Source organism: Triticum urartu, chromosome 6A (assembly GCF_056163025.1).
Source record: "Triticum urartu cultivar PI428250 chromosome 6A, HENAU_Tu73, whole genome shotgun sequence".
Taxonomy (NCBI): domain Eukaryota; kingdom Viridiplantae; phylum Streptophyta; class Magnoliopsida; order Poales; family Poaceae; genus Triticum; species Triticum urartu.
Window position 1 is genome coordinate 444196774 of NC_141878.1, and position 72089 is coordinate 444268862.

General features: G+C 43.2%; 3 protein-coding genes across 9 annotated transcripts; 2 read left to right on the top strand and 1 right to left on the bottom strand.

Moving 5' to 3' along the window:
- The first annotated feature begins 30953 nt into the window (after positions 1-30953).
- Positions 30954-34074, top strand: LOC125513933 (deSI-like protein At4g17486). 2 transcript variants are annotated; one of them, XM_048679153.2, is made up of 5 exons: positions 30954-31282; positions 31934-32221; positions 32314-32394; positions 33207-33262; positions 33557-34074. In XM_048679153.2, exons 1-4 carry the CDS (start codon positions 31165-31167, stop codon positions 33212-33214), a joined length of 495 nt encoding a protein of 164 aa, XP_048535110.1. In that variant the 5' UTR covers positions 30954-31164; the 3' UTR covers positions 33215-33262; positions 33557-34074. The 2 variants fall into 2 exon arrangements, with proteins under 2 accessions (XP_048535110.1, XP_048535109.1); XM_048679152.2 differs by lacking the exon at positions 33207-33262 and having other exon boundaries at positions 30956-31282.
- Positions 34075-34563: 489 nt separating this feature from the next.
- Positions 34564-38464, bottom strand: LOC125513932 (putative lipase ROG1). 6 transcript variants are annotated; one of them, XM_048679146.2, is made up of 10 exons: positions 38240-38464; positions 37635-37702; positions 37321-37391; positions 36987-37223; positions 36725-36888; positions 36587-36642; positions 36454-36506; positions 36217-36337; positions 35145-35242; positions 34564-35032 (listed from the first exon to the last, which is right to left on the bottom strand). In XM_048679146.2, exons 1-10 carry the CDS (start codon positions 38350-38352, stop codon positions 34961-34963), a joined length of 1053 nt encoding a protein of 350 aa, XP_048535103.1. In that variant the 5' UTR covers positions 38353-38464; the 3' UTR covers positions 34564-34960. The 6 variants fall into 6 exon arrangements, with proteins under 6 accessions (XP_048535103.1, XP_048535107.1, XP_048535108.1 ...); XM_048679150.2 differs by having other exon boundaries at positions 37635-37697; positions 38240-38452; XM_048679151.2 differs by lacking the exon at positions 37635-37702 and having other exon boundaries at positions 38240-38441.
- An 8281-nt stretch (positions 38465-46745) lies between these two features.
- LOC147965615 (uncharacterized) lies at positions 46746-56362 on the top strand. Its single transcript, XM_087530529.1, has 3 exons — positions 46746-46819; positions 55490-55916; positions 56015-56362. The coding sequence occupies exons 1-3, from the start codon at positions 46746-46748 to the stop codon at positions 56360-56362; spliced, it is 849 nt and encodes a 282-aa protein (XP_087386655.1).
- The last annotated feature ends 15727 nt before the right edge of the window (positions 56363-72089 follow it).

Here is a 72089-nt window from a genome sequence, read left to right on the forward strand (position 1 = left end):
GCAGAGGGAAGAAGGGGAACTTCAAGAAGAACAACAAGCAAGTTGCTGCTCAAGTGAAGAAGCCCAAGTCTGGTCCTAAGCCTGAGACTAAGTGTTTCTACTGCAAAGGGACTGGTCACTGGAAGCGGAACTACCCCAAGTGATTGGCAGATAAGAAGGATGGCAAAGTGAACATAAGTATATTTGATATACATGTTATTGATGTGTACTTTACTAGTGTTTATAGCAACCCCTCAGTATTTGATACTAGTTCAGTTGCTAAGATTAGTAACTTGAAACGGGAGTTGCAGAATAAATAGAGACTAGTTAAGGGTGAAGTGACGATGTGTGTTGGAAGTGGTTCCAAGATTGATATGATCATCATCGCACACTCCCTATACTTTCGGGATTAGTGTTGAACCTGAATAAGTGTTATTTGGTGTTTGCGTTAAGCATGAATATGATTTGATCATGTTTATTGTAATACGGTTATTCATTTAAGTAAGAGAATAAATTGTTGTTCTGTTTACATGAATAAATCCTTATATGGTTACACACCCAATGAAAATAGTTTGTTGGATCTCGATCGTAGTGATACACATAATCATAATATTGAAACCAAAAGATGCAAAGTTAATAATGATAGTGCAACTTATTTGTGGCACTACCGTTTAGGTCATATTGGTGTAAAGCGCATGAAGAAACTCCATGCTGATGGGCTTTTGGAATCACTTGATTATGAATCAGTTGATGCTTGCGAACCATGCCTCATGGGCAAGATGACTAAGACTCTGTTCTTTGGAACAATGGAGCGAGCAACAGATTTGTTGGAAATCATACATACTGATGTATGTGGTCCGATAAATATTGAGGCTCGCGACAAGTATCATTATTTTCTGATCTTCATAGATGATTTGAGCAGATATGAGTATATCTACTTGATGAAACATAAGTCTGAAACATTTGAAAAGTTCAAAGAATTTCAGAGTGAAGTGAAAAATCATCGTAACAAGAAAATAAAGTTTCTACGATCTGATCGTAGAGAAGAGTATTTGAGTTACGAGTTTGGCCTTCAGTTTAAAACAATGTGAAATAGTTTCACTACTCACGCCACCTGGAACACCACAATGTAATGGTGTGTCCGAACGTCATAACCGTACTTTATTAGATATGGTGCGATCTATGATGTCTCTTACCGATCTACCACTATCATTTTGGGGTTATGCATTAGAGACAGCTGCATTCACGTTAAAAGGGCACCATCTAAATCTGTTGAGACAACACCGTATGAACTATGGTTTGGCAAGAAACCAAAGTTGTCGTTTCTTAAAGTTTGGGGTTGCGATGCTTATATGAAAAAGTTTCATCCTGATAAGCTCAAACTCAAATCGGAGAAGTGCGTCTTCATAGGATACCCAAAAGAAAATGTTGGGTACACCTTCTATCATAGATCCGAAGGCAAGATATTCGTTGCTTAGAATGGATCCTTTCCAGAGAAGGAGTTTCTCTCAAAAGAAGTGAGTGGGAGGAAAGTAGATCTTGATGAGGTAACTGTACCTGCTCCCTTATTGGAAAGTAGTTCATCACAGAAATTTGTTCCTGTGACTACTACACCAATTAGTGGGGAAGCTAATGATGATGATCATGTAACTTCAGATCAAGTTACTACCAAATCTTGTAGGTAAACCAGAGTGAGATCCACACCAGAGTGGTACGGTAATCCTATTCTGGAAGTCATGTTACTAGACCATGACGAACTTGCGAACTATGAGGAAGCGATGATGAGCCCAGATTCCGCGAAATGGTTTGAGGCCATGAAATCTGAGATATGATCCATGTATGAGAACAAAGTATGGACTTTGATGGATTTGCCCGATGATCGGCAAGCCATAGAAAATAAATGGATCTTCAAGAGAAAGACGGACGCTGATAGTAGTGTTACTATCTATAAAGCTAGAATTGTCGCAAAAGGTTTTTGACAAGTTCAAGGTGTTGACTACGATGAGATTTTCTCACTCATATCTATGCTTAAGTCTGTCCGAATCATGTTAGCAATTGCCGCATTTTATGAAATCTGGCAAATGGATAAACAAAACTGCATTCCTTAATGGATTTACTAAAGAAGAGTTGTATATGATGCAACTAGAAGGTTTTGTCGATCCTAAAGGTGTTAACTAAATATGCAAGCTCCAACGATCCATCTATGGACTGGTGCAAGAATCTCGGAGTTGGAATATACGCTTTGATAAGTTGATCAAAGCATATAGTTTTATACAGACTTGCGGTGAAGCCTGTATTTACAAGAAAGTGAGTGGGAGCACTACATCATTTCTGATAAGTATATGTGTGTGACATATTGTTGATCGGAAATAATGTAGAATTATTCTGCAAAGCATAAAGAAGTGTTTGAAAGGAGTTTTTCAAAGAAAGACCTCGGTAAAGCTGCTTACATATTGAGCATCAAGATCTATAGAGATAGATCAAGACGCTTGATAAGTTTTTTCAATGAGTACATACCTTGACAAGATTTTGAAGTAGTTCAAAATGGAACAGTCAAAGAAAGAGTTCTTGCCTGTGTTGCAAGGTGTGAAATTGAGTAAGACTCAAAGCCCCGACCACAACAGAAGATAGAAATAGAATGAAAGTCATTCCCTATGCCTCAGCCATAGGTTCTATAAAGTATGCCATGCTGTGTACCAGATCTATTGTATACCCTACACTGTGTTAAGCAAGGAAGTACAATAGTGATCTAAGAGTAGATCACTGGACAACGGTCAAAATTATCCTTAGTGGAATAAGGAAATATTTCTCAATTATGGAGGTGACAAAAAGGTTCGTCGTAAAAAGTTACGTCGATGCAAGCTTTGACACTGATCCAGATGACTCTAAGTCTCAATCTGGATACATATTGAAAGTGGGAGCAATTAGCTAGAAGTAGCTCCATGCAGAGCATTGTTGACATAGAAATTTGCAAAATACATGCGGATCTGAATGTGGCAGACCCGTTGACTAAACTTCTCTCACAAGCAAAACATGATCACTTTTTGGGTCTTAATCACATAGCGATGTGAACTAGATTATTGAATCTAGTAAACCCTTTGGGTGTTAGTCACATGGAGATGTGAACCAATCACATAAAGATGTGAACTATTGATGTTAAATCACATGGCGATGTGATCTAGATTATTGACTCTAGTGCAAGTGGGAGACTGAAGGAAATATGCCCTAGAGGCAATAATAAAGTTATTATTTATTTCCTTATATCATGATAAATGTTTATTATTCATGCTAGAATTGTATTAACCGGAAACATAATACATGTGTGAATACATAGACAAACAGAGTGTCACTAGTATGCCTCTACTTGACTAGCTCGTTAATCAAAGATGGTTATGTTTCCTAACCATGGACAAAGAGTTGTTATTTGATTAACGGGATCACATCATTAGTTGAATGATCTGATTGACATGACCCATTCCATTAGCTTAGCACCCGATCGTTTAGTATGTTGCTATTGCTTTCTTCATGACTTATACATGTTCCTATGACTATGAGATTATGCAACTCCCGTTTGCCGGAGGAACACTTTGTGTGCTACCAAACGTCACAACGTAAATGGGTGATTATAAAGGTGCTCTACAGGTGTCTCCAAAGGTACATGTTGGGTTGGTGTATTTCGAGATTAGGATTTGTCACTCCGATTGTCGGAGAGGTATCTCTGGGCCCTCTCGGTAATACACATCACATAAGCCTTGCAAGCATTGCAACTAATGAGTTAGTTGTGAGATGATGTATTACGGAACGAGTAAAGAGACTTGCCGGTAACGAGATTAAACTAGGTATTGAGATACCGACGATCGAATCTCGGGCAAGTAACATACCGATGACAAAGGGAACAACGTATGTTGTTATGCGGTCTGACCGATAAAGATCTTCGTAGAATATGTAGGAGCCAATATGAGCATCCAGGTTCCGCTATTGGTTATTGACCGGAGACGTGTCTCGGTCATGTCTACATTGTTCTCGAACCGTAGGGTCCGCACGCTTAAGGTTTCGATGACAGTTATATTATGAGTTTATGAGTTTTGATGTACCGAAGGAGTTCGGATTCCCGGATGAGATCGGGGACATGACGAGGAGTCTCGAAATGGTCGAGACATAAAGATCGATATATTGGACGACTATATTCGGACATCGGAAAGGTTCCGAGTGATTCGGGTATTTTTCGGAGTACCGGGTAGTTACGGGAGAAGCAATGGACCTTGATGGGCTTTAGTGGGAAGAGGAGAAAGGGCCAAGGGGCTGCTGTGCCCCCCTCCCCTCTAGTCCGAATTGGACTAGGGAAAAGGGGGCCGGCCACCTTTCCTTCTCCTCCACTTCCTTCTCCCTTCCTCCCCTCTTGATGGACTCCTACTAGGACTTGGAGTCCTAGTAGGACTCCACATCCTGGCCGCACCAAGTGCCTTGGCCGGCCTCCTCCTCCTCCATCCTTTATATACTGAGGCAAGGGGCACCCCATGAACACAAGTTGATCTTCGTGATCGTTCCTTAGCCGTGTGCGGTGCCCCCCTCCACCATATTCCACCTCGGTCATATTGTAGCGGTGCTTAGGCGAAGCCCTGCGACGGTAGAACATCAAGATCGTCACCACGCCGTCGTGCTGACGGAACTCCTCCCCGATGCTTTGCTGGATCGGAGCCCGGGGATCGTCATCGAGCTGAACGTGTGCCAAGAACTCGGAGGTGCCGGAGTAACGGTGCTTGGATCGGTCGGATCGTGAAGACGTACGACTACATCAACCGCGTTGTCACAACGCTTCCGCTGTTGGTCTACAAGGGTACGTAGATCACACTCTCCCCTCTTGTTGCTATGCATCACCATGATCTTGCGTGTGCGTAGGAAATTTATGAAATTACTACGTTCCCCAACACTCCCAGCAGGTCGTTCGGTGCCTCTGGATGGACAGAGGTCACCGGCACGGATGGCTTGCCCCTTTTGGAAGGGGGCCGCCTGCCCGAGTCCGGAACCACTGGAGGTTCCGACGCGGTGTTCGGCTGAGGGCCGAACTCGGAGCCCCGGGAGCCTTGCTCCCTTTGCTCCTGGAGTCCGGAAGGTCGCCTTGAGGCGCCTCCGGGACTGTCTCCCCCCCGGCTCGGTGCCCCTTGAGACAATACCTCGACATTGTCCGTAGGGCAAGGAGAGGAGGCGGTTGGAAGTGTATCACTATTCATGTCCGACGAGTCCAAGGAACCGTCCGACGATGATACGTCAATACGGGCTTGGGGCGGACTGCATAATCATATTCGGCGTTAGGAGAAGCAGTGCGACAAAGGTATGCTATGAGTTACTCTGGTATCCGAATACTTACGACTTCGCCAGGGCTTGGCCCTGAGCAGCCACTCGTCTTCGCCGTCGGCGGCGGTGGTGGGGTAGTCCGGAAGGAGAGTCCTTCCCTTCTTGGACCCTTCGGCCTCCCCGGTTGGGGCGGCCTTCCTTTTCTTGTCTCCCCCGGCTGGAGGGGGAGAATCTTCATCTTCCTTCTCCTCATTTTCACGGGATGAGTGCGTCTCGGTGTTAACGGACGATGAGACTGACACCACCTGGCGCCGGGAACTCTTTCGGGTTCCCTTGGCCTTCTTCTTGGTCTTCTCCGGCACCTCATAAGGAGCCGGAGTCCGCATCTCCATCAGGAGAGCGTCCGCAGGGTCTTCGGGCAGAGGGGCCGGACAGTTAATCTGCTCCGATGTCTCCACCCAGTCCTGTCAAAGGCATGGGAACTCAGACCCCGCACATGGTTAAACTATGGGAAATAAATATCCTACCAGATGTACAGAACTTACCAAATTCGCAGGGTGCTTTGCGCTTAGCCCGCGGTCCTCGGTAAGAGAAGGAGGGACCTCGGTTCCCTTAAACAGCACCCTCCAGACGTCCTTATGCGTCGTCTCGAAGAGCTCGTGTAGAGTCTGGTGCTGGGCCGGGTCGAACTCCCATAAAGTGAAATCCCGTTGTTGACACGGGATGATCCGGCGGAAGAGCATGACCTGGACTATGTTGACAAGCTTAAGTTTCTTGCTTATCATGTTCCGGATACACTTTTCGAGTCCGTCCAGCTCCACCGATGAACCCAGGACAGGCCCTTCTCCTTCCAGGAAGTGAGCCGCATGGGGATTCCGGATCGAAATTCGGGGGCCGCCACCCAGTTGGTGTCGCGCAGCTCGGTGATGTAGAACCACCCCGATTGCCACCCCTTTATGGTCTCCATGAAGGAGCCCTTGAGCCATATAACATTGGGCATTTTTCCCACCATGGCTCCGCCGCATTCCGCTTGTTGGCCGCCAACCACCTTCGGCTTGATATTGAAGGTCTTCAGCCACAGGCCGAAGTGGGGCCGGATGCGGAGGAAAGCCTCGCACACGACGATGAACACCGAGATGTTGAGGATGAAATTCGGGGCCAGATCATGAAAATCCAGCCCATAATAGAACATAAGGCCGCAGACGAATGGATGGAGGGGAAACCCCAGTCCGCGGACGAAGTGGGGGAGGAAAACCACCCTTTCGTGAGGTTCCGGGATAGGGACGATCTGCCCCGCGGCTGGCAGCCGATGCGCGATATCCGCGGCTAAGTATCCGGCCTCACGTAGTTTTTTGATGTGTCCCTCCGTGACGGAGGAGACCATCCACTTGCCTCCCGCTCCGGACATGTTTGGAGAGAGTTGAGGAGAAGGATGCGGACTTGGGCGTTGGATATCGAGTGCGCGAGAATGGATGAGCAAGGAGGAAGAAGGCGTGGGTAGAAAAAGGCGAAACCTTATCCCTTTATAAGGGCGGACGAAACTATGCGCCCCCACTAGCCTGGTAAAACTCGCTTATCCCCCAAGCGCCATAATTGGTGGCGCGGTTGGGTTACCCACGTTTGTATTGATGAGAATCTCGTGATAAGGGGAACACGATCTCTGCTTTGACAAGATGTGTCAAGAAACCGCCTCGCGTTGTGTGCGGGGCTGGTTAAAGAAAAGCAGTTTAAATAATTACCGGGTCATGGCGTGATGTCATGCTGCCAAAACGTGTCAGCAGATTAGATTTGTGGAAATATTATTCTCTCTACGGTGGTATGTGGAACTTATTTTGCAGGGTCGGACACTATCCTTGTATTCAAACTCTTCCGTGGTGTATTCGGAGGAGGAACCCGCCTTGCAATGCCGAAGACAACACTGCGCGCCGGATTCATCGTCATTGAAACCTGGTTCACGGGCTACCGAGGGGGTCCTGGATTAGGGGGTCTCCGGACAGCCGGACTATATCCTTTGGCCGGACTATTGGACTATGAAGATACGAGATTGAAGACTTCGTCCCGTGTCTGGATGGGACTCTACTTGGCGTGGAAGGCAAGCTAGGCAATACGGATATGCATATCTCCTCCTTTGTAACCGACCTTGTGTAACCCTAGCCTCCTCCGGTGTCTATATAAACCGGAGGGTTTTAGTCCGTAGGACAACATACAATCAGACCATAGGCTAGCTTCTAGGGTTTAGCCTCTCTGACCCCGTGGTAGATCAACTCTTGTACTACTCATATTATCAAGAATAATCAAGCAGGGCGTAGGGTTTTACCTCCATCAAGAGGGCCCGAACCTGGGTAAAACATTGTGTCCCCTGCCTCCTGTTACCATCCGCCTTAGACGCACAGTTCGGGACCCCCTACCCGAGATCCGCCGGTTTTGACACCGACACTTAGAGATCGTGCTAAAGCTTGGTTTTCGTCTTTGCCTAAAAATAGTATTGATTCATGGAATAAGTGCAAATATGCTTTTATCTCTAAGTATTTTCCTCCCGCTAAGATCATCTCTCTTAGAAACGATATTATGAATTTTAAGCAACTTGATCATGAACATGTTGCACAAGCTTGGGAGAGGATGAAATTAATGATACGTAATTGCCCTACACATGGTTTGAATTTGTGGATGATTATACAAATTTTTTATGCTGGATTGAATTTTGCTTCTAGAAATCTTTTAGATTCGGCCGCGGGAGGCACTTTTATGGAAATCACTTTAGGAGAAGCTACTAAACTCCTAGATAATATTATGGTTAATTATTCTCAATGGCACACTGAAAGATCTACTAATAAGAAAGTGCATACGATAGAAGAAATTAATGTTTTGAGTGGTAAGATGGATGAACTTATGAAATTATTTGCTAATAAAAGTGTTTCTTCTGATCCTAATTATATGCCTTTGTCTACTTTGATTGATAATAATAATGAATCTTTGGATGTGAATTTTGTTGGTAGGAATAATTTTGGTAACAACGCGTATAGAGGAAACTTTAATCCTAGGCCGTATCCTAGTAATTCCTCTAATAATTATGGTAATTCCTACAACAATTCTTATGGAAATTTTAATAAGATACCCTCTAATTATGAATCTAATATTAAATAATTTATTACCTCACAAAAGAATTTCAATGCTTTGATTGAAGAAAAATTGCTTAAGATTGATGAGTTGGCTAGGAACGTTGATAGAATTTCTCTTGATGTTGATTCTTTGAAACTTAGATCTATTCCTCCTAAGCATGATATCAATGAGTCTCTCAAAGCTATGAGAATTTCCATTGATGAGTGCAAAGAAAGAACCGCTAGGATGCGTGCTAAGAAAGATTGCTTTATAAAAGCGTGTTCTTCTAGTTTCCATCATAATAAAGATGAAGATCTAAAAGTTATTGATGTGTCCCCTATTAAATATTTGTTTTGAAATATGAATCTTGATAATTATGGGACTGAATATGATCCACCTTTACCTAGAAGACGTTCCAAAAATTCGGAGTCTTTAGATCTTGATGCTAAAATTGTTAAAAGTGGGATTGAAGAAGTCAAAACTTTAAATATTAATGAACCCACTATTTTGGATTTCAAGGAATTTAATTATGATAATTTCTCTTTTATAGATTGTATTTCCTTGTTGCAATCCGTGTTAAATTCTCCTCATGCTTATAGTCAAAATAAAGCCTTTACCAAACATATCGTTGATGCTTTGATGCAATCTTATGAAGAAAAACTTGAGTTGGAAGTTTCTATCCCTAGAAAACTTTATGATGAGTGGGAACCTACTATTAAAATTAAGATTAAAGATCATGAATGCTATGCTTTGTGTGATTTGGGTGCTAGTGTTTCCACGATTCCAAAGACTTTGTGTGATTTGCTAGGTTTCCGTGATTTTGATGATTGCTCTTTAAACTTGCACCTTGCGGATTCCACTATTAAGAAACCTATGGGAAGAATTAATGATGTTCTTATTGTTGCAAATAGGAATTATGTGCCCGTAGATTTTATTGTTCTTGACATAGATTGCAATCTTTCATGTCCTATTATTCTTGGTAGACCTTTCCTTAGAACGATTGGTGCAATTATTGATATGAAGGAAGGGAATATTAGATTCCAATTTCCGTTAAGGAAAGGCATGGACCACTTACCTAGAAATAAAATTAAATTACCTTATGAATCTATTATGAGAGCCACTTATGGATTGCCTTCCAAAGATGGCAATACCTAGATCTATCCTTGCTTTTATGCCTAGTTAAGGGCGTTAAACGATATCGCTTGTTGGGAGGCAACCCAATTTTATTTTTATTCCTTGCTTTTTGCTCCTGTTTAGTAATAAATAATTTATCCACCCTCTGTTTTGGTTGTGTTTTTTGTGTTTAATTAGTGTTTGTGCCAAGTAGAACCGTTGGGAAGACTTGGGGAAAGTCTTTTTAATCTTGCTGTAAAAAACAAAAACTTTAGCGCTCACGAGACCTGCTGCCATTTTTATTTGGAAAGTAATATTTAGTTAATTATTTTTGAAGATCATTGATAGATAAATTCCTCACTCCCAGAAATTTATTTTAGAATTTTTGGGGTTCCACATATTGCGTTAGCTACAGATTACTACAGACTGTTCTGTTTTTGACAGATTCTGTTTTTCGTGTGTTGTTTGCTTATTTTGATGAATCTATGGCTAGTAAAATAGTTTATAAACCATAGAGAAGTTGGAATACAGTAGGTTTAACACAAATATAAATAAAGAATGAGTTCATTACAGTAACTTGAAGTGGTGTTTTGTTTTCTTTCGCTAACGGAGCTCACGAGATTTTCTACTTTAAGTTTTATGTTGTGAAGTTTTCAAGTTTTGGGTAAAAGATTTGATGGATTATGGAACAAGGAGTGGCAAGAGCCTAAGCTTGGGGATGCCCATGGCACCCCAATATAATCTAAGGACACCTAAAAGCCAAAGCTTGGGGATGCCCCAGAAGGCATCCCCTCTTTCGTCTACTTCTATCGGTAACTTTACTTGGAGCTATATTTTTATTTACCACATGATATGTGTTTTGCTTGGAGCGTCTTGTATTATTTGAGTCTTTATTTGTTAGTTTTCCACAATCATCCTTGCTGCACACACCTTTTTGAGAGAGACACACATGATTCGAAAATTGTTAGAATACTCTATGTGGTTCACTTATATCTTTTGAGTTATATAGTTTTTGCTCTAGTGCTTCACTTATATCTTTTAGAGCACGTTGGTAGATTTGTTTTATAAAAACCATTATTCTCTCATGCTTCACTTAGATTATTTTGAGAGTCCTACAAAACAGCATGGTAATTTGCTTTAATTATGTTAGGCATTCAAGATTAATAATAAAATTTTCTTATGAGTGTGCTGAATACTATGAGAAGTTTGAGACTTGGTAATTGTTTTGAGATATGGAGATGGTGATATTAGAGTCGTGCTAGTTTAGTAGTTGTGAATTTGAGAATGCTTGTGTTGAAGTTTGTGATTCCCGTAGCATGCACGTATGGTGAACCGTTATGTTAAAAAGTCGGAGCATGGTGTATTTATTGATTGTCCTCCTTATGAGTGGCGGTCGGGGATGAGCGATGATATTTTCCTACCAATCTATCCCCCTAGGAGCATGCGCGTAGTACTTTGCTTTGATAACTAATAGATTTTTGCAATAATTATGTGAGTTCTTTATGACTAATGTTGAGTCCATGGATTATACGCACTGTCACCCTTCCACCATTGCTAGACTCTAATACCGCACACCTTTCGCCGGTATCATACACCCACCATATACCTTCCTCAAAACAGCCACCATACCTATCTATCATGGCATTTCCATAGCCATTACGAGATATATTGCCATGCAACTTTCCACCGTTCCGTTTACTATGCCACGCTCCATCATTGTCATATTGCTTCGCATGATCATGTAGTTGACATTTTAGTTATGGCAAAGCCACCGTTCATAATTCTTTCATATAAGTCACTCATGCATCATTGCTATCCCGGTATACCGCCTGAGGCATTCATATAGAGTCATACTTTGTTCTAGTATCGAGTTGTAATCATTGAGTTGTAAATAAATAGAAGTGTGATGATCATCATTCATAGAGTATTGTCCCAATAAATAAATAAAAAAGAGAAATGCCAAAAAAAGAAGGCCCCAAAAAAGTAAATAAATAAAAAGGGGCAATACTACTATCCTTTTTTCCACACTTGTGCTTCAAAGTAGCACCATGATCTTCATGATAGAGAGTCCCCTATGTAATCACTTTCATATACTAGTGGGAATTTTTCATTACAGAACTTGGCTTGTATATTCCAATGATGGTCTTCCTAAAAATGCCCTAGGTCTTCGTGAGCAAGCAAGTTGGATGCACACCCACTTAGTTCTTTTTGTTGAGCTTTCATATACTTATAGCTCTAGTGCATCCGTTGCATGGCAATCCCTACTCACTCACATTGATATCTATTAATGGGCATCTCCATAGCCCGTTGATACGCCTAGTTGATGTGAGACTATCTTCTCCCTTTTTGTCTTCTCCACAACCACCATTCTATTCCACATATAGTGCTATGTCCATGGCTCACGCTCATGTATTGCGTGAAGATTGAAAAAGTTTGAGAACACCAAAAGTATGAAACAATTGCTTGGCTTGTCATCGGGGTTGTGCATGATTTAAATACTTTGTGTGGTGAAGATGGAGCATAGCCAGACTATATGATTTTGTAGGGATAACTTTCTTTGGCCATGTTATTTTGAAGAGACATGATTTCTTAGTTAGTATGCTCGAAGTATTATTATTTCTATGTCAATATTGAACTTTTGTCTTGAATCTTTCGGATCTGAATATTCATACCACAATTAAGAGAATTACATTGAAATTATACCAAGTAGCATTCCACATCAAAAATTCTGTTTTTATCATTTACCTACTCGAGGACGAGCAGGAATTAAGCTTGGGGATGCTTGATACGTCTCCAACGTATCTATAATTTTTTATTGTTCCATGCTATATTATATCCTGTTTTGGACATTATTGGGCTTTATTATACACTTTTATATTATTTTTGGGACTAACCTATTAACCGGAGGCCCAGCCCAGAATTGTTGTTTTTTGCCTATTTCAGAGTTTCGCAGAAAAAGAATATCAAACGGAGTCCAAACGGAATGAAACCTTCGGGAACGTGATTTTCGGAACAAACGTGATCCAGAGGACTTGGACCCTACGTCAAGACATCAACCAGGAAGGCACGAGGTAGGGGGCGCGCCTACCCCCCAGGCGCGCCCTCCACCCTCGTGGGGCCCACGTTGCTCCACTGACGTACTCCTTCCTCCTATATATACCTATGTACCCCCAAACTACCAGATACGGAGCCAAAACCCTAATTCCACCGCCATAACTTTCTGTATCCACGAGATCCCATCTTGGGGCCTTTTCCGGAGCTCTGCCAGAGGGGGTATCGATCACGAAGGGCTTCTATATCAACACCATAGCCCCTCTGATGAAGTGTGAGTAGTTTACTTCAGACCTACGGGTCCATAGTTATCAGCTAGATGGCTTCTTCTCTCTTTTTGGATCTCAATACAAAGTTCTCCCCCTCTCTTGTGGAGATCTATTCGATGTAATCTTCTTTTGCGGCGTGTTTTTTGAGACCGGTGAATTGTGGGTTTATGATCAAGTTTATCTATGAACAATATTTGAATCTTCTCTGAATTCTTTTATGTATGATTGGTTATCTTTGCAAGTCTCCTCGAATTATCAGTTTGGTTTGGCCTACTAGATTGATCTTTCTTGCAATGAGAGAAGTGCTTAGCTTTGGTTTCAATCTTGCGGTGTCCTTTCCCAGTGACAGTAGGGGCAGCAAGGCACGTATTGTATTGTTGCCATCGAGGATAACAAGATGGGTTTTATATCATATTGCATGAGTTTATCCCTCTACATCATGTCATCTTGCTTAAAGCATTACTCTGTTCTCTTGAACTTAATACTCTAGATGCATGCTGGATAACGGTCGATGTGTGGAGTAATAGTAGTAGATGCAGGCAGGAGTCGGTCTACTTGTCTCGGACGTGATGCCTATATACATGATCATACCTAGATATTCTCATAACTATGCTCAATTCTGTCAATTGCTCAACATTAATTTGTTCACCCACCATAATACTTATGCTCTCGAGAGAAGCCCCTAGTGAAACCTATGGCCCCCGGGTCTATTTTCCATCATATTAATCTTCCAATACTTAGTTATTTCCTTTGCCATTTATTTTACTTGCATCTTTATTTCTCTTTATCATAAAAATACCAAAAATATTATCTTATCATATCTATGAGATGTCACTCTCGTAGGTGACCGTGAAGGGATTGACAACCCCTTTATCGCGTTGGTTGCGAGGAGTTTATTTGTTTGTGTAGGTGCGAGGGACTCGTGCGCGGCCTCCTACTGGATTGATACCTTGGTTCTCAAAAACTGAGGGAAATACTTACGCTGCTCTGCTGCATCACGCTTTCCTCTTCAAGGGAAAACCAACGCAGTGCTCAAGAGATAGCACATACTAGTGACACTATGTTTGTCTATGTATTCACACATGTATTATGTTTCCGGTTAATACAATTCTAGCATGAATAATAAACATTTATCATGATTTAAGGAAATAAATAATAACTTTACTATTGCCTCTAGGGTATATTTCCTTCAAAATCGACCCCACTCTTTTTACTAAGAAGGTCAAAGGGGAGTTGTTTGTGTGCCAACTATATGTTGATGACATTATCTTTGGTTCTCCTAACAAAGCTTTCAATGAGGAATTTGCCGCTCTCATGACCTCAAAGTTCAAGATGTCCATGATGAGAGAGTTGAAGTTCTTTCTCGGGTTCGAAGTCAAGCAACGAAGAGAAGGAACCTTCATCAGCCAAGCCAAATACACTCAAGATATGCTCAAGAGATTCAAGCTAAGTGAAGTCAAGCCGGCTTCCACTCCAATGCCCGTCAAATGCCAACTTGACATAGACCCCAATGGTAAAGCGGTGGATCAAAAGGTATATCACTCCATGATTGGCTCCTTGCTTTACCTTTGTGCATCTAGATCGGATATCATGTTGAGTGTGGGAATTTGTGCATGGTTTCAAGCTGCACCTAAGGAAATTCACTTTGTGGCGGTCAAGCGAATTTTCGATATTTGGCTCATACCCCAAACTTTGGCTTATGGTACCCAAGAGGAGAAAACTTCAACCTTGTAGGCTATTCAGACTCCGATTGGGCGTGAGACAAAGTGGATAGGAAGTCAGCTTCCGGAGGGTGCCAATTCCTTGGTTGCTCTTTGGTGAGTTGGTCTTATAAGAAGCAAAGTTGCGTGTCTCTCTCGTCTACCGAAGCGGAGTATGTGGCCGCCGGTAGTTGTTGCGCACAACTTTTATGGATGAGGCAAACTTTAAAGGATTACGATGTCATTTGTGACAAAGTGCCTCTTTGGTGTGACAATGAAAGTGCCATCAAGATTTCTCTCAACCCGGTGCAACACTTCAAGACGAAGCATATTGAGATTTGGTATCACTTCATCCGGGATCATATTAGGCGAGGGGAGATCAAGCTCAACTACGTCAACACTCATGATAACCTTGCAGATATCTTCACGAAGCCTTTGGATGAAGCAAGATTTCGCGAGTTAAGGCATGAGCTAAATATCATTGATTTGAGCAATGTTGCTTGAACTCTTGCACACCCCGCCATACTCAACTTGTTATCTTATTTAGGTGTAGGCATGGACATAGGGGGAGTGTTGTTCTCTCAATGAAATCCCCCCCTCCATTATGCATAAATTGATCAACTCTTTCACATTAGCCATTCTAGATGGTACTTGTGCTTCAAAGACGAGTTTTGGTCATGGGCCCAAGGATAATTCTTCGCGGTGCCATACCAATTAACTCAAACATAGGTGGCTTCGGCCACCGCTCTCTCTTTGGAGAGGTTGTGTCTCACGGTTGGTGCTTGTTGTCTTTTGCTTTTCCTTCTTTGTGCCGAGCTTGTGTTTGAATTGCCTCGTGAGTTAGCTCGTTGGTGTGTCCGTTCGCTTGAAGGTTGCATTGCAAAGGCTGTTTTCCTCTCTTGTTTGTGAAACGTGCATTTTCTTGGGTCCACGGTACTACCGTGGTCTGCCACGGTACTACCGTGTGGGACTGTGCACGGTACTACCGCAACCAGCACGGTAGTAATTTTTTACTGCCGCTGGAAGAGCGGTACTACCGCCTTGTGTGCGGTACTTCCGCCCGGGCGGTACTACCGTGATGACCCGCGGTACTACCACGCAGTCACGAGCGCTTGGGGGTTAAGAGCGGGCAGGGGGAGTTCCAACTCCCCCATACCCATTCAACACATCTTCCCCACGTCGTCTCTCTCTCTCTCCTGCCCAAGAACGGCGCCGGAGAACCTCGCCGGATCTCCGTCTCTGGCCGCTCTCCTCGCATTCCGTCCGGTGGGATCGTTCCCCACCACGTCGTCTTGCCATGGAACAAGGTTTCTCCCCAAATCCCTCTCTCTTTGTCTCATTGTTTTGTCTCTAGGTTTTTGGGGAGATGCATGTTGTTCTTGAGAGTTTAGGCCAAATCTTTGCAAGAGTAGGATGTAGGAGAGTAGTAATGCGTAGAGATGCTATTTGGTATGTTGGTACTTGGTAGTTTTGATCAACCGTAGTACCGCTCCATTGTCACGGATGTTCTCAGATCGGTTTTTGTCTCGGATCTGACCCCGAGCGGTACTACCGCAACTCCCGTGCGGTACTACCGCTCCGGCCGTGTTCACCTTATACGGTACTACCGCTCCTCAGGAGCGGTACTACCGTGCAAGGCCGGAAGTAAAATTTTACTTCTGCTCCAGGCGCGGTACTACCATGCCATCCTGGCACGGTACTACCGCGGCTGGAGTAGCAGAAAATTTTTAGTTCCTCACAATGGTGCGGTACTACCGTTGAAGTCGAACCTTCCCTGTAGCAGCCACCCAATGTTATTTCTACTTGTTTCATTTGTTTTGATGTGGTCTTTGCATTGACCCTTCTCACCTCTCTTGCGTGTTCATGTGTTGTGTGTCATAGGTGGTGGCTTCGGTTCCAATGTCCGCCGTTCGAACCTCGTCTGCGACACGGGCTCGAAGCGCCTGCACAATCAAGATGAGGCTCCAAAGGGCTCCAATGCCCCCAACGCAGAACCAAGTCAACCGCAACCAAGACCAAGGAGCCGACAATGGGCATGGATGAGATGCCACTAGCTGAGTTTGTCTCTCGAAGGAAGATCAACCCCTATGTGAATCCCCGTGCAAACTTTAGAGGGAATGAGTTGTTCTGGACCAAGCAGTAGAATCTTATCTATCTAGATGTGATCAAGGCCAAGCCGAACATCTACATGGACGTGCACTGGATCAACATGAATCATATGAGGCAGGATAAGCACCGTGCCTATTTTGGTGAGGCTTTGGACCTGGTGGAGCAATTTGGCATTCAGGACTTGATACGTCTCCAACGTATCTATAATTTTTGATTGTTCCATGCTATTATATTATCAACCTTGGATGTTTTATATGTATTTATATGCTATTTTATATGATTTTTGGGACTAACCTATTAACCTAGAGCCTAGTGCCAGTTTCTGTTTTTTTCGTTGTTTTTGAGTATAGCAGAAAAGGAAAACCAAACGGAGTCCAATTGACCTGAAACTTCACGGAACTTATTTTTGGACCAGAAGAAGGACATGGAGTAAAAGAGTAGGGCCAGAAGAGTCTCGGGCTGTCCATGAGGGTGGGGGGGGGGGCGTGCCCACCCCCCTGGGCGCGCCTCCCTACCTCGTGGACAGCCCGGAGACCCCCCTGACTTGTTCTCGATGCCAAAACCTCTTATATATACTGAAACCTCCAGAACATAACCTAGATCGGGAGTTCCGCCACCAGAAGCCTCCATAGCCACCGAAAACCAATCTAGACCCGTTCTGCACCCTGCCGGAGGGGAGAATCCCTCTCTGGTGGCCATCTTCATCATCCCGGCGCTCTCCATGACGAGGAGGGAGTAGTTCACCCTTGGGGCTAAGGGTATGTACCAGTAGCTATGTGTTTGATCCCTCTCTCTCTCTCGTGTTCTTGATTTGGAACAATCTTGATGTATCGCGAGCTTTGCTATTATAGTTGGATCTTATGATATTTCTCCCCCTCTACTCTCTAGTGATGAATTGAGTTTTCCCTTTGAAGTTATCTTATCGGATTGAGTCTTTAAGGATTTGAGAACACTTGATGTATGTCTTGCATGTGCTTATTTGTGGTGACAATGGGATATCACGTGATCCACTTGATGTATGTTTTGGTGATCAACTTGCGAGTTCCGTGACCTTGTGAACTTATGCATAGGGGTTGGCACACGTTTTCGTCTTGACTCTCCGGTAGAAACTTTGGGGCACTCTTTGAAGTTCTTTGTGTTGGTTGAATAGATGAATCTGAGATTTTGTGATGCATATCGTATAATCATACCCACGGATACTTGAGGTGACATTGGAGTATCTAGGTGACATTTGGGTTTTGGTTGATTTGTGTCTTAAGGTGTTATTCTAGTACGAACTCTAGGATAGATTAAACGGAAAGAATAGCTTCGTGTTATTTTACTACGGACTCTTGAATAGATCGATCAGAAAGGATAACTTTGAGGTGGTTTCATACCCTACAATAATCTCTTCGTTTGTTCTCCGCTATTAGTGACTTTGGAGTGACTCTTTGTTGCATGTTGAGGGATAGTTTTATGATCTAATTATGTTATTATTGTTGAGAGAACTTGCACTAGTGAAAGTATGAACCCTAGGCCTTGTTTCCTAGCATTGCAATACCGTTTGTGCTCACTTTTATCATTAGTTACCTTGCTGTTTTTATATTTTCAGATTAGAAAAACCTATATCTACCATCCATATTGCACTTGTATCACCATCTCTTCACCGAACTAGTGCACCTATACAATTTACCATTGTATTGGGTGTGTTGGGGACACAAGAGACTTTGTTATTTGGTTGTAGGGTTGTTTGAGAGAGACCATCTTCATCCTATGCCTCCCACGGATTGATAAACCTTAGGTCATCCACTTGAGGGAAATTTGCTACTGTCCTACAAACCTCTGCACTTGGAGGCCCAACAACGTCTACAATAAGAAGGTTGTGTAGTACACATCAAGCTCTTTTCTGGCGCCGTTGCTGGAGAGGTTAGCGCTTGAAGGTATATCTTTAGATCTTGCAATCGAATCTTTTAGTTTCTTGTTTTATCACTAGTTTAGTCTATAAAAGAAAACTACAAAAAATGGAATTAAGGTTGCCTCATATGCTTCATCTTTTTAATGTCTTTTGTGAAAATAAGGATTCTGATAATTGTGCCAAAGTGTTAGAAGAAGAATGTATTAAAATGTTTGGCACTAAATCTTTGGACGATGAGCATGATTGCAATGTTGTTAGTATGAATTATTTGAATACCCATGATGCTAATGATATGCAAATCCACAAGCTTGGGGAAGCTATGTTTGATGAAGATGATATTTTTTGTCTCCCAAGTTATGATGAGCAAATTTATTATGATGATAGCATGCCTCCTATTTATGATGATTATATTGATGAAAGTGGGTTTGGAAGAGTGTCAACTTTAGGAAGTGATGATCCCACTATTTTGGAGGATGTTGAATCTTATTTTGATAATTATAAAAGTGGATTTGGAGATGTCATGACTTTATTTAGTAATGATTCCACTATTTCGGAAGAGGTTCCAATTGATTATGAGAACGAAGTTGCTATCTATGATGATTATTGTGATGATTTGTATGCTATTAAGAATAATGATAACCATGAAACTTGTCATCATGATTTTAGTTTTCAATTGGATTATGCCTCACATGATAGTTATTTTGTTGAGTTTGCTCCCACTACTATTCATGAGAAGAAATTTGCTTATGTGGAGAGTAATAAAATTCTATGCTTGTAGATCATTAAAAGAATGATTTATGTGATGGTTATATTGTTGAATTCATTCATGATTCTACTTAAAATTATTATGAGGGAGGAATATATGCTTGTAGTAGTTGCAATAATATCAAGTTTCCTCTCTATGTGTTGAAAATCTTGAAGCTCTGCTTGTTTTACCTTCCTATGCAAGTTGATTCTTGTTCCCATAAATTGTTTTGCTCACAAAATCCCTATGCATAGGAAGTGGGTTAGGCTTAAATGTGCTAGTCATATTCTTCATGATTCTCTCTTTATATTTCAATCCTTATCTTTTATGTGAGCATCATTGAAATCACCATGCCTAGCTAGGGGCGTTAAACGATAGCGCTTGTTGGGAGGCAACCCAATTTTATTTTTGCTCCTTGATTTTTGTTCCTGTTTAGTAATAAATAATTTATCTAGCCTCTGTTATGATTGAGTTTTTATGTTTTAATTAGTGTTTGTGCCAAGTAGAACCTTTGGGAAGACTTGGGGAAAGTCTTTGCGATCTTGCTGTAAAAAACAGAAACTTTAGCGCTCACGAGATTTGCTGCTATGTTTTACTGGAGAGTGCTACTTAGTTGATTATTTTTTTCAGATGATTAATAGATAAATTCTTCATGTCCAGCAATTTATTTTATAATTTTTGGGGTTCCATAAGTATACGTTTGATCCAGATTACTACAGACTGTTCTGTTTTTGACAGATTCTGTTTTCTATGTGTTGTTTGCTTATTTTGATGAATCTATGAGTAGTGTCGGAGGGTATGAACCATAGATGAGTTGTAATACAATAGATATTACACCAATATGAATTTATAATGAGTTCACACCAGTACCTAAGTGGTGATTTATTTTCTTATACTAAAGGAGCTTACGAGTTTTCTGTTAAGTTTTGTGTTGTGAAATTTTCAAGTTTTGGGTAAAGATTCGATGGACTATGGAATAAGGAGTGGCAAGAGCCTAAGCTTGGGGATGCCCAAGGCAACCCAAGGTAATATTCAAGGACAACCAAGAGCCTAAGCTTGGGGATGCCCCGGAAGGCATCGCCTCTTTCGTCTTCATTCATCGGTAACTTTACTTGGAGCTATATTTTTATTCACCACATGATATGTGTTTTGCTTGGAGCGTCATTTTTTTGCTTTCTGTTTGAATAAAATACCAATATCTGAAATTATTAAATGTTAGAGAGTCTTCACATAGTTGCATAATTATTCGACTACTCATTGATCCTCACTTATATCTTTTGGAGTAGTTTGTCATTTGCTCTAGTGCTTCACTTATATCTTTTTAGAGCACGATGGTAGTTTTATTTTGAAGAAATAGATGAACTCTCATGCTTCACTTAAATTATTTTGAGAGTCCTAAACAGCATGTTAATTTGCTTTGGTTATGAATTTAGTCCTAATATGATGGGCATCCAAGAGGGATATAATAAAAACTTTCATATAAAGTGAATTGAATACTATGAGAAGTTTGATACTTGATAATTGTTTTGAGATATAAAGGTGGTAATATTAGAGTTGTGCTAGTTGAGTAATTGTGAAATTGAGAAATACTTGTGTTGAGGTTGGCAAGTCCCGTCGCATGCACGTATGGTAAACGTCGTGTGACAAATTTGAAGCATGGGGTGTTCTTTGATTGCTTTCCTTATGAGTGGCGGTCGGGGACGAGCGAAGGTCTTTTCCTACCAATCTATCCCCCTAGGGGCATGCGTAGTAGTACTTTGCTTCGAGGGCTAATAAACTTTTGCAACAAGTATATGAGTTCTTTATGACTGATGTGAGTCCATGGATATTATGCACTCTCACCCTTCCATCATTGCTAGCCTCTTCGGTACCGTGCATTGCCCTCTCTCGCCTTGAGAGTTGGTGCAAACTTCGCCGGTGCATCCAAACCCCGTGATACGATACGATCTATCACGCATAAACCTCCTTATATCTTCCTCAAAACAGCCACCATACCTACCTATTATGGCATTTCCATAGCCATTCCGAGATATATTGCCATGCAACTTTCCACCGTTCCGTTTATTATGACACGCATCATCATTGTCATATTGCCTTGCATGATCATGTAGTTGACATCGTATTTGTGGCAAAGCCACCATGCTATTTTTTCATACATGTCACTCTTGATTCATTGCATATCCCGGTACACCGCCGGAGGCATTCACATAGGGTCATATTTTGTTCTAAGTATCGAGTTATAATTCTTGAGTTGTAAGTAAATAAAAGTGTGATGATCATCATTATTAGAGCATTGTCCCATGTGATGAAAGGATGATGGAGACTATGATTCCGCCACAAGTCGGGATGAGACTCCGGACAAAAGAAAAAAAGAGAATAAAATGAGGCCAAAAGAAAAAAAGAAAAAAAGAAAAAAGAGAGAAGGCCCAAATAAAAAAAGAGAGAAAAAGAGAGAAGGGACAATGTTACTATCCTTTTTCCATACTAGTGGGAATTTTTCATTATAGAACTTGGCTTGTATATTCCAATGATGGGCTTCCTCAAAATGCCCAAGGTCTTCGTGAGCAAGCAAGTTGGATGCACACCCACTTAGTTTCTTTTGATGAGCTTTCATATATTTATAGCTCTAGTGCATCCGTTGCATGGCAATCCCTACTCCTCGCATTGACATCAATTGATGGGCATATCCATAGCCCGTTGATTAGCCGCGTCAATGTGAGACTTTCTTTTTTTGTCTTCTCACATAACCCCTATCATCATACTCTATTCCACCCATAGTGCTATGTCCATGGCTTGCGCTCATGTATTGCGTAAGGGTTGAAAAGGCTGAAGCACGTCAAAAAGTATGAACCAATTGCTCGGCTTGTCATCGGAGTTGTGCATGATGGGAGCATTTTGTGTGACGAAAATGAAGCATGGCCAAACTATATGATTTTGTAGGGATAAGCTTTCTTTGGCTATGTTATTTTGATAAGACATAATTGCTTGGTTAGTATGCTTGAAGTATTATTATTTTTATGTCAATAATAGAATTTTGTCTTGAATCTTATGGATCTGAATATTCTTGCCATAATAAAGAAAATTACATTGATAATTATGTTAGGTAGCATTCTGCATCAAAAAATCTGTTTATCATTTACCTACTCGAGGACGAGCAGGAATTAAGCTTGGGGATGCTTGATACGTCTCCAACGTATCTATATTTTTTGATTGTTCCATGCTATTATATTATCAATCTTGGATGTTTTATATGCATTTATATGCTATTTTATATGATTTTTGGGACTAACCTATTAACCCAGAGCCCAGTGCCAGTTTCTATTTTTTTGTTGTTTTTGAGTATCGCAGAAAAGGAAAACCAAACGGAGTCCAATTGACCTGAAACTTCATGGAACTTATTTTTGGACCAGAAGAAGGACATGGAGTAAAAGAGTTGGGCCAGAAGAGTCTCGGGCTGCCCACGAGGGTGGGGGGCGCACCCACCCCCCTGGGCGAGCCTCCCTACCTCGTGGACAGCCCAGAGACCCCCCTGACTTGTTCTCGACGCCAAAACCTCTTATATATATTGAAACCTTCAGAACATAACCTGGATCGGGAGTTCCACCGCCAGAAGCCTCCATAGCCACCGAAAACCAATCTAGACCCGTTCCGGCACCCTGCCGGAGGGGGGAATCCCTCTTCGGTGGCCATCTTCATCATCCCGGTGCTCTCCATAACGAGGAGGGAGTAGTTCACCCTCGGGGCTGAGGGTATGTACCAGTAGCTATGTTTTTGATCCCTCTCTCTCGTGTTCTTGATTTGGAACGATCTTGATGTATCGCGAGCTTTGCTATTATAGTTGGATCTTATGATGTTTCTCCCCCTCTACTCTCTTGTGATGAACTGAGTTTTCCCTTTGAAGTTATCTTATCGGATTGAGTCTTTAAGGATTTGAGAACACTTGATGTATGTCTTGCATGTGCTTATCTGTGGTGACAATGGGATATCACGTGATCCACTTGATGTATGTTTTGGTGATCAACTTGCGAGTTCCGTGACCTCATGAACTTATGCATAGGGGTTGGCACACATTTTCGTCTTGACTCTTCGGTAGAAACTTTGGGCCACTCTTTGAAGTTATTTGTGTTGGTTGAATAGATGAATCTGAGATTGTGTGATGCATATCGTATAATCATACCCACGGATACTTGATATGACATTGAAGTATCTAGGTGACATTAGGGTTTTGGTTGATTTGTGTCTTAAGGTGTTATTCTAGTACGAACTCTAGGATAGATTGAACGGAAAGAATAGCTTCGTGTTATTTTACTAAGGACTCTTGAATAGATCGATCAGAAAGGATAACTTTGAGGTGGTTTCGTACCCTACAATAATCTCTTCGTTTGTTCTCCGCTATTAGTGACTTTGGAGTGACTCTTTGTTGCATGTTGAGGGATAGTTTTATGATCTAATTATGTTATTATTGTTGAGAGAACTTGCACTAGTGAAAGTATGAACCCTAGGCCTTGTTTCCTAGCATTGCGATACTGTTTGTGCTCACTTTATCATTAGTTACCTTGCTGTTTTTATATTTTTTAGATTACAAAAACCTATATATATACCATCCATATTGCACTTGTATCACCATCTCTTCGCCGAACTAGTGCACCTATATAATTTACCATTGTATTGGGTGTGTTGGGGACACAAGAGACTCTTTGTTATTTGGTTGTAGGGTTGTTTGAGAGAGACTATCTTCATCCTACGCCTCCCATAGATTGATAAGCCTTAGGTCATCCACTTGAGGGAAATTTGCTACTGTCCCACAAACCTCTGCACTTGGAGGACCAAGAACGTCTACAAGAAGAAGGTTGTGTAGTAGACATCAGGACTTGATAACTTTTCACCTGGACTTTGACCCTGAGATTGTGGCTTAGTTCTTTGCATCAGTCCACTTCCATACTGATGAGGAACGGACCATGACGTGGATGACCAATGGACAATAGATGACCGCCAAGTGGAAGGACTTCATGGATCTGGTACAGGTTCGTGATGAGGGGCTCAACACGCCCGTTGGTGTTCGACCTCATGCCAACTCTGAGTCCGCCAATAAGAACAAGCTTTAGCAATACTATGTTGAGAAGCAGCTTCCCAGTGGCAAGAAGGCATGGGTGCTGAACCCATTCATTGACATCATGTATCGGATCTTCCACAACACCCTCTTCCCTCGCATTGGTGACAAGGATAAGGTACATGCCTATCTCGTGGATATGATGCTCATCTGTGAGGAGGTGTGTCGTGTTCAGACGCAACCACTTGATGTCTCACATATCATGTGGTGTGAGCTATGGTTTGCGGTGTTCAACCGTAAGGTACCCATCTATGGTCCTTACATGTTTCATCTGATCTCGAAGACTTGGGGAGAAGCTCTATCCCAATGTTGAGTTTGAGGCCCCTGACTGGACCCGTCACGAGCCCATCAAGCTCCGTATCAAGCCTCAGTGGGCTAACACCACTACCCGTGCTGAGGCAGAGGCTGCTCAGATGGACGTGGATGAGGATGAGATTGAGGAGGAGGAAGCGGATGAGGTCAGCTCTGCTGGGTATGCTCCTCCCTCTACCGAGCCCTCATGGGCTAAGAAGCTGAAGGCCAAGATGAAGGCTTTGTTCTGTATGTAAGCCAAGGGACAGTACAGGACCCATGTTGCTTCCAAGGAGAGTCGCCGTCGCGACAAGAGGATCTTGAGGACGTTTGGCGAGGAGATATCAAGTGGGTCCGAGAAGCACATCACTCCAGAGACAGAATGGATGGCGAAGCAGGGCTACCAGTGGACTGAGTCTGAGGAGGAGACCATCCCTGCTGCCTAGACCGACGAGGACCGTGACGAGTGATTGCTCCAGCTTGAGCTACCACTTGTGTCGTAGGTGTCCTCTCTGCCTTTTTGGTGTCTCGATGCCAAAGGGGGAGAGAGTGTAGGGATTTGCGAGTCGTGTGTCGTGTTTGCTTTCGTTTTGTTGGACCTTGTTTGCTTTAGTTTGGGTTGTCGTGAGTCGTGTTCCCTTATCATATGGTGTAAGACATATGCACTCTAGCATATCTGATTGTCTTTTATGATTAGTAGCCCGTGAGCTTATACTATCTTGTGCTAGTTAACTTATGCTCATATGTGTTATCTTGCCTCCCTGTTAGTATTAGTTACTCCATTGCAATATTTTCCTCGTCTATAAAATATAGGGGGATGATACGTCTCCAACGTATCTATAATTTTTGATTGTTCCATGCTATTATATTATCTGTTTTGGATGTATAATGGGCTTTAATATACCTTTTAATATTATTTTTGGGACTAACCTACTAGCCAAAGGCCCAGTGCAAATTGCTATTTTTTTGTCTATTTCAGTGTTTCGCAGAAAAGGAATATCAAACGGAATCCAAACGGAATGAAACCTTCAGGAGAGTTATTTTTGGAACAAACGTGATCCAGGAGACTTGGAGTGGACGTCAAGAAAGAAGCGAGGAGGCCACGAGGCAGGAGGGCGCGCCCAGGGGATAGGCGCGCCCCCCACCCTCGTGGGCCCCTCGCAGCTCCACCGGCGTACTTCTTCCTCCTATATATACCCATATACCCCGAAAACATCCAGGAGCACCACGAAACCCTATTTCCACTGTCGCAACCTTCTGTACCCGTGAGATCCCATCTTGGGGCCTTTTCCGGCGCTCCGCCGGAGGGGGAATCGATCACGGAGGGCTTCTACATCAACACCTTAGCCTCTCCGATGATGTCTGAGTAGTTTAGCACATACCTTTGGGCCCATATTTATTAGCTAGATGGCTTCTTCTCTCTCTTTGGATCTCAATACAAAGTTCTCCTCGATTCTCTTGGAGATCTATTCGATGTAATTCTTTTTGCGGTGTATTTGTCGAGATCCGATTTATTGTGGGTTTATGATCAAGATTATCTATGAAAAATATTTGATTCTTCTATGAAACCTTTTATGCATGATTTAAATATCTTTGCAAGTCTCTTCGAATTATCAGTTTGGTTTGGCCTTCTAGATTGATCTTTCTTGCAATGGGAGAAGTGCTTACCTTTGGGTTCAATTTTGCGGTGTCCTTTCCCAGTGACAGCAGGGGCAACAAGGCATGTATTGTATTGTTGCCATCGAGGATAAAAATATGGGGTTTATATCATATTGCTTGAGTTTATCCCTCTATATCATGTCATCTTGCCTAATGCGTTACTTTGTTCTTATGAACTTAATACTCTAGATGCATGCTGGATAGCGGTCGATGTGTGGAGTAATAGCAATAGATGCAGAATCGTTTCGGTCTACTTGTCGCAGACGTGATGCCTAAATGCATGATCATGCCTAGATATTCTCATAATTATTCGCTTTTCTATCAATTGTTCGATAGTAATTTGTTCACCCACCGTAGAGTTTGCTATCTTGAGAGAAGCCACTAGTGAAACCTATGGCCCCCCGGTCTATCTTCCATCATATTATTTTCATATCGACTTGCTATTTCTATTACCGTTTATTTTGCAATCTTTATTTTTCAATCTATACCATAAAAATACCAAAAATATTTATCTTATTATCTCTATCATATCTCACTTTCATAAGTGACCGTGAAGGGATTGACAACCCCTTTATCGCGTTGGTTGCGAGGTTCTTGTTTGTTTGTGCAGGTACTAGGCGACTTGCGTGTTACCTCCTACTGGATTGATACCTTGGTTCTCAAAAACTGAGGGAAATACTTACGCTACTGTGCTGCATCACTCTTTCCTCTTCAAGGTAAAACCAACACATGCTCAAGAGGTAGCAGGGGAGTGTTGATCCTAGTATGTGTGTCGTGCAGTCCAAAGCACATCTCGAGAGTGCACACATCTAGGGGGAGCCCGTCTATATTTTATAGATGTTGGGTTTGCCTATGCTTTATTTTATATCCCTATGTGCAAATCCCGTATTGTCATCAATCCACCAAAAGGGGGAGATTGTAAGGGCATATTTATCCCTTAGTGGTTTTGGTGATTGATGACAATGCTTTTGCGGACTAATCGTGTGCATTGAGCATTTTCAGATATATCATGTCTAGGCACAAAACGATTTAGTGCCCCTCGAAGACTATTGAAGACGACGTTTCTGTACGTTTCTTTTGGGTGGATTTGAGTCGTAGGAAAGCCGTACTATTAAGAGGGGGTCCACGTTGGAAAGGTTTGGGTGAAATCAACACGTACACATCTGTTCCTTTTGCACCACCTTTCCTTTGACTCGTTGGAGCATCCTCCGTTTCTCCGTATCTCTGCAAAAGGAAGGACTTCTAGTGTTGCTGAACTGGGGCATGCGGTAGTACTGCTCCTCAGAGCGGTAGTACCGCAGGTCCCTGCGGTAGTACCAGCCTTGGGCGCGGTAGTACTGTAGGTGCTCACGGTAGTACTGCTTCTCGGACGCGGTAGTACCGTGGCCTCGGACCAGGCTCAGCAGCATGAGCGGATGTAATTTTTTACATCCGCGCCCTACGCGGTAGTACCGCTCCTGGCTTGCGGTAGTACCGTGTCAGATATTTTGCATAGATCTAAACTCAGCGAAAGTTGCCATGGATGTATTTTTATATGTCTGTGCCTTCTCTATCTAGACTACCCCTGCCTTGCGGTAGTACCGCAAGGGGGAGCGGTAGTACCGCGCCAGCGGTTCTACCGCCCTCTGCTTCAACACATCAGGGCTGGTTTAGCTATTGTTGCGCCAGTGGTAGTACCGTAGTGCCTTGCGGTAGTACCACGGGCGCTGGCGGTAGTACCGCGTCTCTGGTGCGGTAGTACCGTGCATCGCAGGCTGAGTTGGTGGATTACTGTTGGATTTGTTCTTCTACTATAAAAGGGGAGTCTTCTTCTCCGAGTTGACCACCTCTTCTACCCCAACCTCCATTATTGCTCTAAACTCCATTTTCGCCCGATCTCTCCCCCTAGCCAATCAAACTTGTTGATTTTCTAGGGATTAGTTGAGAAGGCCCCAATCTACACATCCACCAAGAGAAATTTGATTCCCCTAGTAATCCCTCGCGGATCTTGTTACTCTTGGGTGTTTGAGCACCCTAGATGGCTGAGGTCATCGCGGAGCCATACTCCATTGTGGTGAAGCTTTGTGGTGTTGTTGGGAGCCTCCAATTAAGTTGTGGAGATTGCCCCAACCTTGTTTGTAAAGGTTCGGTCGCCGCCTTCAAGGGCACCAATAGTGGAATCACAACATCTCGCATATGTGTGAGGGCATGAGGAGAATACGGTGGCCCTAGTGGCTTCTTGGGGAGCATTGTGCCTCCACACCGCTCCAACGGAGACGTACTTCTTCTCAAAGGGAAGGAACTTCGGTAACACATCCTCGTCTTCATCGGATCCACTCTTGGTTATCTCGTCCCTTCACTCGTGCAAGCTTATCTTGTGTTACTTCCCTTGCTTGCTTGTATACTTATTGTTGTTGCATCATATAGGTTGCTCACCTAGTTGCATATCTAGACAACCTACTTTGATGCAAAGTTTAAATTGGTAAAGAAAAGCTAAAAATTGTTAGTTGACTATTCACCCCCTCTAGTCAACTATATCGATCCTTTCACCCACTTTGTAGCACCTTCTTGATTCTTGTTCTAGATGCATTTATTTTGTAGCACCTTCTTAACTCTTGTTCTAGATGCATTTATTCGTGTACTGGTCACATCGTCAATCAATGCCATCTCTTCGAATTCACTGCTATTCTACGAAGTTACACTTTTTTAGTAAAACATAAAATTCTTATGATACCAATTCCTATGAAATTATGTAAACAAATTTGAGAAAATTTTCAAGATATTCCATGTTACTTTTATTTAAATGAAAAACTGAGAACGTCATGGTAACAATTTTTAGGACCTTTTAATAATAATCTCCGGATTTGATTGAGCCCTATGTTTTGAATCATATAACACACATCTAATATTTTTTGTTTGTACCAAGTTCCCAGGAATTTTCCTCCAATAGTAATTCCTAGCCCCCCGCAAAAAAGTAATTCCTAGGAAATTATGTAAATCAATATGAGAGATTTGTCAACACATTTATTGATGTTTTTTTATCTTAAATGGAAAACTGAGAATGTCATGGTAATAATTCTAGAAATTGTTTTATAATAATCTCGGGATTTTCCCAAATATCTCAGGAAAAAAACTGAGAATTTAATACTCCCTCTGTTCACTTTTATAAGACCTTGAAGACATTTCAGACAATGTGTAAAACAACCCATTTTGAGCTGTCTGAAACGACTTACAAAAGTGGACGGAGGGAGTAATACACATTCTAAGAAGGGTGCAATTAATGGCCACAACCAAAACAAATGTAAAATTGCTATCTTTACTTTTTACAATGCTTCATTCTTTTTTTTATTAAATGTAAGTGTGTCCAAAGTCTTTGCCGTTTAATACTTTGTTGAATTTTTTTTTCTAAACACAGTACAGAAGCAAGCGCTCATATACACGCACATACACTTACCTCTATGAACACACATACGCACACCCTGCCCCTGTGAGCACCTCTGAAAGACCGAGCCGACATATCATCTTGAAATTTACGAAGTCACCGTAAACACCTAGTCGTCGACGAGAACGTCTCCTCCCACTAAATGCACATCGTCGGAAATCTTAAAATAAATCCAGGAATAAATGCGCTACAGGTTGGTTCGCGCTTTGTTGAAATCTTTGCTATGTTTTATCAAACACACTACCCCGAATTAAATGAGTATGTACACATGTTTACTGTCAGTATATACAAAAGCACACTGTATTGTGATTCGTTGCCAATTAAATGAAAGCCTACACCGACCCCAAATGAACCAAAAATGGTTTTGATTCCAGAGGGGTGCTTCGTGATGTGCTCCCCGTCCGCGTCCGTATGTTTACTTCATATACAACTAGGAGAAAAACCCTAGTTGTTGAGCGACAACTATGTCATCGTTAGATCACAACAAAAAGGCGTCGAAAAGGAAGAAGATACTAGAAGAAGATGAAGGTCTGATGGCGGCAATGAGAACATGAAACTGAAGGAGGGGGAACGTGAGTTGACGAGAAGAAGGTCAACGAATTATTGAAAGCAACTAGATGGTCAACAATGGCTAAGGTCGATATCACAAAGTCATTCAACAGTGGCACTTTAAAGAATATGCTCAAATTCACACGGGTCTCGCTTGGAGATGCCCTCAGCGAAATATTTGATTCTTCGTAAAAGGTTAATGTTGTGCCTGGAGTTGGAAGTAAAAATTGCATGCATGCATGCTTTGTTTCAGTTTTCTGTTAGTTGAATAATCCGCATTGCACGAACATTTATCGGGGTTAGTGGGCTCCCAACGAATTAAGTGGGATAGCCCGATTAACTTTTTTGCTATCCAATAGAAACCCATTAAAACGATTTAAGTGGGATGAGGTAGTTAGTCCCACTTAAATCCACTCCCACCTGCAGCCTGAATGTTGTTTTTTGTGCGCCGAAAATTTAATTGATGTTACACGGGTCACAAGCGGTACATTCTGAATGTTTTCCAAAAAAAAATTGAAACCTTTTCATAAGGAAAAAACAGAAACTTTTTTTCTGAAAACGGAAAGAGCTTCACGCGAGTTTCTATGGTTTGATTTACTGAACTGTACCGTCGCCGGCGGTGGCACCAAAACAGCTGGGCGTGAAGATAGCGTCACATGGTCAAAAGAAGCGGCCGTTCATTATCCCCTAATTAATCAGAAGAAAATCAAAAATCAACTCCAGGGAAAACAGAAAAATAAACTCGATTGCCACCGTCTCGGCGTCGTCGTCGCCCGGCTCACGCGCTCCGACCTAGCCCTAGCCCTAGCCCTCCCTGCCAGTTGATGGTGGGCGGGCTGCGAGATCTGTAGGGCTCGTTGGCTTTCGCCGGCGGGAGGAGATGGAGGCCGGGAACGACGGCCCGTCGACGCCGGTGCTGCTCAACGTGTACGACCTCACGCCCGTCAACGATTACCTCTACTGGCTCGGCTTCGGCGTCTTCCACTCCGGAATCGAAGGTATTGGTTCTCCCATTCCCCTTCCCTTTGCTGTTCATGCGGATTCTTCCATGCCCGTGATTCTGCCCCTGTTAGCATGGATACGCTGGTGGATTTAACTGAGATGCGAGCTGTTTCAGTTTTCCTAAAAACAATTTGGTTACGGTGATTTTTGAACAATTATGTTATTATCGTTGCTGTTTTAGGATCATTTTCAATTAGATGTTCTGGTTACCCCAATCGTAACAGTGAATTTTGTTGGACAAATTCCAAAAATATATTAACATTTCTGGTCAATGCGCCAGAAAATGATGGGGGGTAGGGGAAACAAATATGTAATGAACAATGTATTTTCTTGGGAAGAATTTCAAGGAGAAATGTGCATGACATCCGTCTTGTTATATTATATTTTGCATGAAGAAAATACTTCAATAAGTGTAGTTTTGGCGTACACTAAAATTCAAGGACTGAAACTGACTGTAGGTTTATGTCATTGTATTTTTATGCATTGTGGAAATCAGGCTGGTTATGTTATGTGTGGAACTGTGGAACATCTCTTCTCACCTATGTTTGCTATGGTTACATGTTCCTTTTCTCATGTGCATGTCATACTTAGATGATCTACAGAAGCGTGAACTCATGTTTTTTTACCCATTTTTCCCAATCGAGTAGTTCATGGCATGGAATATGGATTTGGAGCACATGATTTCTCATCCAGCGGTGTATTTGAGGTGGAATCGAAATGTTGCCCTGGATTTGTCTATAGAAAGACGGTGTCGCTAGGCACAACTGACATGTCTCGGGAAGATTTCCGCTCGTTCATTGAAAGACTTGCAGGGAAGTATCATGGCAATACATATAATTTGATTGCGAAGAACTGCAATCATTTCACAGATGATGTCTGTAGGAGCTTGACTGGAAAACCCATCCCTGGCTGGGTGAATAGGTTGGCCAGAGTAGGTTGGTATCATTATCATATATGTTTACGTACTTCCTGAGATTGGTGAAAATCATAGCTAAATGGTTGCATTTTCTCTCTCTCAAAACTCCAGGCTCAGTTTTTGACTGTCTACTACCAGAAAGTGTCCAAGTTTCTCCTGTTGGACGTGTCCCAACTCTTCGTCCAGTTATTGGTCAGTATCTTCTGAACTTTTCTTCCATTTCCTTTCAAAAGAAACCTATATGTTGACATGTTGTTTCTTTCTGTTAGTGTGACATTCTTGTGAAATATCACGAGGCTAAGAATGACATGTTGTTGTATACTTTGCTTTCCTTTGCAAAATATAAGCTCCAACATGTTGATTAAGATCTGGTCCTTTTCCTTGTTGCTCCTTGGAGTTCAGAGATTTCACTTTGTCTTGCACGGTAGTCAGAATTCTTCATAACTTTTTTTATATACCCTCCTTTCAGGTTGAACAGTTAGTGCCATCAACCTTAAAGTGTTTTGCATACTGGTAACTTGCACATGATTAAGCAATTAGTAGTAAATAGTAATTAATTATGTTATAGAAGAATCAGAATGTGTTATCGCTTAAGACATCATCCTGAATAACACCTAAAAATGGAATGGGCTTCTTTAAATTATGCAATACGTTCACCAGTCTTGGATCTTCAGAAAAAGGAACCAATCCTATTTTGGCACTCTTTAGATGCCATCACTCGTTTACCCCAGATCTCTGTTAATTATTATATCTAAAATGGATAATCTTATGAGAATGCTTCACAACAGATAGAAACATATATGGCATTTCACATTTCATATAACTCATGCAGCTTTAAGATCTTCCAAGTTTTGTATAGTTATAGTTGAATGTATTAAGTTTCCTTGAAATGAGGCAAGTTTTCTTGGTTTAATGCTGAATGAGCAAAACTAAGGTATTCCAGTAGTTTTCATCATACCAATCATCTATTCCTGACACGGAATAGTTTGCACGGGGCTGCCCAGAACGGTGACTATATGCTTTGATCAGGAAAGCCTAGTGGTGGAGGAAGCGTCCAAAGGTATTGGTTGTCAGTTGTATAACATTATGTTGACCAAAATTGACACTTAAAAACTACTATGATTTTGCATGAATTAAGAGTTCTTTTACTGGCTAATCTTCTATGTTCTGGTATAATCAGTTCAAGTAGAATAATTACCCATCTAAGTTACCATTGTAAACAACCTTATTTTATAAGACCCATATGCAATGGAGGGTTGTGTAAATACTTTGTGATGTTATCCTATAGTATATGATAATTTTGTGCGATCTTATTGACCATCTTGTTTGTTTCCTTTTTAAACACTATATGCAGATGATGATTTGGATTCGGTATCTTCTTCGGACAGCGATGAGGGTGATGACAAGCACCTGTTGGAAGCACCATCCACTGACTTGCAACCTGTAGAAGTGCCATTAAAGCTAGCCAAAGATCTTCTTTGACATGTTCCATGTTTTTTTCTGCAAAATTGACATATTACAACTGCAACCACTGGAGTCCAGGACGATGATGCGATGTTTCTGGGTGGTTTTAGTGACAGGACGGAACCGTGGAGCTTGCCACTGGTACAACCTATCACTTTTCACAGAGTTTTGGCTTTCTAGCAGGTGTACAGATAGGAATTGGCCATCTTGTCCAAAAGATAGGTCTAGTTACTTGCTGTTTTCCAGTTCGTGCAGTGACTGCTGTATCGTACTCAGAAAATGTTGAGCCTGGAACTGATGTTAGTCTGTATATTTTATTAAACGAGCTAGAATAGGCATTGTCGAGAATGTTTGCCTTGGCGATGCTCGCCTGAGCCTGGTAATGAAATTCCCATGTCCATGCTATCATAGACCCGCCGTCTCCATGTACTACTACATGGTTATTGACAATGGCCTGTTCAATTCGTGATTAATCAGGTACTAACTAAGATGCATCCGGGAGAAATGTGATAACTGGTGCAAAAGACTGTTTATCAAATGTCAAAACAGTCAGGCATGTAAAATGTTCGACTCCTATGTGATTGCAAATTTTGAGGGGGAAAAACATCATTTTTGTGGCCTATGTACAAACAAAAGATTTTGTGCTTAAAATTTCCTCTCTTTTTCGGGAGCTGAGTTTGTTTTTTAGGATATTTTTTCTATGAAATGTGCAAGCATTCAAATTACAAACATTCCTGTTGTGATCAGTTACTTTTCTTCAGAGAATTCTTAAGCTAACAGTTTTGAATTTTGTTTTGCCGGTGTAAATTAGAATGTGCATGTTTTTTGTGAAGAAAAGGCAGGTCATTTCTGCCACGCGATCAGAAAAAGAAGATAGCACATATACAAAGTGGAAAATGGAGAAAATAAGAATCGCTTGCCATCAGGTTTGTCAAATATCAGGTGTGCCTTTGCATCTCTGCCAACCAGTATCCTTGCCACGTTTCCCCTTGAAAAATTCGCGCCAACGTATCAACACCGATAAAACAATGGTGGACATTTACAAGCACAAAGCCGATACTATGCTCAAACCGCACAACATACATATTGCATAATAATTGCGAAAGATTAGTGAACGACATGCCACGACCCTATATATATATTTACTTATATATCAACTTTCTGAACGCCGTCTATCTGACACTTGATTCCTGGGATTGCCATAAACGTGCTCACCAGGCTCGGCGACTCCGCAGTTAGCAACTCGTGTATGATCACAACACAATCTTTGTTTCCAGAGATAGGCGGCACTCCACTAGGTAACGAAATGGTCGATCATATGCTTTATGACATCGGCACCTTCGCTATGGATGACAGGATCTTTAACCTGCTCAAAATTCCAGTTTATAGGAAGATAGCCTCAGCCTCAGCATTATGTTCCCAAACATTAGCGCTGTGGATATCAGAGCATGGATGGTGTTTGCGAGCCAAAGACGTACCTGAATTACACTGTGTGCAGCAGATCTTGCTTTGCTATTATGGAAGCTGACGTCCACCTTTTCCCATGACACACGCTTAAGTCCTCTCAAAAGCCGTTCTGCAATATTTCACGCAAAGCTAGCCCATCAGGTCCACTTCTGCTTCAAGGACTGATAGGAGCTAAGAGCATGTGTCCAATAATGATACGACTTGCATTTTCTGATTCCTTGGACAGTACATTAGACAATTTGTGGAAACTCGTTATCAAAGGAACATAGAAAATATTTCCCACAACAGAAAAGAGAAAGATAGAAAAAGATGACAGCCCAACCACAAGATCCAACACGGAACACCACAACCACAAGTCGTTTCAGTGAACAGGGAGGTAGGAGCCATTTATCTCGATTAGTCTGGAAACTGTCCTTGAACATGGTCTCATTTGTGACCGTATCTGCCGACACCATGTTACACCTACACATTCTAGAGTCATACGCACCCAGGAAACATGGTGTGTAGTCAGGGATCCTATGCAACATGGCACGGCACATTAAACAACCACAACATGACAGTTGGTGTTATGTCTGGATGTTCCCATGCCCTGACTATTCCAAACTGAGAAGCAATAGTTTGCTTTAGTTTTCTGGATCAAGCAAAGAAAGTGTGAAACTGAAGGCAGCATCCAAATCAACATGATTTTTTTTCTTTTTACATATAGTCCATGCAATAGTAATGTTACAACTTTAAACTCAAATTATGCTAGAAGAAACAAAAATGAGATAAGTATGATGTCAATAGTAATGTTTGTCCTTTTCCGCTTAGTTATGTCATATTCGAAACCAACAGGAGCTGGGATGCTTAATCTCAATATTGCATATCAACACGAAAATGCAGCATCGTCAACTCCAATCTAGTACACATAACAAATAATATTTCAAATCACGCAGCTAGGAAAGTCCAAATCACAACTAAGCTTTCCGTCTTATAGTGGTATTTAATAATATTTTCTCTAAGTATCCTTTTGTTCATAAGAAACTAGTCATGACATAGTGAAAGACAACATATTCCTAGTTTAGTCAAAATCATGATGCATACCTTCGAGAGTGCAGTTATCCTTGTCCATATCAGCAACATCAGCACATTGATCAAGAGTTTCTGCTTTGGATAGTTCCTCGTATACAATATGTGGATAAATCTTGCTTGTCGAATCAACCCACTAAAAAACAGAATCAAATCAAGTTACAAATGGCCAACTAAGTGAAAGGATTATGATATAGATTCACAGTTACGTACCAAAATCAAAATATACACATAAAAGTTCATAAACGGTACCTTGGGTAGTTCGGAGGCCCCCCTGATTGATGATGTCCTCCATCCAACAATGTCTTAATCAATATCAGTTATGGAAAAACCTCAAGAAAAAGCTTATTTTTACAGGCTTATTTAAGGATTAAAGTAAGGATACGGTCGTAACCAACATTGGAGTATGCAACTCTTCGCTGAAATGCTTGCAAAGCGGATCTACAATAAGAAATCTGTAAGCATGAAAATGTACAAGTATTCACAATCCAAGCACATAGAGGCAGTTGGCAGACAAGCATACATGAACCGTAGGTCCTCACAATCATCCACCATAAGTTGCAACAACGGAGGCTTTCCATCATCATTATCAGTAAGAAATAGGTGCTTGCCAGTTCTTCTGAATATGAAGTGAATGATGCAGCACGCAAACTTTTCTATCGCAGTAACTCCAAAAAGGAAAGGAACCTGCATATTGGTTTTAAAAAACATCACCGTAAGATGGAAATATTATACAATTTCTCCTGTTCTGAATACAGTAACATAAGATCAAAGTAAACCACTACCTGCTTGTTTCCTCTAGAACCAAGATGTGGTGATGCAACAGTTATGAAGTTGACTGCATCAAGCCCATGTATATTGCCTCTGTTGCTGTCTGTCAAACTTTGAGGAGAATTTTCAAGTGATTGTCCAGGAGGCCTATAAAGTCTTCCGATAGCATATCTTGCAACCAATCCTCCAACGGAATGCGCAACAAAAGATATCTTTGTTATCTGTGGTCTTTTGTTGATTTCTTCGATAACCTGGCTTGCTAGATTTTTGTCATTAAATTGGGGGAATGAAGACATAAAGCGCAGAAAGGGAAGATGAAAAATGGAAGATGCGTAATGAAAAACTAACCTCTTGTGCCAACCGTTCACCCATCACATCAATGCCATCTAAAGTTAGCTTGTGCATGTTGCTGTTACTACCTACAGAATTAACATATCGTTGGACTATCCACAAGGAAATGTAAAAGAAATAGGCTCTGAATGGCTTCAATTGCTAAAATGGAAGTACAGGGAGAGAGGAATCAATTGTTATCTGCCACAATAGCTTTTCTTATTTCATCGTGAGAATGTGTGATCTACGTGTGGCAATGCAATAGCTCACTAAACTTAACAGTTTACACCAATAAGATAGGCGATGAACACGCAGGAATGAGTAGACCTTACAATGAACTATGACTCTGTCTTCTAGCAACTTATGGAATTGCTCAGCTCCATATTTCCAATCGGCTGTGCTGTACGAATAACGAGAGTAATATCAATACAAGGGGGAAATGCCAAAGTAGGAACAACTAGATTACTCATAGTTGCAATATACATGTGTGGATGCATCGGGGGAAATAGTAACGTGTTAAGATCAGCTAGTTAGGCACTCTGAATTCATTGAAATGGGACCTAATTTTGCTTATTTGTTGAAAGTGCCAGACCAGTCGAATCCGCGTGAGCCATGTAGCATGAAGTGATACTCCATCTCAATTTAGCCTGCTATCATGATATTCTAAGTCATCAAATTATTCCATTTTATTGTCAAAAGGTAAATTTGTACAAACTTGGAGCTCGCGCGTGCTCATCTCCTGCTATACCAACCAGAATTCACAAAAACAATCAGGTAACTATCGCGTCAATCACAAATCCGCAAAGTTTTCAAGGCAACCGACAGGCCCCTACGTGTTACTAGGAGGATCAAGCAATTCAGGAAGCCAGAAAACTTTTCTTTCCTGAAAAGTGAAGCCAAATCAGAGCACAAAATCGATAGGCTTGGTAGGCCGTACCTCCCGACGATCCCGTGGACCATGATCACCAGGTGGTCGGCCCCGCCTACGGCCGGCGCCGGCGCCGGCGCTGCCGCCTCCTCCCGGCAGTCTCTGCCTGCCAGGTCGCCCATTTAACTAGCCGGCCCGCCCGCCCAACACGAACGCACGCACAGGCCGCGCGCGAAGGGGGGAGGGAAGTGGGGGGAACGGATAGAGGGCAGAGGCGCTGCTCGGGGTCGGGGAAAGGGGCAGAGTGTCTTATAGGCGGGCGAATCGCGCGAGTCCGCGTGTACGCCAACGCGAAACGGGCGAGAGCGGAGACGGCTCGTGATTGGAGGAAGAGGGTGACAGGTGGGGAAGACGATGCTGACGGGGACCGCCTGTCTGGGACGAGCGGAGCACGGGTTGGGGGTAGGCGTAGGCGTGGCGGCCTAATCCGAATGGCAGAACACGCCGGCGGAGAGCCATGGAAGCAAGTGCAACCACCGGCAGACGGCGGAGGATGATCGAGAGTATCGCCTGCTTCTACATGTGGTGCTTTGCTTTATCTTCTGATTTTTCTTTCGGGTCCTATTTATTGCACATCTAAGTGATTCAATCAAATTAGAAAAAAATAAAAAAATGCTTGCATAATTCTTCATGTAAAATTAATGATATATGATTTAGATGTGCAATATTTAGAGCACATCTAGATGTACTTTAGCAAAACAGTTTTCTTTTCTTTTGGGAAGACTTATGTTATGATATGTCTTCAAATTTACCCCTGAACATAAACAAATGGACTGTGCTAACCACCAGTCGACTGGTGGTTAGCAACAGATCCGGATGACCTTCGATCGATCCTCCCGTTCGTCCCGCTGCGTCGTTCTAGCTTGCATGCATGTATCTTCATCTTATTTTTTTCTGTGCGTGTCCACTCCACTAGCAGTTAATTAGAGTTGTTAATCATATATATGCAGAAAAAACAAAAATGATGATGTCATCAAAGATTCTTCCCAATGCGAAAATTCAAAATGTTTTGTAGCACAAACCGTCGCTCTGATTAAAAAACTGTTTTCACGTAAAAGATTCATAGCGACGAGATCTTCGAAACTAGATCCCATGTTGATATGTTTCGACGACTTTTTTTGGGGTCAGAAGTTACCACGTGTTCTACACAATTTATCATATCTGTGGTGCCTAATTTATCATGTTGTTTACACAGAAATTACCAGGGCATGAAAAAGTTTCTTCAACCTTCTATTCACAAGCACATGCGTGCATGCATTAGAAGAAATTTTTCATGTCATCCTAGTTCTCCTTGTTCAAAACTTCAAAATGTTTTATAGCTCAAATCGTCGGTCCAATCAAAAAGTCGATTTCACATAAAGTATCTATCAGGGCGAGACCTTCGAAACTAGATATCATGTTGATATGTTTTGACAGACTTTTTTCATGTAAATAGTTATCAGGCCCGGGCTAAGTAAGTTATCAGATCTGATGTGTGTCTATTATCATGCTATTTACACATGAGTAACCGTGGTACATTTTCAACAGCTATTTTTTTGGACAACGCGGTGTTTGTGCGTGAGTTACCATGCCCGCGGTCCGTATATTACCATGTTATTTACGCATAAGTTATCAAGGTTATGTTTTCAAACAATTGCCTCCCCCCGCCATCAAAGTTATCACGGGTGTTTGCACATGATTTATCAAGTTTACGGTGCGTATATTATCATGGTATTTATATGGAAGTTATAAGGAGGGGTTATGTTTTCAAACAACTTCATCCCCTCCCAACACCCCGGACCGTAAGTTACTGTGGTATTTATGCGTAAGTTATCATGTATACGGTGCATACTGTACCATGCTATTTGACAGAAGTTGTCGGTGATGTTTTTAAACACCTCCTCCCCCGGGTCAAAGTTATCACGGTATTTGCGCATGAGTTATCAGGTTTATGTTGTGTAAATTATCATGCTAATTACGTAGAAGCTATCGGGTGATGTCTTCAACTTTTTCTCCCTGTCAAAGTTATCATGATGTTTGCGCATGAGTTATCATGTCTGTGGTATGTAAAATATCATGTTATTTACGCATAAGCTACCAGGGGTGTATTATACCATATGTAGCCTGATACCTATAAAAATTAACCATGTTGATAACTATAGTACATCTAGCCCGATAACTGCATAGTAAGCATGTTGATAACTATAGTAGATATTGCCCGATAACTATAGTAGATCTTGCCTGATAACTACAAAATAACCATGTTGATAACTATAGTACATCTAGGCCGTAACTACATAGTAATCATGTTGGTAACTATAGTACATCTAGCCCGGTAACTACATAATAACCATGTTGTGGGATGGTGCATCTTGTCCATTCTTCAAAAGTTAGATGCGGGAGGAAGGACGTTGGAGATTCCTAATCTACTCAATCCCTCTCAAATCAAGTGCACACTAAAGTATCGTTTTCAGAAATCAGATCATTGATTGAACATTTTTTTCTCGATCTAAGATTATTTCCTATGAATCCTCGTCATCGCGTGTTTACGTAAAGATAAATACGAATAAGAAAGAAATAGGGGGACGAGAGAGTGATGGAGATTCCTCAAAGAAAAGAGAAAAAGAAAACATCGTGGAATGGTCAAAAGAGTGCGACGTGCTTCCTTTTACACAATAATTAGTCTAATTGAGCTGGCTAGTAAGTGTTTCACGTAAGCTGTTTGCTGTGGGTTCGAATCCTATATTGAGAATCAATTTTCTTGACTAAAAAATCCCTGTAAATAGGGTCTACCAATAGATCTAGCGCACAGAAAAAATCATGATGGATCCAATCCAGAGAGAAAATCACGGACATCAACGTTTCAGGAAGTCTTTCCACTAAATGCGCCATCACATTAGCAACTTCTTCAGATTTTAAATCTCAAAAAAAGATCCACTACGCATTAAATTAAGAGATTTCGCAGTTCTAACAACTACGATGTCTGGGTGAGATGGTTAGTGCGGTGACGTGCCTACAGGACGTCGGGGGTTCGATTCTTGTCCACGCCCCTTTCTTTCCTCGCTCCCTTTCTTTTTCTCGCTTCGAAGCTGTTGTTAACTGCCGTTCGATTCGGAATGAACGAGATCCAGATTGTTCGGATCTGATGCAAACTGCCAGTCGGCAGGAATTTAGCATTCTCGTAAACAAATTGATTAGTTGTCCAATAATAAAGAAGATAAACAAAATTGAACACACAATTATCATGATTGACAAACACAAAAACTCCTTTTTTTGGGGGGGGGGAGCCCAAGACTATGTATTAATTAAGACCAAGCATTTGAGCAAAAGAAACCCAACCCTTACAAGAATATGAAATTGCCGGCAAGTCCTTTAAGAAATCGGTGTAGCCTTCCTTTCGCATCCATTGGCAATACGTCGTGAGCAAAGCTCGTTGTTGTCTCTAGACCTCTGTCTTATCGAAGCAACCTTGTTGAAACACAAGAGTTTGTAGAAGCAACGACCGAATAATCATCAATGGATCATCAGGAAAAACGATGAGACGGTAGGAGGGAGACTGGAGACAAACTAATTAGCCCCCCCTCCCTCGCGTCGCCCCTCTCGGGCGGCTCGAGGGCGACAACCCTAAATCTCGCTGCCTCCCCCCTTCCTCCCCTCCCTCCTCGCCGCCACCAGAGGCATCCGCCGGGCAAGCCCGGGGTGTCGCCAAGGAAGGTGGCGGCGGGGCCTCTGCTGCTCCGTTTCTCCAGCGGGGGGCGGCGGCCTCGTTCGGTGAGGCGCCACCGTCTCCTCGGCTGGTGGTGGCGCGGGTGTGGTCCGGTGGGCTTGGCTGCGCGGGCAGCAAGCTCCCCGGCGGACGAGATCCGTGGCGCCGGCGGTGGGGCTTCTGGCCTCTTCGGCTCCGGATCTGGCCGCCCCTTCCCCCTTCTGCTGCCCTGCGTGCTCCACCCCTTCAGATCTGGTCCGGGTCGACTTGGTTCTTCGGTGCCTGGAGCTGGATGTGGTGTTGGTGGTGTGGAGCCTTGACCGGGAGAAATCCATGGCGGCGACGTCCATGGACGCCGCTCCCCTTCTTGGAGGCGCCATTCAGGTCTTTTGCTCCACCCTCCCCTTCCCCTAGCCTCCCGGGTGAAAGCTCGAACTTTGTTGGGCGGCGACGGTGCTCTTGGCTTCGTTTGCTTCTTGAAGTCGTCGCCTTGGATGCTTTTTGGATTGTGGGCACTACGGTGTGGTGGTTGTCGGGCGGCGGCGACTGTGTGCCCCAAGTGACGGCGGCGGCGGCTTGGCAGGTCCGGCAGTGTTCGGGTTTCTTCTGGTGCTCTCTGTGCAACTGGTGACAGCTTGGTCCGGCGGCCTCTGGCCAGGAGGGGATCGGGTTCCCCTCCTCCGGCGGCTATAGTAGTGCAAGTTATGAGTGCCGGAGCGTCATTCCTCGGCCTTGGCCCTGCCTCCTCGTTGCTCCGTCCTCCCTGGACACCCTGTTGTTGTCTGACCGGCATCTTTCTCCTCTCCAAAGGATCGTCAGTGGGCAGCGGTGATGCGGTGTTTCTGGTGAAGTTTCTTAGTCATGTAGGGTGTGCTCTGTTCCTACTCCTTTTGGTTGCATCCTTCCATCCATGTTCTAGGGTGAGCAACCCATATGTCGACGGTTCGGCGCCTTTCGAGCCAGGCGAGGAGGCAGGGGCCTCTTTCGATAGTGGGAATGGATGGTGATGTTGTTCCAGGGCTTTGGTGTTTGGTGCCGTCATAGCCTATCCTCGACAGCGGGCGCTTCCCGGAGCCCCATTTCTCCTTCCCTGGTGAGCCTTGGGTGGACGAGGGCCTCTGCGTGCTTCAGCTCATGCTTATCATATGCTATCTCCTAGCTGTAGTGTGTGAGGTTTTGAGAGTTGCCTTCCAGCACCCTTGTATCTTGCCGTGTTTTGTTTTTTTGTTTGTTCGAGTTTGTAATGCAGTGGTTGTAATCCTGGCCGGTTGATGGCTTTGTTAATTCAAAGCCGGGCTCTCCTTGAGCCTTCGTTCTAAAAAAATAAAATAATCATCAATGTAGACTAAAAGGACGGCGACCCAGATTTAGGAAGATCAACGTCCCGAAGAAGCCTAACTGATGCGGGCAAACAACAATCTCAACTCTAGGCACAAACCTCACAATTTCTACGATGGAGTTGTATTCAGCTGAGCTTCATCGAACAAAGATAGAACTTGAGAACAAAAACACGCGAAACGTCGTCTTGTCATGGGCAAACGCAAATCACCCTAGACTGAATGCCCCTGATTGGATCATCTAACTCGTCAATGTCCTAGGAAGGCCATTGACATGAAAAAACCAAGGTGTCATTGTTCCCATCATCATGCCGCCCCAACTTCGCCCACAATGAGGAACTCAAAACCCCTATGAGATATGAACCAAAAACACATATCAGGTGTTACTCTGCCCTCCATTGGCCGCTACCCACGGCGGAGCAACCGCCTCTTGTTCTCAAAGCCATAGAAAAATGATTCAGTCCCTCGCAAAAAAAAAATGATTCGGTATTTGCCAAAAAGCAGTCTATTTAACGGAGGTCGCTAAGAACACACATAATTGACAAACACAATTCAGTTTATCCAACGACTAACAACAGATCGAAATCTTCTCTGGTGTTAAATTGTACGGCTCGCATTTTTCTATCTGTTTGGATTTTTTAGTAAACAAGCATGTGCATGCAAGAAAAAAAGACCAGTATGCTAGTAATAAAGTAGTTGTGGGCTATAGAAAAGTTCTCGACTGCATTGATCATACATCTAAGGCCTTAAGACGTGGTGGATATGTGACGAGTGTTGAAATATGTTTTTCACATTTTGCTAGCAACTTTATTTCTTATGGTGAAGACATTGGTGCATGCAAATCAATATTTTCTATAGGTAATTGCACATTGTAACAGAGAGTGTCATACTAAGGGAAATAAAATTTATATCATTCTCTCTCTTTTCTATCTTAATAACAACTACCTAGCTGGCTGTTAAGATAAACACCATTTCCCCCGCAAAAAGAAAGTTGAACACTATTTTACGCGTCTTCAAGCTTACAACATGTTGGTGCTTTGCTGGCCAACGCTTTTTGCCTCAAAAAGGTTGTCAAACTTTATTTGGTAGATACGTGTCTCATTGGTACACAGTAAAGTAGTAAAAGCCAGTGACTTTTTTTGATAGAGATCATTTTCGTTCAATCAATATACCGAGACGACACAATTGTAATGAGCGAAGGCGTAGCCTCTAATTATGATGCATACAACCAACACGTTCAACATAAGCAAAAACATATATTACTTAACATCGTTTGAAAAGATAAACATAAGATGGGATAGATCATATCCGAAGATTACACTATCATCTATATGATGAGAGGAAACCTCCTTGACCACATGCTTTAGCCGAGTAGAAGCCTCTAGCTTTTGTAGTAGGATAGATCAAATACAGAATCATCCCATGCATACGTGCCATTAGCGACCAATGCTTAAACCATTGCGCACAGATGCATCTTTTTCTGGATGCTCTCTACGACTTTCAGGCCCAACATTAATTGGGGCAAACGTGTTAACATCGGACGGAAAGGTTTGTGTTTGGTGGCCCGCGGTCCGTGTTAGAGCCGTAGAAGCCAAGCGTTTTTCCTTTTCCGTTGAGCGATATAAATGGAAAGGATGGGGTTCCCCGCTAAAACTTCTTTTGGAAAAGATGGGATCATCTTTTGCTTCCGTGGTTTCCCTGAAGCAATATATCAAGGGTTGGTTGTGTTTGGTTGTTTGTGTTTGGTGGGTGTCAATGAATGGATGATAGTCTGTGTTAGTCACAAGCGTACGTTTTGGAGTATTCTTCTGGTCTCTAAACAAAGGTTGGTGTTCCGCAACAGAAACTCGCGATTGAGTGAGAGGCAACACAACAGCGAGCGAGCGAGCAACCCTCAAAAAGAAAAAAAAGCTATCGAGCGAGCACAGGGGAGGGAGCTGTCGTATGGCGCCGCGCGTTCCATCGTCGCCGTGTCGCAGCTCGCAATCATGTTCAGTGCACGCGAAAATCATGTACTGTACTGGGACCACGCACTAGCTGCGCAAATCATCCACTGCACTCACCGGTTTAATAGCGGCTAAATTTCGTGTTTTGACCTTTTTTCAAACCTATTCGAGATCTGATCTTAATTTAATTTTTTTTCGAGATCTGACTCTTTCGCTACCGCCAAGAACTATGGCGGTAGGGTATAACAGTCTATCGCCAAGGACCCTAGCGATAGGGTTGCATGCCCTATCATCAAAATCCGCCTAAGTATTGAACACAGTGCATGCTCGTGCCTACCGCCAAGCATCTTGACGGTAGGGTTATGCAGACTACTGCCAGTCCGTTTGGCGGTAGAGATGTTTACTACCGCCAAAGTCCCTGACGGTAGGCTGTTAAACCCTATCGTCATGGACTCTGATGGTAACAAAAGGATCAGATTTTAAAATTTTGTCAACCTAGGATCAGATCTTGAATAGGATTCGAAAAAAGGTCAAACCATGAAATTTTGCCTTTAATAGCTGCTGATATTTTCTGGCCGACTGGCCGTGTGGCCAAGACGACCGTTCCGAAGGCGTTAATTTTCCAGGAGAACTACCCGGCCGGCGCATAAATATGCCTGCACATTCATTCGGGTAAATCAGATTCAGGTACTTTTTCATTTTTTTTGGAAGAGCTGATATTTTGGAGCCATTTTGATGCGACAAGTAGATGATATATATCCCGCGATGCAGACAGCTACGTACCGTCACCTCACCGACCGAAGATAAATTGGGAGTCTCACTCGGACATACATGAGCTGATCTTTTCAAGCCATGGTCAGAGTAGAATGTATCAGAGCAACTTTAATTGGGCGACTTATTTCGTTCGTTTACATTTGTTTAGGTCGGCGTGAATATAAAAGGCGGTCTAATGCGTCAACTCAAACAGATACGCGTTCGCTTGGCGTCCGTATGCCAACTCATTTTTGAGTCGGATTTACGTCGGCGCTCCTTTCTCCGGGCCCGCAGGTCGGTGACAGTCATCATCAATTCCCCCATTCCCTCAAAACCCTCCCGCCCGCGCGCGCTCCCGGCCCACACCTGCCATGGACGGCGACCTCGGCGCTGCCGCCGGCCTCGCCTCCCTCACCTCGTCCGGCATGACTACCGCCACCTCCGGCAAAGGCAAGCCTCGTGCCCCGCACAAGACCGCCGCCGCGTCCAAGCCAAAGAAGGCGCTAACGCTCGAACAACGGGCAAGGGAGTCGACCAAGAGGAAGGACGGGAGGCACGCCGGGACGTGAGGGATGAAGCCGTCGCGGCTGCCGCCGTCACCGTCGCTGCGCAGCAGGAGGTCACCAACGGCCCGCGTCGCGACGGCAACGAGGGAGGCACCGTATATGCTAGGGTTAAACCCTAGTCAGCACGTCCTCGTCAACACCGCCGTGGCCGCCGCAGCCAGCACCGGCTCATCCGCGTTCCCTCGAATAGTGTTGCCCGACTCGCCCCGCGCGTCGGTTTGTACCCCGATGCCCGGCTTCCACGTGTACCCACAGGCCTCCCGCCTTTTCGGGGAGTGCTCGCCCGACGTGAGCGTGGTGGTGCCTTCTATTGGGGAACGTAGTAATTTCAAAAAAAATTCTACGCACACGCAAGATCATGGTGATGCATAGCAACGAGAGGGGAGAGTGTTGTCTACGTACCCTCGTAGACCGACAGCGGAAGCGTTATGACAACGCGGTTGATGTAGTCGTACGTCTTCACGGCCCGACCGATCAAGCACCGAAACTACGGCACCTCTGAGTTCTAGCACACGTTCAGCTCGATGACGATCCCCGGACTTCGATCCAGCAAAGTGTCGGGGAAGAGTTTCGTCAGCACGATGGCGTGGTGACGATCTTGATGTTCTACTGTCGCAAGGCTTCGCCTAAGCACCACTACAATATTATCGAGCACTATGATGGAGGGGGGCACCGCACACGGCTAAGAGAACGATCTTGAAGATCAACTTGTGTGTGTAGAGGTGCCCCCCTGCCCCCGTATATAAAGGAGCAAGGGGGGTGCGGCCGGCCCTAGGAGGAGGCACGCCGGAGGAGTCCTACTCCTACCGGGAGTAGGACTCCCCCTTCCCTAGTTGGATTAGGACTTAGGGGGAAGGAGGAGAGGGAAGAAAGGAAAGGGGGGCGCCGCCCCCCCTCCTTGTCCAATTCGGACTTGGGGGGCAAGGGGTGCACGGCAGCCCCTAGGCCTCCTCTCCTCTTCCTCCACTAGACCCATTAAGGCCCATTAGGTTACCGGGGGGTTCCGGTAACCTCCCGGTATTTCGGTAAAATGTCGATTTCACCCGGAACACTTCCGATATCCAAACATAGGCTTCCAATATATCGATCTTTATGTCTCGACCATTTCGAGACTCCTCGTCATGTCCGTGATCACATCCGGAACTCTGAACAAACTTCGGTACATCAAAATATATAAACTCATAATGAAAAAGTCATCGTAACGTTAAGCGTGCGGACCCTATGGGTTCGAGAACAATGTAGACATGACCGAGATACGTCTCCGGTCAATAACCAATAGCGGAAGCTGGATGCTCATATTGGCTCCTACATATTCTAGAAAGATCTTTATCGGTCAGACCGCATAACAACATACGTTGTTCCCTTTGTCATCGGTATGTTACTTGCCCGAGATTCGATCGTCGGTATCTCAATACCTAGTTCAATCTCGTTACCGGCAAATCTCTTTACTCGTTTCGTAATACATCATCTCGCAACTAACTCATTAGTTGCAATGCTTGCAAGGCTTATGTGATGTGCATTACCGAGAGAGCCCAGAGATACCTCTCCGACAATCGGAGTGACAAATCCTAATCTCGAAATACGCCAACCCAACATGTACCTTTGGAGACACCTGTACAGCTCCTTTATAATCACCCAGTTACGTTGTGACGTTTGGTAGCACACAAAGTGTTCCTCTGGCAAACGGGAGTTGCATAATCTCATAGTCATAGGAACATGTATAAGTCATGAAGAAAGCAATAGCAACATACTAAACGATTGGGTGCTAAGCTAATGGAATGGGTCATGTCAATCACATCATTCTCCTAATGATGTGATCCCGTTAATCAAATGACAACACATGTCTATGGTTAGGAAACATAACCATCTTCGATTAACGAGCTAGTCAAGTAGAGGCACACTAGTGACGTTTAGTTTCTCTATGTATTCACACAAGTATTATGTTTCCGGATAATACAATTCTAGCATGAATAATAAATATTTATCATGATATAAGGAAATAAAAAATAACTTTATTATTGCCTCTAGGGCATATTTCCTTCAGTCTCCCACTTGCACTAGAGTCAATAATCTAGATTACACAGTAATGATTCTAACACCGATAGAGCTTTGGTGCTGATCATGTTTTGCTCGTGGAAGAGGCTTAGTCAATGGGTCTGCTACATTCAGATCCGTATGTATCTTGCAAATCTCTATGTCTCCCACCTGGACCAAATCCCGGATGGAATTGAAGCGTCTCTTGATGTGTTTGGTTCTCTTGTGAAATCTGGATTCCTTTGCCAAGGCAATTGCACCAGTATTGTCACAAAAGATTTTCATTGGACCCGATGCACTAGGTATGACACCTAAATCGGATATGAACTCCTTCATCCAGACTCCTTCGTTTGCTGCTTCCGAAGCAGCTATGTACTCCGCTTCACATGTAGATTCCGCCACAACGCTTTGTTTAGAACTGCACCAACTGACAGCTCCACCGTTTAATGTAAACATGTATCCGGTTTGCGATTTAAAATCGTCCGGATCAGTGTCAAAGCTTGCATCAACGTAACCATTTACGATGAGCTCTTTGTCACCTCCATATACGAGAAACATATCCTTAGTCCTTTTCAGGTATTTCAGGATGTTCTGACCGCTGTCCAGTGATACACTCCTGGATTACTTTGGTACCTCCCTGCTAGACTTATAGCAAGACATACATCAGGTCTAGTACACAGCATTGCATACATGATAGAACATATGGCTGAAGCATAGGGAACATCTTTCATTTTCTCTCTATCTTCTGCAGTGGTCGGGCATTGAGTCTTACTCAATTTCACACCTTGTAACACAGGCAAGAATCCTTTCTTTGCTTGATCCATTTTGAACTTTTTTAAAATTTTGTCAAGGTATGTGCTTTGTGAAAGTCCAATTAAGCGTCTTGATCTATCTTTATAGATCTTAATGCCCAATATGTAAGCAGCTTCACCGAGGTCTTTCATTGAAAAACTCTTATTCAAGTATCCCTTTATGCTATCCAGAAATTCTATATCATTTCCGATTAGTAATATGTCATCTACATATAATATCAGAAATGCTACAGACCTCCCACTCACTTTCTTGTAAATACAGACTTCTCCAAAAGTCTATACAAAACCAAATTCTTTGATCACATTATCAAAGCGTTTATTCCAACTTCGAGAGGCTTGCAAAAGTCCATAAATGGATCGCTGGAGCTTGCACACTTTGTTAGCTCCCTTTGGATCGACAAAACCTTCCGGCTGCATCATATACAACTCTTCTTCCAGAAATACATTCAGGAATGCAGTTTTGACATCCATCTGCCAAATTTCATAATCATAAAATGCGGCAATTGCTAACATGATTCGGACAGACTTAAGCATCTCTACGGGTGAGAAGGTCTCATCGTAGTCAATCCTTTGAACTTGTCGAAAACCTTTTACGACAAGTCGAGCTTTGTAGACAGTAACATTATCGTCAGCGTCAGTCTTCTTCTTGAAGATCCATTTATTCTCAATTGCTTGCCGATCTTTGGGCAAGTCAACCAAAGTCCATACTTTGTTCTCATACATGGATCCCATCTCAGATTTCATGGCTTCAAGCCATTTTGCGGAATCTGGGCTCACCATCGCTTCTTCATAGTTCGTAGGTTCATCATGATCTAGTAGCATGACTTCCAGAACAGGATTACCGTATCACTCTGGTGCGGATCTTACTCTGGTTGATCTACGAGGTTCAGTAGTAACTTGTTCTGAAGTTTCATAATCATCATCATTAGCTTCCTCACTAATTGATGTAGGTGTCACAGAAAGTTTCTGTGATGTACTACTTTCCAATAAGGGAGCAGGTACAGTTACCTCATCAAGTTCTACTTTCCTCCCACTCACTTCTTTCGAGAGAAACTCCTTCTCTAGAAAGTTTCCGAATTTAGCAACAAAAGTCTTGCCTTCGGATATGTGATAGAAGGTGTATCCAATAGTTTTTTTTGGATATCCTATGAAGACACATTTCTCTGATTTGGGTTCGAGCTTATCAGGTTGAAACTTTTTCACATAAGCATCGCAGCCCCAAACTTTCAAAAACGACAACTTTGGTTTCTTGCCAAACCATAGTTCATAAGGCGTCGTCTCAACGGATTTTGATGGTGCCCTATTTAACGTGAATGCGGCCGTCTCTAAAGCATAACCCCAAAATGATAGCGGTAAATCAGTAAGAGACATCATAGATCGCACCATATCTAGTAAAGTATGATTACGACATTCGGACACACCATTACGCTGTGGTGTTCCGGGTGGCGTGAGTTGTGAAACTATTCTGCATTGTTTCAAATGTACACCAAACTCGTAACTCAAATATTCTCCTCCACGATCAGATCGTAGGAATTTTATTTTCTTGTTACGATGATTTTCAACTTCACTCTGAAATTCTTTGAACTTTTTAAATGTTTCAGACTTATGTTTCATTAAGTAGATATACCCATATCTGCTTAAGTCATCTGTGAAGGTGAGAAAATAACGATATCCGCCACGAGCCTCAACATTCATCGGACCACATACATCTGTATGTATGATTTCCAACAAATCTGTTGCTCTCTTCATAGTACTGAAGAACGGTGTTTTGGTCATCTTGCCCATAAGGCACGGTTCGCAAGTACCAAGTGATTCATAATCAAGTGGTTCCAAAAGTCCATCAGTATGGAGTTTCTTCACGCGCTTTATACCGATATGACCTAAACGGCAGTGCCACAAATAAGTTGCACTATCATTATCAACTCTGCATCTTTTGGCTTCAACATTATGAATATGTGTGTCACTACTATCGAGATTTAATAAAAATAGACCACTCTTCAAGGGTGCATGACCATAAAAGATATTACTCATATAAATAGAACAACCATTATTCTCTGATTTAAATGAATAACCGTCTCGCATCAAACAAGATCCAGATATAATGTTCATGCTCAACGCTGGCACCAAATAACAATTATTTAGGTCTAATACTAATCCCGAAGGTAGATGTAGAGGTAGCGTGCCGACCGCGATCACATCGACTTTGGAACCATTTCCCATGCGCATCGTCACCTCGTCCTTAGCCAATCTTCGCTTAATCCGTAGTCTCTATTTCGAGTTGCAAATATTAGCAATAGAACCAGTATCAAATACCCAGGTGCTACTGCGAGCATTAGTAAGGTACACATCTCTAACATGTATATCATATATACCTTTGTTCACCTTGCCATCCTTCTTATCCGCCAAATACTTGGGGCAGTTCCGCTTCCAGTGACCAGTCTGCTTGCAGTAGAAGCACTCAGTTTCAGGCTTAGGTCCAGACTTGGGTTTCTTCTCTTAAGCAGCAACTTGTTTTCTGTTCTTCTTGAAGTTCCCCTTCTTCTTCCCTTTGCCCTTTTTCTTGAAACTGGTGGTCTTATTTACCATCAACACTTGATGCTCCTTCTTGATTTCTACCTCTGCAGCCTTTAGCATTGCGAAGAGCTCGGGAATTGTCTTATCCATCCCTTGCATGTTATAGTTCATCACGAAACTCTTGTAGCTTGGTGGCAGTGATTGAAGAACTCTGTCAGTGACACTATCAACAGAACTGTTCTCCTCCATCTTGTAGCTATAGAACTTATTGGAGACTTCATATCTCTCAATCCGGGCATTTGCTTGAAATATTAACTTCAACTCCTGGAACATCTCATATGCTCCATGACGTTCAAAACGTCGTTGAAGTCCCGATTCTAAGCCGTAAAGCATGGCACACTGAACTATTGTGTAGTCATCAGCTTTGCTCTGCCAGACGTTCATAACATCTGGTGTTGCTCCAGCAGCAGGCCTGGCACCCAGCGGTGCTTCCAGGACGTAATTCTTCTGTGCAGCAATGAGGATAATCCTCAAGTTATGGACCCAGTCCGTGTAATTGCTACCATCATCTTTCAACTTTGCTTTCTCAAGGAACGCATTAAAATTCAACGAAACAACAACACTGGCCATCTATCTACAATCAAACATAAACAAGCAAGATACTATCAGGTACTAAGTTCATGATAAATTTAAGTTCAATTAATCATATTACTAAAGAACTCCCACTTAGATAGACATACCTCTAATCCTCTAAGTGATCACGTGATCCAAATCAACTAAACCATGTCCAATCATCACGTGAGATGGAGTAGTTTCATTGGTGAACATCACTATGTTGATCATAACTACTATATGATTCACGCTCGACCTTTCGGTCTCCGTGTTCCGATGCCATATCTGTATATGCTTGGCTCGTCAAGTATAACCTGAGTATTCCGCGTGTGCAACTGTTTTGCACCCGTTGTATTTGAACGTAGAGCCTATCACACCCGATCAGCACGTGGTGTCTTAGCACGAAGAACTTTCGCAACGGTGCATACTCAGGGAGAACACTTCTTGATAATTAGTGAGAGATTATCTTAAAATGCTACCGTCAATCAAAGCAAGATAAGATGCATAAAAGATAAACATCACATGCAATCAATATAAGTGATATGATATGGCCATCATCATCTTGTGCTTGTGATCTCCATCTTCGAAGCACCGTCATGATCACCATCGTCACCGGCGTGACACCTTGATCACCATCGTAGCATCGTTGTCGTCTCGCCAATCTTATGCTTCCACGACTATCGCTACCGCTTAGTGATAAAGTAAAGCATTACAGCGCGATTGCATTGCATACAATAAAGCGACAACCATATGGCTCCTGCCAGTTGCCGATAACTCGGTTACAAAACATGATCATCTCATACAATAAAATTTAGCATCATGTCTTGACCATATCACATCACAACATGCCCTGCAAAAACAAGTTAGACGCCCTCTACTTTGTTGTTGCAAGTTTTACGTGGCTGCTACGGGCTTAAGCAAGAACCAATCTTACCTACGCATCAAAACCACAACGATAATTTGTCAAGTTGGTGCTGTTTTAACCTTCTCAAGGACCGGGCGTAGCCACACTTGGTTCAACTAAAGTTGGAGAAACTGACACCCGCCAGCCACCTGTGTGCAAAGCACGTCGGTAGAACCAGTCTCGCGTAAGCGTACGCGTAATGTCGGTCCGGACCGCTTCATCCAACAATACCGCTGAACCAAAGTATGACATGCTGGTAAGCAGTATGACTTATATCGCCCACAACTCACTTGTGTTCTACTCGTGCATATAACATCAACATATAAAACCTAGGCTCGGATGCCACTGTTGGGGAACGTAGTAATTTCAAAAAATTTCCTATGCACATGCAAGATCATGGTGATGCATAGCAATGAGAGGGGAGAGTGTTGTCTACGTACCCTCGTAGACCGATAGCGGAAGCGTTATGACAACGCGGTTGATGTAGTCGTACGTCTTCATGGCCTGACCGATCAAGCACCGAAACTACGGCACCTCCGAGTTCTAGCACATGTTCAGCTCGATGACGATCCCCGGACTTCGATCCAGCAAAGTGTCGGGGAAGAGTTCCGTCAGCACGACGGTGTGGTGACGATCTTGATGTTCTACTATCGCAGGTCTTCGCCTAAGCACCACTACAATATTATCGAGGACTATGGTGGAGGGGGGCACCGCACACGGCTAAGAGAACGATCTTGAAGATCAACTTGTGTGTCTAGAGGTGCCCCCTGCCCCCGTATATAAAGGAGCAAGGGGGAGGGGTGCGGCCGGCCCTAGGAGGAGGTGCGCCGGAGGAGTCCTACTCCTACCGGGAGTAGGACTCCCCCCTTTCCCTAGTTGGATTAGGACTTGGGGGGAAGGAGGAGAGGGAAGAAAGGAAAGGGGGGGGGGGCGCCGCCCCCCCTCCTTGTCCAATTCGGACTTGCGGGGGGGGGGGGGGGGGGGGAAGGGGCGCGCGGCAGCCCCTAGGCCTCCTCTCCTCTTCCTCCACTAGGCCCATTAAGGCCCATTAGGTTACCGGGGGGTTCCGGTATTCCGGTAAAATGCCGATTTCACCCGGAACACTTCCGATATCCAAACATAGGCTTTCAATATATCGATCTTTATGTCTCGACCATTTCGAGACTCCTCGTCATGTCCGTGATCACATCCGGGACTCCGAAAACAAACTTCGGTACATCAAAATATATAAACTCATAATGAAAAAGTCATCGTAACGTTAAGCGTGCAGACCCTACGGGTTCGAGAACAATGTAGACATGACCGAGATACGTCTCCGGTCAATAACCAATAGTGGAACCTGGATGCTCATATTGGCTCCTACATATTCTACAAAGATCTTTATCGGTCAGACCGCATAACAACATACGTTGTTCCCTTTGTCATCGGTATGTTACTTGCCCGAGATTCGATCGTCGGTATCTCAATACCTAGTTCAATCTTGTTACCGGCAAGTCTCTTTACTCGTTTCGTAATACATCATCTCGCAACTAACTCATTAGTTGCAATGCTTGCAAGGCTTATGTGATGTGCATTACCGAGAGGGCCCAGAGATACCTCTCCGACAATCAGAGTGACAAATCCTAATCTCGAAATACGCCAACCCAACATGTACCTTTGGAGACACCTGTAGAGCTCCTTTATAATCACCCAGTTAAGTTGTGACGTTTGGTAGCACACAAAGTGTTCCTCTGGCAAACGGGAGTTGCATAATCTCATAGTCATAGGAACATGTATAAGTCATGAAGAAAGCAATAGCAACATACTAAACGATCGGGTGCTAAGCTAATGGAATGGGTCATGTCAATCACATCATTCTCCTAATGATGTGATCCCATTAATCAAATGACAACACATGTCTATGGTTAGGAAACATAACCATCTTCGATTAACGAGCTAGTCAAGTAGAGGCGCACTAGTGACGTTTAGTTTGTCTATGTATTCACACAAGTATTATGTTTCCGGATAATACAATTCTAGCATGAATAATAAACATTTATCATGATATAAGGAAATAAAAAATAACTTTATTATTGCCTCTAGGGCATATTTCCTTCACCTTCCACGCCCGCGCCCGCGCCCATCGACCTCAACGCCACACCGGTGGCCGGTGGCTCGTCATCCGGAGGCGCGAGGAAACGCGCGCGGCAGATGCCGGCCGACGTGCTACCGGACGCCCGCAACCTGTTCAACGGAATGCCGGCCGCCGACGACGAGGACTACATGCAGAACCTCATCTTCGAGGGCGGTGCGCCGGCTCCTGGCTACGATCCCGACGAGACACAAAGCCAGGACGGCCGTGGGGCATTCACGCCTGCCGCTGGCTATGATCCCGATCAGGCGGCCTTCATGCATGATCAAGTTGGCATGGACCTGGACGGCTTCCCACTTGACCATGAATTTCCAGACGACTACGGGCAAGAGAAAGAGGACGAGTGTGACATCGACGTGGAGCCTTTGTTCGAGGACGACATGCAAGACATGGCATGCTAGCAAGCAGCCCTCTTTTGTGTCATCAAGTTTATGCTTGCGGGTTCATTTGCATACCATTTGCCAATATACTTACATGAAAACATTTGTAGGCATTTCAAGCTTTGAAGGCATTCAAGGTCCAACACAATGGAAAGTGCTTCAACCTCTTCCATTGCTTTAGCGTCATCAAAGACGAGAAGAAGTTCAAGGCGCAATATGCCGCCCTCAAGTCACGTGGGGGGAAGAAAGCCGTGGAGGAGGTTGGGGACGGCGAGCCGGCACGGCCGCGGGGGAAGATCCAACTCCAAGAAGGAAGGCAAGTGGAACGCGGCATCGAACGCCTTGATCGCAAGCGTGAAGGGCATGATGAACAAGAAGGACTCAAGGGAGGAGGAGCGCCGGCGTCTCAAAGAGGAGCAAATGAACGCCTTCATGAAGATTCAAAGGAGGAGGTTTGAGATGGACATGAAGAAGCAAGCCAAGACACTTGAGGAGGCGGAGAAGCAAGCCAAGATGCTCGAAATCGAGGCCGCCAACACCAAGACCAAAGCGAAAGAAGTGGCTCTCGCGAGCATGATGACCGGGATGGGGATCATGAAGGTGGATCTCAACACCGAGTCGCCAAGGAAGAAGCCGTGGTTCAATAAGATGCAGGCCGACATGCTCAAGTTCACCGACGAGTTATCTCGTGGCCGCGAGCGCCTTCCTTTTTTGTATGCCGGCTTGTGTGCTGGCATGACCACGGGACCGCGATGGCGTGGTCGAACTCAAGTCTCACCCCTTTTTGTGTGTTGGCATGTGTGCCGGCCGCTGGCGAGTGCGCCCGCATAAACTGTGTGATGATATTTTCTGAAGGTGGCAATGAATACCGGCGCTGGCATAGTGTCAACATAAGACATGGCCGTTGTCATGATTAATGGCCGCGGCCCTTTTTTATAAAATAAGTGTGGACATGAAATGGATCGGCGCCTTGGATGCACTGTCGACCCAGATACAAAACATGGCGAACGATCGATCCAAACGTACAAAAAATGGACAAATGCACCGCTCGTCTGGGTCAGCCGTTGGAGTTGCTCTCAGATCCTGTAGTATCACATAAATTCTGGCGCTGGCGCACATGAGCAGCGTGGACGCTTGGAGCAGTACGACTGCAATATATCTATCATCAATTGTTCGTACGTCTGGCACCGCATGATCGCATGGACTCCAGTCCACATGTTGTGTGGGGAAAAACGAAGGATAATAACGGCGGTGCATTCGTGGATCGGGTCCATCTGTCGCGTGTGGTTCGACCCACAGTTCCAATTAAGCTCTACCATGTACATGATTCTTAAAGCTAGGGTTTGGCGCGTTGCTTATCTTCCACCTCAGCAGCAACGCAGACCCATGTGGTCAAGCAATCATTGCCAATTGTTTTCTAGGCCGAATAATTATGGATCCGATATATGTAGTCTACATTCTTAACTGAAAAATACTCCTGATCTAAACTAAAATTCCTCTTTTGTTTTTCACGGGCGAACATGCCGGCCGAGTTGTCCTGGCCGGTTAGGCGGTTACTAACTATTGTGACATTGTCGGCAAGAGCAGCTTTGAAAACTCAGAGCACGTCAACTTTGGGCGGCCACATTAACAAAAACTACAAAAGGGTTGTGATGAGATGACCACACGGCACAAGAGATGGCAGAAATGACGGGAGGTAAAACCTAGCCGTCGCCAGCTTCTTCAACTCTCAGGCCGCTGCGACGCCGGCGGGGAGGATCTGTCCACGGGGAAGTTTGATCGGCGGGGTTGGACAGCTGTGTCGGATCAGGCCTAGAGCCGATGGTGGATTGTGCAGCAGGGCGGCGCCGGCCCTGGAACGACAACACTGACCTTTGATGTTGCATGTATCGACGGCGTCTGAAGGTCCTTAGCGACGGGGTCCTAGATGGTGGGCTCGACCTCTTGCCTGGATTTGGCGGACAGCGGCGTGGGCGTCTTGGTCAGGGCGACAAGGCTGCGACATTGTCCTCATGTCCTATCCCCATTTTTCATTGTTGTGCTTTGCGTCGGTGTAGGGCGTGTGAAAGTGTGCCTCCAACACATCTTCTTAGATTGGATCGGCTTTGGTCTCCGGTGGATCCTTTTAGATTGCGTCGGTGTTTGTGGTCTTTGGAATATCTATAAGCTCCTTTTGGTGTCTTCTTCTTCACGACAGTGGATCACAGCCACCTGCATCCTCCGTTCTACATAGACGACTTACCGGCCGCTGTTTCCACAAGCTTATGAGTTTAAACAAGTTTGCTCTGTTGAAAGTTGGCTTTGCTCACGGAGCACCGCCGACGAATTCAGAAGGAAGAAGATATCAACACCCCTAAAAATCTGTATATATTTTTTCTTTTGTATAAAGGTGTATTTGCGAAATCTTGTGGTACTTAATATATAGCCTTTCCAACAAAAACAAACTACAAAAGGGTTTCTTGTTGTTTTCAGTACAACAAAATATGTCGGTGGATCGGAGGTGTAATGGCAGAGGCACTTTTGTATGGTGTTTACCCCCAAATGAGCATAGCCTTTGAGGTATTTTTAAACCGCCTTGAATTAGCTGATCACTGGAGTCGTTTTACGTGAATGCGTCAAAATAAAGATACAAGGGAGAAAATTCTTCAAGTGGTCGAGGAAGAACAATACATGTGAAGGTGAATTAGGAAAAACGTCCGGAGTTAGCAGCGTTCTGCAAAGCGTCGTGCGTATATAGAAGGTGTTTTGAGGTAAATCGCCTAGAAATCAATCATATAGGGACTTGGTTCACTTACAACAACGACCCAGAGGTGCATGTGAATAGAAGATGTGCTTAGTCGACTTGGATAAATAGGGAGGATTTGGTCACCGATTCACCGCCGCGTCTGTTGGAGGTGGAATGCCCATCTCCTTCGCCACTTTGATGGGACAAACTAAACGCATAAATTGAATTTTGCCAGACAGAGGAGTCAAAGATAATAACAAAAGTGTCATGAAAGTTATTTGCCGATTGCGCACAATGATGCCGATAGCATTGACCGACCGGAAATGTGGATGCTGATGACGGCGAGGGCTCACAACGATTACAATAGTAGTCGAGCACGGGCATTCTTCTTCGGGCACAAACATAACATAGCCAAACTGGTTGGACGACCTGGCATCGAGCGAGAGGTCACGAGGGCGAAAGCGCAGTGTTGCACAAACCAGTCAACAAAACACACCAGTGGGTTAGCTTAAAAACCCTCAGGCCCAATAATTTTTAGGGCACAACACCATCCTATAAAGGCGTTTTAACGCCTTCATATGAGCATTGAAGGCATTTTCCCAAAATGTCATGATTAGCAATTTTCTTCGTGACAGTCTCTAGCATTTTCGAGTGGCTCAACAACTGTTTAATTTTAAAGGTAATTTTGTGGGGCTTTGGAGGCATTTTAAAATGCCTCTTACACTCTACCGTGTTGTAGTGTTTGTTACGACAACACCATCAATGGTACTAGCACATTGAAACATGATGTGACTTTTTATGATTAGGTTGATTAATAGCCATACATTGCTAAGTTACCGAAGGAAAGAAATGTAATCGATTTTGATTCTATGACAGATTGAAGAGGGTAATTTGGTGTGACTATTATGAAGTAGAGGTTGGACTACGCTAAGAAAATAATAGGCTCCTAAAATGTTGAGATCCAGTAAGCCAAGTTTTACAGGAGCGACTAGTTGGAGGGTGCCAATCCTATATGACGCCCGCATGCATCATATAGTCGAGGCTTCACTAAAGACTCCTCCAGACGGCCCGGCACGTAGCGGCTGTTGTGTTTCAGTTTTTTTTATTTCTCTTTTCAGGTTTTGGGTTTTCTTCTATCTTTTTGCACATTTTATTTTTATAGCATTTGCAATATACAGTCATGTTTTCCTAAAATATGGTGAGCATTTTTTCATACACACTGAACTTTTTTAGTATACAATGAACATTTTTCAAATACATGTTAAACATTTTTTTAATATATGACGGACATACTTCTTCCGTCCCAAAATAAGTGACTCGACTTTGTATTAAAGCTAGTACAAAGTTGAGTCACTTATTTTGGGATGGAGGGAGTATTTCTTATGTGATTTTTTAAATGTACGATGAAATTTTCTAACTATACGATGAACATTTTTTAACATACACTGAACTTTTTATAAAAAATAGTAAACAATTTTTAATATACATTGACCTTTTTTAAATATGGTGAACCTTTTTTTAATATACAGTGAATGTTTCTATAAAAAATACTAAACAATTTTCTAAAATATTTTTCTATGAGGCCACCCCTAGTTGACGCACTAGGCGTGAACTAGGAGGACTCATTGGAGGGTGCCCCCGCGGCACGGGGTACTAGCACGGGAGCACCCTAATGCGCCATGTGTTATCTTCAGCGCCGCCACACGATGGGCGCTTTTGTCACTGGGGTGTTTTTTATTTTGGTTATTTTCCTAGCTTTTTCTTGGTTTTCATGATTTTTTGTATTTGTATTATTTATTTAATTTGATTTTTTTCAGTTTGATTGGTTGTTCTGTTTGTCTGTCAGGAGTGTGTGCTTCACGCAAGAATTATAATTGTGCGTTCGTGTGAAGCACATGAGTGATTCCCGCGTGAAAAGCATTGTTATGTTTTCGCGTGAAGGACCTGTGTACTTCCTGTGAGAAAGACACAATTTTGTGTTTTCGCGTGAAGTACAAGTGCGTGTGCTTTCCTCGCGGGAGCATAGGTTGGTTGCTTGGAAGCACATATTAGTAGAGTTGAAAATCATAGGTTAGTTCATTTTTGGAGCATATTTTTGGTCCAAAGATGTTTACGTAGAAACTTATCAATATGTATCTAGTTTTGAAGACTCAACACGAAGAACGCAACAGTGAGATTTTTCATGATTATAACACACGGGTCAAAAGATAAAAGATAAATCATTGAAAAATTGAATCTAGGAAAAAACATCCATCTCAACTTGCATGGGAAGAAATTCCACCAAAACTCCCAGAGTTGCAGCAAGAGCACGCGCGGTGCGCCACTTGTCACCACTAGAGGAGGCGGAAGTGACATTCAGAAGAGGTCTCCCTTAACTAGTGATTTCGATGTTTTGCCACTTGGATTGACACATGGCTAGTACGACCTCGTGTCTTGCTCACCCGTCTCCTACTTGCTGCTCCATATGGCAAATAGCCAGCCTCCCGCCCAGGGGAGCGCCCCGACCAGACAAGCCCATGGCACACTGTAGCAGGTCGGCTATGGTTGCGCGCTGGCTGTGTAGTGGCCGTTTTCTGTTTCATTTTTTTCTAAAACATGAAAATAGTGTGATTTATAAGTGTGAACAGTTGTTGGATTTGCAAAAAATATATGAAAATATGGAAATAATTTTAAAATATAAAATTTTCTAATTTTTTAAATAAAATATTTTTTGAAACTAGGGACATATTTTTTTTAAAAAAAGTGAACAAAATTTCAAAAAATAAAATAAAATTGTGAAGTACTCCCTCCGTAAACTATTATACACTAGTGATCTTATATTAGTTTACAGAGGGAGTATATTCAAAATTTTGAACATTTTCTAAATAAACGATCATTTTTTGAATATTTCTTGACAATGTAAACATGTTTTGAAAATCTGCATATTTAGTAAAAATGCAGATATTTTTGAAAATTTCATTTTCAAACACTATTTTTTAATAACCGAACAATTTTTGAGTAAACATTTATAAATTTAATTTTATATAAAAATCCGTACTTTTTTAAATTATTGAAAAAATAAAAGGAAATGAGAAAAACCACTGCAACAACAAATAAAAAAGCGGAAAAAGCAGTGAAGAAAACAATAGGAAAATGGAGAAGACAGAAAAAGCTGGACCTAAACCTTCTATCAAGTACCTAAACTCAAGTAAAATCTGCACAGGAAACCTTCTAGGAGGTTCCTAAAAACCAAGATTGGTAGAAGCGTCTAGTAGGTTAACTTGGCTGGCCCATCTCACCTCTCGTCGTTCAATCCCTGTGGGAAACGTTGACATTTCGGTGCAACGTGCGTCACATAAGATTTACCATTCAATTGGTCAATCAAAGTGAGGTGGTAGGATCCTAACCAATAAAAGTTTGCTACAAATCAAATTATTTCATGAAAAATACCATAGACATTTCGACAATAGGAAAAAAGTACATTCAAATTACTGAACAGAACAAGCATAAACTACAAGTAGGAATGAACAAAGACAAAAATAAGAAGAAATTTCAATCGAGAATGAACAATAACAAAAAAGAAGACATTTCAATCTAAGGAATAAAGAAATATGAGCATGGTGTTACCCCAGAAAGAAAATGAGAAACAACGAAGATCAAATTTCTATGTAAGTAGAAGAAAAACATGAGAGTGGTGTTACCCCAAAAAAGAAATGCACAAAACAGAAAGAATTAATAATGAAAGTTAATCTAAGGAACAAACAAATTCTACCTCACATAAGAAGTAGAATAAAGGAAAAAAGAAGAACAATTTTCTTCCTAAGGAAGAAATGATCCTAGGAGGAGCGTTAGCTGATAAAAGAAATGACAAAACAAAAAGAACAAAATTATTTGTAGGCACAAATGCATTATGGGAGTTTTTTTAACCTATAAGAAATAACAAGAATATTTTAAAATAAATTAATATTATACAACTATGCCTAACATGAACTAAACATAAAGACTTGTTGTCAAACTATTTTCTTATTGGCCGGAGTTAGAATATAATAGAACTTGCACGCAAGTTGCAAAAACTTGCACTCTTCCATATCATGGAAAAAGAAAGTGTAGACAAGTGTTAGTTAAGTAACCCACGAAAAACAAATTCATTTTAAGTTGTTAACATAAAATTAAGTAGTGTCACGCGATTTTGACATGAAACCACAATTGTATAGACAAATATAGGAGAAATTTTACCGGTCAAAAAGTCAACTACTCAAATAACAGAAAACTGAAGCCAAAAACACTAGCACAAGCAGGGTATGTTTTACATGCGAGTCAGTTTTTCTCATCCGTAAATAAAGATATATACTAAAACATATGTTATTCAAAGGAAAAACAATTTCAATCCAAAGGAGAAACATTTGTGGGAGTGGTGTTACCCTAAACAAAAGAAAATGCAATTTTTTATTGTGATGTAGAATGAATTAAGGATTTGGAGTTGATCTAAAAGAAAAATAATTAAAGAAAAAATAATGGCAAAAAACTTACGCATGAGCTCATACATCGTTTGCAATATGCAAAAACAAGTATCCAATAGTGTAATTTATATACAACTGTCTGGTTTGCACATAGAATGCATATAATCCGCAGGTGTACATCCATTGTATTTAATGTTCAAAACAACTTTGATAGATTAATCATCTTTCAACACGTCATAATTGAATTGTATCTTATATAGATGTCTTTGGTGGACCCGATCTTCGTTCATCTATGTCAGTATGTCTTTTGGTAGGATCTTCCGATATGCACTTCTTTTCATCGGCGGCGGTTGCGATTCTGGTGTGCTGGTCCTATGAGGTCTTAGCACAACAACATCCCGACTATCTGATACGACAAGTTTTGCTCGCTTCAATGCTTGTAGTTATCGCTAGGTGGTCTACAGATCTGGATTTTTTTTTATTTCTGGTATTCATAGTACTGTCACGATTGAGGCAAATGGTGAAGACTCCTAGAGATAAGATGAAAGCAATTTCTGTCTAATCCCATGCAATCCCTAACTACCAAATATATCTCTAATATCCCCTGTGGTTATATCTTTGGGGTCACGAACAAAAGGAGCGTCGTAGACCGTCAGACTAGAAAGAAAACTGAAGGTAGGAAACCAACAGGCTGACCACACTGTCGGTGTCAAAACCGACAGATTTCGGGTAGGGAGGCCTAAGCTGTGAGTCTAAGGATCGATGGTAACAAGGGGCAACGGGGACACGACGTTTACCCAGGTTCGGGCTCTCTCAAAGGAGGTAAAACCCTACGTCCTGCTTGATTGTATTTGATGAGTATAGGAGTTACAAGAGTTGATCTACCTCGGGATCGTAATGGCCAAACCCTAGTAGTCTAGACTATGACTATTCTGATGCCCTTCTGTGGACTAATACCTCCGGTTTATATACACACCGGAGGGACCTAGGGTTATACAAAGTTGGTTCACAAAGGAAAGGAGTATTACACCTGGACACCAAAACTTGTCGTTCTACACATATAGGAGTCCTACCCGGACACGGGAGGTGGTCTTCTGCTTCGTCTTCACGACTCATCAGCCCGACCCATATCGAATAGGCCGGACACCCGAGGACTCCCGAATCCAGGACTCCCCCAGTAGCCCCCGAACTTGCCTTCAATGATGATGTAGTATCCGGCTTATGTCTTCGGCTTTGCAAGGCGGGTTCTTCATCATACTCCAGATTGACGACAGTCCGGTTTTGACCTCCATGTTCTGCCTTTACGATTCCTTCCTATCGTTGCCTCGATTTCCACGCGCCGGGTGAATGCGAACGGTCCATAATAATTTCTTACAAATAAGACCCTTACCATGCAAGGGCGGCATCTATATAAGGAGGTTAGATCCCCAAATGCCATCCCACATCGCGCTAAGAGCATCAGAGCCAATCCACGAAAAACTTCAAAACATGGCGAGCACTTCTAGATCTTCCTCGCGCCCTCATGACCCTCTTGCGGGTGATTGGCGAAGCTACTCAGTGTCTAACCTCTAGCTGAATCGACTTCAGACGCAAGGATATCTCCCTCCCGCAGATCTAGTCTCCGTGCGGGCGGGATTGGCCTCAATTGGCAATGATGTGCTAGCAGAGAATTTCCACAACCCCAACAAGGAGGAGAGGGTGTGCTCCGTATCATTTCTTCTGAGGGGCTTAGGATTCCCGATCCACCCCTTCCTCAGAGGTCTATTGGAATTCTACGGGATCCAGCTGCATAACCTCACATCAGGTTCCATCCTGCACATTTCAGGTTTTGTCGCTCTCTGCGAACTGTTTTTAGGTTGCGAGGCTCATTTCGAACTGTGGAGAAAGTTCTTTTGCCTCGTCCCTCGTTCCCAAGGGGGTTCCATATTTTGAGGTGGGCGGCGCCGAAGTATGGCGCATAGCCGGATCAGGTTACCTCATCGGAACTCCCAAGATGGAATCCAAAAATGGACTTCAGAATGGTTTTATATTGAGGATGTTCCCCTACCGGACCCAGTTCGGCGTGGACTTTCCGAATTCTCCAGTGGTCCTTTGAAGAAACGCTTCAATTGGCACCCCCGGAGCCCCAAATAAGAAGATAATGCGGAAGTAAAGAGGTTGGTTAGCAAGGTCAGGGTACTTGCCCATTTCGAACTCTAGATAATCGAAGTCATGGCCATCGCAATAAAGCAATGCATCCAACCTCTTCAGTCTAGAGTGACCCCTTTATGGTGTTACAATGGAAAGGACGACACGTCTCGTTATAAGCGCGAGGGCCCGGATACCCCAGCCGCTCTGGCCGCCATTCTGGAAGATCTTTATAAGGGGGAGAAAGAAGAATTCACCCGCTTAAATTGTCGGGAAGGTTTTTCCATGTATAACCCCATTGAATGGGTAAGTTTTTGACTATCAGCATTGTCCTACCTCATTATCGAGGTGCGATAATCAAATTGCTCTGGTCGTCTTGAAACAGACATGGAGGAAGGTGGTCGAAAATGTTCATTGCCCCGCTCCACGGTCAGAGGATTATGCTCGCCCCGAAGACCCCGGCTTCCCCGAGGATCCAGATATGTTTATAGAGTTTGACGATGGAGTCTTTTATCAAGCGAGCCTTGACCGCTCGGAAGTGGCTATTATGGCCGACTACCCCGGCATTCTCCCCTTCTCCAATGTAAGTACTCAGAAATCATTCTAAAAGAAAGGAGCCCCCCACTTGCCTCTCACCCATCACACTAAATCGTGCTTCATAGGATCGGCGCTCAGCAAGCCACACTCCATTGAGGGCGGCCTCCAGGAAGGCAACATCTACGTGGGGGGAGCCTTCAAAATGAAAGGAAACCGGGAGTGCAATCGAGCCTCCTCCTTCATCAAAGAGATATAACCTTTAACATGTGCCTAGGCATAAGACCAGATTGTCATATTTCTCTTCCCATCTCATTTCAGGAGGAGCACATGGCGAACCGTGTCCAAAGGCCCAGTTAGCTGATCATCAACTAATCTGGTACCGAGCTCATCAACCAGGACGAGAGCCAATACGGATGCATCGCAAACTCATCCACCTCATGAGGATTCGGATTACGTATCCGTCACAAATTCCGAAGTGGAGAGCGTGATGAATCATCGATGACTGAAGGCGACCATGCGTGCTCCAGTTTTTACTGAGCAGGAATTTACCGCCCTCAGCTCCATGGATGCATATATCCGAGCTGCCCGGGACGGACTTGCAGGAGTTGCTCACCTTTTTTCAAAGGATATGCAAGTAATAGTTTGTGCAAATTTAATAGATATACGCCAGTAGGCCCCGAGACTTGAAGCGGTTTAGACTAACCGATTTAAGGATCATTATGACCACAGGTTCTCAAAGAGAAGAACAACACGCTGTCCCAGGAGCTTGAAACAAGCCGGACAAAGCTAGATGCCGCCACCATAGAACTAGAGGAAATGAAGAAATTCACGATGACCATTGATCAAAAGAACAAACTGGAGGAGGAAAAGGATAAGCAAGCCGAAGAGATAAAGAGCTTAAAGGCTCAATTATTGGACGCACAAAAAGAGAATAAAAAGTTGAAAGGCGGCATATTCGATATTACCTTTGAACCATCCAGGCGAATCATATCATCCCGTAATTCAGAGTGTTATAATGCTATTCTTGCAGGTCTGTTTACCGGGCGTCCTGAAGAGGAAGTATCCAGATTCCGAGGCGACATTCTAAAAGAGCTGTCCGTACTTCATGAGCGAGCCCGGAAAGCCAGGAAGAGTATGGTCAAAGCCTTATGGCCATCCGATGCCCCTCCAGAAAGTATGGAGGAGTTGGCGAACTTTTTCAAAGGTGCCCGGAGCCGTTTGAGCTATGGAAGGCGTCAACATGCCGAGAAGGTGCATGAGAGGCATGGGCGATGGTGAAAACATGCTACACCGGGCTCGATCCGAATCATATGTCCCGAGTTGGATATCGGGGACCAGACAGGAAAGAGATTCCTGTGAACTTGGTATATGAGCAAGTGATGATAGCTGCAAAGTATTCACAAGAAGACTGTAGTTTAAATGGTCTTATAGATGACATAGATAAAGAGTAGGCGTTCGATTCGATGTATCAATGTACTTTATCATCGAACTTATCTCCAACCGAACATGTCCAAAAAATTTCATCGTAGGCCTTTGGCTTCAACCTCCGAACCAAGAAGTTGGAGTGTTTCCGGATACCGTGTTTGAATGTAATAAACATTCATTATGTCCGGAAACCAGGCAATCCGGTCATATTGCTCGAGGAGACAAAATTTGTTCGGGGAGTTATGTTATATTACTATTTAATGTAAGAAACATATTTGAGGAAAAGTAGTTCCGTTAAGAGTTCCTTCCCCTGGGGCAGCATGCTTAATTATGCATGCCTAGGCTTTGATCCGAAAGATAGAATTATGGGCAGCCTATTGAGGGAGTCCTGGATTAGGGGGTCCTCGGACAGCCGGACTGTATACTTTGGCCGGACTGTTGGACTATGAAGATACAATATTGAAGACTTCGTCCCGTGTCTGGGTGGGACTCTCATTTGCGTGGAAGGCAAGCTTGGCAATTCGGATGTGTAGATCTCCTCCCTTGTAACCGACTCTGTGTAACCCTATCCCCCTCTGGTGTCTATATAAACCGGAGGGTTTAGTCCGTAGAACAACAATCATAATCATAGGCTAGCTTCTAGGGTTTAGCCTCTACGATCTCGTGGTAGATCAACTCTTGTAATACTCATATCATCAAGATCAATCAAGCAGGAAGTATGGTATTACCTGTTGGGGAACGTAGTAATTTCAAAAAAATTCCCACGCACACGCAGGATCATGGTGATGCATAGCAACAGAGGGGAGAGTGTTGTCTACATACCCTTGTAGACCGTTCGCGGAAGCGTTATATCAACGCGGTTGATGTAGTCGTACGTCTTCACGATCCGACCGATCCAAGTACCGAAAGCACGGCACCTCTGAGCTCTGCACACGTTCGGCTCGGTGACGTCCTCGCCTTCTCGATCCAACAAGAGGGGCGAAGTAGTAGATGAGTTCCGGCAGCACGACGGCGTGGTGACGGTGTTGGTGAAGAACAATCTTTGTAGGGCTTCGCCTAAGCACTATGAAAACTATGATGGAGGATAAACTAGAGGGGACGGGGTTGCCGGCACACGGCTTGGTGTTTCTTGATGTTTCTTGGGTGCTAGCCCTACCCCTCTATTTATATGTTGAGCCTTGGGGGTCGAAACTTGGAGTAAAAGCCTCCACAAAGTCGGTTTCACCCGAAAGGCAAGTCCTTCTCGGACTCCAGGGCCAGACGCCAGGGTTCCCGGCGTCTGGACCCAGACACCAGGGACCCTGGCGTCTGGCCCCTGGACTCCACAAAACTTCCTTTTGCGCTTTCCAAAAACCTTGTGGGCTTTCCCCTTTGTCCCAAATAAAGTGTTCTCGTACCCAAACATTTCTGGAAACATCCGAAACCCCTTCCGGAGTCCAAACACTATTATCCCATATATCAATCTTTATGTCCGGACCATTCCGGAGTTCCTCGTCATGTCCGTGATCTTATCCGGAACCCCGAACAACATTCGGTCACCAACATACATAACTCATAGTACTATATCGTCAACGAACGTTAAGCGTGCAGACCCTATGGGTTTGAGAACTATGTAGACATGACCGAGACACCTCTCTAGTCAATAACCAATAGCGGGACCTGGATGCCCATATTGGCACCTAGATATTCTACGAATATCTTTATCGGTCAGACCACATAACAACATACATTGTTCCCTTTGTCATCGGTATGTTACTTGACCGAGATTCGATCGTCGGTATCTCAATACCTAGTTCAATATCGTTACCGGCAAGTCTCTTTACTCGTTCTGTAATACATCATCCCACAATTAACTCATTAGTTGCAATGCTTGCAAGGCTTATAGCGATGTGCATTACCGAGTGGGCCCAGAGATACCTCTCCGACAATCGGAGTGACAAATCCTAATCTCGAAATACGCCAACCCAACAAGTACCTTCGGAGACACCTGTAGAGCACCTTTATAATCACCCAGTTACATTGTGACGTTTGGTGGCACACAAAGTGTTCCTCCGGTAAACGGGAGTTGCATAATCTCATAGTCATAGGAACATGTATAAGTCATGAAGAAAGCAATAGCAAAAAACTAAACGATCAAGTGCTAATCTAATGGAATGGGTCAAGTCAATCACATCATTCTCCTAATGATGTGATCCCATTAATCAAATGACAACTCATGTCTATGGTTAGGAAACTTAACCATCTTTGATCAACGAGCTAGTCAAGTAGAGGCATACTAGTGAAACTCTATTTGTCTACGTATTCACACAAGTATTATGTTTCCGATTAATACAATTCTAGCATGAATAATAAACATTTATCATGATATAAGGAAATAAATAATAACTTTATTATTGCCTATAGGGCATATTTCCTTCAGTCTCCCACTTGCATTAGAGTCAATAATCTAGATTACACAGTAATGATTCTAACACCCATGTAGCCTTGGTGCTGATCATGTTTTGCTCATGGAAGAAGCTTAGTCAACGGGTCTGCAACATTCAGATCCGTATGTATCTTGCAAATTTCTATGTCTCCCACCTGGACTAGATCCCGGATGGAATTGAAGCGTCTCTTGATGTGCTTGGTTCTCTTGTGAAATCTGGATTCCTTCGCCAAGGAAATTGCACCAGTATTGTCACAAAATATTTTCATTAGACCCGATGCACTAGGTATGACACCTAGATCGGATATGAACTCCTTCATCCAGACTCCTTCATTTGCTGCTTCCGAAGCAGCTATGTACTCCTCTTCACACGTAGATCCTTCCACGACGCTTTGTTTAGAACTGCACCAACTGACAGCTCCACCGTTCAATATAAACACGTATCCGGTTTGCGATTTAGAATCGTCCGGATCAGTGTCAAAGCTTGCATCAACGTAACCATTTACGATGAGCTCTTTGTCACCTCCATAAACGAGAAACATATCCTTAGTCCTTTTCACGGATTTTAGGATGTTCTTGACTGCTGTCCAGTGATCCACTCCTGGATTACTTTGGTACCTCCCTGCTAAACTTATAGCAAGGCACACATCAGGTCTGGTACATTGTATTGCATACATGATAGAGCATATGGCTGAAGCATAGGGAACATCTTTCATCTTCTCTCTATCTTCTGCATTGGTCGGGCATTGAGTCTTACTCAACTTCACACCTTGTAACACAGGCAAGAACCCTTTCTTTGCTTGATCCATTTTGAGCTTCTTCAAAACTTTGTCAAGGTATGTGCTTTGTGAAAGTCCAATTAAGCGTCTTGATCTATCTCTATAGATCTTTATGCCCAATATATAAGCAGCTTCACCGAGGTATTTCATTGAAAAACTCTTATTCAAGTATCCCTTTATGCTATCCAGAAATTCTATATCATTTCCAATCAACAATATGTCATCCACATATAATATCAGAAATGCTATAGAGCTCCCACTCACTTTCTTGTAAATACAGGCTTCTCCAAAATTCTATATAAAACCAAATGCTTTGATCACACTATCAAAGCATTTATTCCAACTCCGAGAGGCTTGCACCGGTCCATAAATGGATCACTGGAGCTTTGCTACCTCTTGAGCTTGCGTTGGATTTCCCCGAAGAGGAAAGGATGATGCAGCAGAGTAGCGTAAGTATTTCCCTCAGTTTTTGAGAACCAAGGTATCAATCCAGTAGGAGGCCACGCTCAAGCCCTCGTACCTGCACAAAACGATAGCTACTCGCAACCAACGCGATTAGGGGTTGTCAATCCCTTCACGGTCACTTACAAGAGTGAGATCTGATAGATATAATATTTTTGGTATAGAGATGCAAAGTGAAAAGTAAAAGGCAAAGTAAAAAGCAAAGCAAGATTAAAGTGATGGAGATTGATATGATGAGAATAGACCCGGGGGCCATAGGTTTCACTAGTGGCTTCTCTCAAGAGCATAAGTATTCTACGGTGGGTGAACAAATTACTGTTGAGCAATTGACAGAATTGAGCATAGTTATGAGAATATATAGGCATGATCATGTATATAGGCATCACGTCCGTGACAAGTAGACCGAAACGATTCTGCATCTACTACTATTACTCCACTCATCGACCGCTATCCAGCATGCATCTAGAGTATTAAGTTAAAAACAGAGTAACGCTTTAAGCAAGATGACATGATGTAGAGAGATAAATTCATGCAATATGAAATAAACCCCATCTTGTTATCCTTGATGGCAACGATGCAATACGTGCCTTGCTGCCCCTTCTGTCACTGGGAAAGGACACCGCAAGATCGAACCCAAAGCTAAGCACTTCTCCCATGGCAAGAAAACCAATCTAGTAGGCCAAACCAAACTGGTAATTCGAAGAGACTTGCAAATATAACCAATCATACATAAAAGAATTCAGAGAAGATTCAAATATTATTCATAGATAGACTTGATCATAAACCCACAATTCATCGGTCTCAACAAACACACCGCAAAAAGAAGAAGATTACATCGAATAGATCTCCACAAGAGAGGGGGAGAACTTTGTATTGAGATCCAAAAAGAGAGAAGAAGCCATATAGCTAATAACTATGGACCCGAAGGTCTGAGGTAAACTACTCACACTTCATCGGAGAGGCTATGATGATGTAGAAGCCCTCCGTGATGACGGCCCTCTCCGGCGGAGCTCCGGAACAGACCCCAAGATGGGATCTCGTGAATACAGAAAGTTGCGGCGGTGGAATTAGGTTTTTGGCTCCGTATCTGTTCGTTTGGGGGTACGTAGGTATATATAGGAGGAATAAGTACGTCGGTGGAGCTTCGGTGGGCCCACGAGGGTGGGGGGCGCGCCTGAGGGTATAGGGCGCGCCCCCTACCTCGTGCCCACCTCGAAGCTTCCTTGGCGTAGGGTCCAAGTCTCCTGGGTCATATTCGGGAAGAAA

What these genes read in the sequence shown, in the direction of transcription:
- LOC125513933 (XM_048679152.2), top strand. Translation starts at nt 31,165, where the DNA reads ATGGAGGCCGGGAACGACGGCCCGTCGACGCCGGTGCTGCTCAACGTG. An exon ending in CTTCCACTCCGGAATCGAAG is followed by an intron (nt 31,283 to 31,933) that starts GTATTGGTTCTC and finishes CCAATCGAGTAG; the next exon opens with TTCATGGCATGGAATATGGA. An exon ending in GAATAGGTTGGCCAGAGTAG is followed by an intron (nt 32,222 to 32,313) that starts GTTGGTATCATT and finishes TCAAAACTCCAG; the next exon opens with GCTCAGTTTTTGACTGTCTA.
- LOC125513932 (XM_048679146.2), bottom strand. Translation starts at nt 38,352, where the DNA reads ATGGGCGACCTGGCAGGCAGAGACTGCCGGGAGGAGGCGGCAGCGCCG. An exon ending in GTTCTAGAGGAAACAAGCAG is followed by an intron (nt 36,889 to 36,986) that starts GTAGTGGTTTAC and finishes ACCAATATGCAG; the next exon opens with GTTCCTTTCCTTTTTGGAGT. An exon ending in CTGCACACAGTGTAATTCAG is followed by an intron (nt 35,033 to 35,144) that starts GTACGTCTTTGG and finishes AATTTTGAGCAG; the next exon opens with GTTAAAGATCCTGTCATCCA.
- LOC147965615 (XM_087530529.1), top strand. Translation starts at nt 46,746, where the DNA reads ATGCCCGGCTTCCACGTGTACCCACAGGCCTCCCGCCTTTTCGGGGAG. An exon ending in CCCGACGTGAGCGTGGTGGT is followed by an intron (nt 46,820 to 55,489) that starts GCCTTCTATTGG and finishes CATATTTCCTTC; the next exon opens with ACCTTCCACGCCCGCGCCCG. An exon ending in AGGACGACATGCAAGACATG is followed by an intron (nt 55,917 to 56,014) that starts GCATGCTAGCAA and finishes AAACATTTGTAG; the next exon opens with GCATTTCAAGCTTTGAAGGC.